The following is a 69,881-nucleotide window of genomic DNA, read 5'->3' on the forward strand; positions in this document are numbered from 1 at the left end:
GAGACAGGGCCCATGGGTTCTAATCCCGCCACCTGTCAGAAGTGTGACTTTGGGCCAGTTACTTCTCGGTGCCTCAGTGACCGCATCTGCAAAATGGGGATTAAGACTGTGAGCCTCCTGTGGGACAACCTGACTACCCTGTATCTCCCCCAGCGCTTAGAACAGTGCTCGGCACAAAATAAGCGCTTAAATAACAATATTATTATTATTATGAACGCAGGTCCAGCGCTCCACGGGGCCCTCGTCTTATATTGGGATTCGGGCCTGCGGGACGAGCAATACCTCCTTCCGACCACTAGGGGCTGTTCAGAGCATGCGCTGCTGCTTCTGCGAGGCACAACGTGCCCCCTAGTGGTGAGAAGCTGTACGTGCGCCTCTCAAAAAAATCCATCAATCAATAGGATGTATTGAGCGCTCCCTGGATAATAATAATAAAAATGTTGGTATTTGTTAAGCGCTTACTAAGTGCAGAGCACTGTTCTAAGCACCGGGAGAGATACAGGGTAATCAGGTTGTCCCACATGAGGCTCACAGTTAATCCCCATTTTACAGATGAGGTCACTGAGGCCCAGAGAAGTGAAGTGACTTGCCCACAGTCACACAGCTGACAAGTGGCAGAGCCGGGATTCGAACCCCTGACCTCTGACTCCCAAGCCCGGGCTCTTTCCACTGAGCCACGCTGCTTCTGGATGAAGAACACCCTACTAAGCGCTTGGAAGAAAACAGTGCAACAGAGTGAGTAGACACAATCCCTGTCCTTCAGGAGTTTGCAATCTATTGAACCCCATGTGGGACAGGAACTGCATCCGATTTGATTCATTCATTCAATGGTATTTATTGAGAGCTAACTTTGAGCACAGCACTGTACCAAGCGCTTGGAATGTACAGTTCGGCAACAGAGAGAGACAATCCCTGCCCAACAACGGGCTCACAGTCTAAAAGAGGGAGACAGACAGCAAAACAAGTAGACAGGCAGGTGCTCGGCACCCAGTAAGCGCTCAATAAATATTATTGATGGATTACATTTTCTCTGCCCCAGGATTTAGTTCAGTGTGTGGCACATAGTAAGTGCTTAAGAAATTTGCTTATTATTATTATTTTTATTATTATTATTTGTTCTCAGGGAAGAAATGCAGGCTCCATGTAAAAATAAATGTCTAATAAATTAACTCTTACTGATTTGAGATCAGCTGCTATCGGCATTCGTACAAATAGTTAATACGCTCTTACAGACATAGTCTGCACAGAGATATACAAAAAACTTAATTGTTATAATTTGAAGCATTTACTATGTGCCAAGCAATATGCTGTGCACTAGGGTAGGTGCAGAACAATTTGATCAGACACAGTCATGGTCCTTACAGCCCGAGGCAGGGAGAACATCTCCATTTTACAGATCAGGAAACTGAGGCCCAGAGAGGTTAAGTGCCTTGCTAAGATCACACAGCAGGCAGGTAGGTGACAGTTCCAGCATTAAAATCCAAGTCTTCTGATTCCCACTCCTTTTTTTTATGGTATTTGTTAAATTCTTACTACGAGTCAGGCACTGTTTTAAGCACTTAAGTCTTCTCTACTAGGCTGTTTTGCTTCCAAACTTTTAATGTTGATGCATTTGTTTTTGTGTGTGTGCGTTTGAGAAGCTCTGATATATATATATGGTGTAGTGGATAGAGACCGGGTCTGGGAGTCAGAAGGTCATGGGGTTCTAATTCCAACTCCATCGCTTGTCTGCTTTGTGACCTTGGGCAAGTCATTTCACTTCTCCGGACCTCAGTTACCTCTTCTATAAAATGGGGATTGAGACTGTGAGCCCCATGTGGGACAAGGACAGTGTCCAACCCGATCTGCTTGTCTCCACCCCAGCGCTCAATACAGTACCTGGCACATAGTTAAACGCTTAACAAATATAATTATATATATATATATACTGTATACTGTATATTGCATACTGTATACACACAGCTTATATAGTGCAATACAGGACCTATATATATATATATGTATATATAAATAAAATCTATTTTATTCTATCTGTTGTCTGATATTGATACGGTCTATGGTGAAGCAGCGCTGCCTAGAGGGAAGAGGAGAAGGCTGGGAGTCGGGAAGGCTGGCTTCCAAACCCAGCTCTGCCACTAACCTGCTCTGTGACCGGAGGCGAGTCACTTTACCTCTCTCTGGGCCTCAGACTCCTCATCTGGAAAATGGGTATGAAATTCGTGTCCTCCCTTTCTCTTAGAGATTGTGAGCCTGGTGCCTGCTTATTGTTACACTGTTCTCTCCTAAGCGCTTAGTGCAGTGCTCTGTACACAGTAAAGCGCTCAATAAATATGGATTGAATGAATGAATGAGGGCTCCCTCAGCCAGCTCCTAATTCAGTGTGAGATGGGGTTAAGGCCAGGAAGTCCTACCTGAGCTCTAACCTAAACCTCCCACGCCCCCTCACCTTTTTCCAGGATTGACTCGCTCCGTCTTATGTTTTCCTCCTTCATGTCTGTCCCCCACCTCTCCAGCTCCTCTTCCCTTTTTTGGGGGGGCTCCCCTTTTCTGAGGCGGGGCTGGAGGCTGGGACCTTGGGAATCAATTGCATTTTATTGCCTCAGCTGCTCGAGAGCAATTTTTCAAGAACAAAAAGGTCAGCATGTCCAGGGCTAATCAATTCTCCAGAGCGCCGGGACCGGTGGCGAATACAGCATTCTGCACCCCCGCCCCCTCCCCCTCTTTTCCCGCCCCCCCACTTAATTGCCTTCATGATGTCCATCATTAGCGATGTGTTTGAGGAGCTCCACAGTGTCCCCACCATATCGATCCGGGGTGGTCGGCTGGGGGAGGAGGTCCGGCTCCGGGCCTTTAGCAGGCCTCTCGCCCCCTCCCCAGCTTCCTATCAGTTGGAGCCAGGGGGCAAGGGGGGCCAGGACTGAAGCCATCTGGAGGCTGGTTTAAATCATCCTGACCCCCTCCCCACCCTGGGCCGGCCTACCCCCTCCCCAACCTCAGCCCCGTCTCTCCCCTGTCCTAAACTCCCTCTTCCCTACCCCAACCATTTTACAGATGAGGTAACTGAGGCCCGGAGAAGTAAAATGACTTGCCCAAGGTCACACAGCGGACAAGTGGCGGAGACGGCATTAGAACCCAGGTTCTTTCTACGAGGTCATGCTGCTTCCCTAAACTGTGATCCCCTGGTGGGCAGGGAATGTGTTCTTGTATCGTACGCTCTCAAGGGCTTAGTACAGTGCTCTGCACACAGTAAGTGCTCAATAAATACAAATGAATGAATGAATACCATGACCAGTCTATATTATAACTAACTTGGTGCTTAGTACGGTGGTTTTTTCCAGTGGTATATATTAGTGCTTACTATTCATTCGATAGTATTTACTGAGCACTTACTATGTGCAGACCAGCGTACTAAGCGCTTGGAACGTACAATTTGGCAACAGATATGTGTTAAGCCCTGTACTAAGCGCTGTGGTAGTTACAAATTAATCAGGAAGGACATAGTCCCTATCCCACATAGGGCTCACACTCAAGAAGGAGGGGTAACAGGTAATGAATCCCCAGTATACTACTGAGGAAACGGAGGCACAGAGGAGTTAAGTGACTTGCCTAATGTCACGCAGCACACAGGTTGCAGAATGAGGATTAGAACCCAGGCCCTCTGGCTTCCAGGCCCATGGTCTTTCCACTAGGTCACACCGCTTCCCAGTACTTGGCACATAGCATTTAATCAATATCCCAATTATTATAATTATTACAAGCCCGGGGGCAAGATGGGGTAAGGTCCTACAGCTGTCTAGACAGCGGTGGTCATCCTTCTCTTGTATCGTGGTATTAATCGAACGCTTACTATGTGCAGGCCACTGTATTAAGCGCTTGGAAGAGGACAATATAACAGACACATTCCCTGCCCACAACAAGATGACAGTCTAGAGGGGGAAATAGATGCTAATAGAAGGAAAGAAATGACAGATGAAGACGTAAGTGCTGTGAGGCTGGGAGAGGGGATGAATAAAGGGAGCAAATCTTGCTCTCCCAAGTGCTTAGAACAGTGCTCTGCATATAGTAAGCGCTCAATAAATACCACTGATTGATTGATTGATTAATATGGTCCTGCTCTAAAGGAGGAGGAGGGTAGTGCCAGATCGGGCAGGATTTGAGCGGCTGAAAAATGAGTTGAGATTTCATCCAAGCTTCTCCCCTCCTCCTAGATTGTCTTCCATCAGCCAGCAGCGGAGGGGCCAGATGTGAGGAGGAAGATAGCCCAATCTTGGTAATTAGCCACTAGTAATTCTGCCCAGGCTAAAGCCCACTGCCGTGCATACAGAGCCAGAGATGCTCACCCACATAGAGTAATCTGTGAAAAGAGATTCGGGGACGGGAGATCCAAGTTTGAGTCACCGACTCTGGCCTGGCCTGCTGTGTGACCTCGGGCGAGTCACCAAACCTCTCTGGGTCTTCACTTCCCCATCCGTAAAATGGGGAGATCAAGCCGTGAAGCAACGCGGCCTAGTGAACAGAGCCCGGGCCTGGGAGTGGGAAGGACCTGGGTTCTCATCCCGACTCTGCCCCTTATCTGTTGTTTGACCTCGGGCAGGTTGCTTCACTTCTCTGGGTCTCAGTTACCTCACTTGTCAAATGGGGATGAAGACCGCGAGCCCTTTGTGGGACAGGGACTGGGTCCAACCTGATTTGCTTGATTCCATCCCAGGGTTTAGTACAGTGCCTGGCACAGAGTGTGTGCTTAACAAATACAATAATTATTATTGTTATTATTATTATCTGTGCCTCTCCCTTCCTCTCAGGAATGTCATGAGGGTAAGACGAGGGAGGGGCAAAAAACACTGGCCCTCAAAGGATTGTAGGTGTGGCTTTGGCTGTGCTCCTGGGAGAAAACCTGCCCTTTGGGGGTCTCCGCTGGGCTCGCCCATCCTTGGCTTTTCTGGGGGTGCTGAGGAGCCAAGGAAACCCCACCCGGGAAGTTCCTCTTAAGGCTGGAGAGAGCAGACACGTAGGCCGAACCCAGTTTCTGTTCTCTCTGGCTGCCCCTCAAGAGTCCCGAGGGACCCCGGGCCAGTTCTCAGCCCCGGCTTCCAGTTTTTATTCATCTCTGGCCTGGGGGCCAGTACTCTGCTAAGCACTGGGGGTGATACATGGTCATCATTGAAAAGCAACATGGCCTAATGGAGAGGGCCCGGGCCTGGGAGTCAGAAGGACCTGGGTTTTCATCCCTGCTCTGCCACTTGTCTGTTGCGTGACCTTCTCTATGCCTTAGTTATCTCAGCTGTAAAATGGGGACGAAGACCGTGAACCCATGATGTGTCCAACCTCATTTGCTTGCTTGTATCCACACCAGCGTTTAGAGCAGTGCCCGGCACAGTGTCTAGTGGATGCTCTGTCCTGGTGCCTGCTTGGAGGAGATTCCAGGCCCTAAGATCCTGAGGTCCCGGAGGTGGGGAGAAATAAGGGGTTCACAGCTCCCAGTCAGGGACCCTACGTATCCGCCCACCCCTTCCCCCAGCAACATAGCTACCCGAGTCATCGTGGGAGTTTTACACGGAGTCTGCTACGGGGAGGTGAGCGGATCATTCATTCAATTAGATTTATTGAGTGCTCACTGTGTGCAGAACACTGTACTAAGCGTTTGGGAGAGTTCCAGCTGCTCTGGGAAGCAGGGATGGGAACAAGCTGCGCGGCAGAGGGAGGCCCAGAGAGGACTGAGCGGGTGCTGACCGGGGGGCTGACCAGTGGCTGACCGAGGATGGGCGGAAGTATTTTTGCTTCATCTTCTGCTCCTTCCACCCCACCCTGGCCTCAAGGTGCTCAGTGATTTCGCCCGGGGCCTGGAAGTCGCCTCCAGGGAAGGAAGGCCCTATTTGCTTCTCTGATTTCACCCCGATACAGGGCTCCAGTCCCCCGCAACCTCGGCCGCTCCTGCCGACTGCTCGGCTCAGCTCCGCTCTAGAGGGCCGCGGCAGGAAGTGAGCGAGACGGCAGCGGGAGGGAGGATGAAAAATAAAATTAGATAAACAAACCCACGGCCCGCCCTATCGCTTAAGGGCTGGGGTGGGTTCAGTTCAAGGAACCAGGATCCCAGACTGCTAAGGCCCGCTCCCTTTGGGTTGTGTGTATGATGTGTGTGTGTAATAATAATAATAATAATTATGACATTTGTTAAGCGCTCACTGTGCGCCAAGCACATAGGCACATGTGCCTGTGCTGTGCGATGCATCTATCAATAGTATTTTTGAATGTTTACTCTGCGCAGAGCACTGTACTAGGCACTGAGCAGACTCCAATATAGCAGATAGGATCCCTGCCCTCAAGAAGCTGACAGTCCACTGTGTGAGGAGCACTGGACGAGGCACTTGGGAGAGCACAACAGTGTGAGTAGACCCGTTGCCGTGGAGGAGTTTCCAGCTCCTTGTGGGCAGGGATTGTCACTCTTTATTGCCGTGTTGTACGTTCCCAAGTGCTCAGTACAGTGCTCTGCGCACAGTAAGTGCTTAACAAATAGGCTTGAATGAATACAGAGCACTGTACTAACCATTTGGGAGCATACAATAGAGTTAGTAGATACAATCCCTGCCTTCAAGAAGTTTACAGTCTCCTGTAGGCAGAGCTCGTATCTGCAGTCGGATCTGTGACCTTCGGACATTTGATATTCGCCCCATCTCCAACCCCACAGCACTTTTGTACGTATCTTTACGTTATGTATTATAAATGACTTATTCGTTCATATTAATATCCGTCTCCCCCGCTAGACTGTAAGGTTGTTGGGGGCAGCGAATGCGTCTGCTAATTCTGTTGATTTGTACTCTCTCAAGTGCAGTGCTCTGCATCCAGTAAGTGTTCCATAGACATGATAGATTGATCGATCGATTGACTGATTGCGCAAAGTGTAATACCTCGGCAGTGCTCCCCACTTTAGAAAGGGTTTTTTTAGGGGGAGAGTGTGGTGGTGGGGGGAAGAAGAGGAAACCATCTTTTTTTCGGGGTGGGGGTCATGTTTCCTGGAGGGAAGGGACTGAGCAGTGTGGCTCACTGGAAAGACCCCGGGCTTGGGAGTCAGAGGACGTGGGTTCTCATCCCAGCTCCTCCAATTGTCTGCTGTGTGACCTTGGGCAAGCCAAGCCACTTAACTTCTCTGTGCCTCAGTTACCTCATTTGCAAAATGGGGATTAAGACTGAGAGCCACGTGGGACCACCTGATTACCTTCTATCTACCCCAGCGCTTACAACAGTGCTTGGTTCTAGTAAGCGTTTAACAAATTCCATTATTATTATTATTTTGATTTCTATTTTCTTCCTGCCCTCCGCCAACCAGAGATGTTTCACCTGCAGTCACATCCGGTATCAGTCCTGCCCTCCCTTCCCCCCTCCCAGGGCTGGAAGAGGAAGCACAGGGTGGGGTGGGGGTGGGGGGTGGAAGATATATAACCTTCTCCCCCCTCCCATCTCTCCTCCCGGCCGGAGGAAAGTTATTCAGTTACAGGAGGAGAGGAAACTCTTCCTGCCAGCTGCAAACTGACCTGCGATGGAAGCTTGGGGGGGCGGCGGGGGTTACCCTAACCCTAACTCCAAGCTCCACCTCCTGACCTTCACAGCCCCCAACCCTCACAGTCCTGGGGGGCTCCAGGGTCAGGGAGGGACCTCCCCACCCCTGAGGACTCTGGGCCCACCTAACCCTTAGCCTGGACTCAAGGACTTTGCCCAAGACGAGCAAATAGAGAGGCTGGTTAAACATCAGCGCGGGCTGAGGCCTCCTCACCCCAAACCAACCCCTTGTTGCTCTCAGGGTCAGCGTTACCCCCTCAGGAACCCACAGCCCAGGGCAGAGACCCTCTCTCCCCCCGTCTTTGGCTTCTCAGAGGCCCTGGTGGGGAGGGGGCGCAGTGCCGGGGACCCTCAGCATCCCCTAGCTGTGTCCCGCATATGTCAGCGATGGCCCCGATTGCACCTGACTTAATCCCCGCTCCGACCCTGAGGCTTTTCCCAGTAACCACAGTGGGGTTTGCGAAGTGCTTACTACGTGCCCAACGCCGTGCTAAGCGTTAGGGTAATAACAATAATAATTGTGGTATTCATTAAGCGCTCCCTACGTACCAGGCACCGTACTAAGCACCAGCCAGATACGAGGTAATCAGGTTGGACACAGTCCCTCTCTCACATGAGGCTCACCGACTTCATTCCCATTTTACAGATGAGGTCACTGAGGCCCAGAGAAGTGAAATGACTCGCCCGAGCTCGCACAGAAGACAAGGGGCGGAGCCGGGATTAGAAGCCAGGTCCTTCTGACTTCCAGGCCCGGGTTCTCTCCGCTAGACCACGCCGTTTCTCCGTAGAAATAGGATAATGGGGTCGGACACAGTCCCCGTCTCACCGGGGGCCCACATGCTGTCTCTGCTTCGATTCCTCCCTTCCCCCCACCCCCGCCCTCCATTTCGTCGTGGCAGCGACGGCTTTGAAACGCCGCCAGCCTGCCCGTGTGTCCTTTTAATTAGATTCCTCTAAATTTACTTTGTCGCTGGGTTTATGAATATTTATCTGGAGCACACCTGACATGATTAGATTAGCGTAGGAGCCCAGGGGAAACAGGCTCAGGGCGGTGGCATCCCTTTCCCGGGCAGCGGAGGCTCGGGCCTGTCTTCCCCGCAGTCGCGTCTTCCGCCCAATCGCCTCAGACCGGGGTAGAGATGCCCACCCAGCCCCTGCTTCCTGTCAGTCACACCTTCGCCCGTCATACGCGCCACTTCGAGGCCTGTGTGTGCAGGAGGTGGTCGGGAAATAATAATAATAATAATGATTGTGGTTTTTGTTAAGCGCTTACTGTGTGATGGTGATAATAACTGTGGTATTTGTTAAGTGCTTACTATGTGCCCGGGCACTGTACTAAGCGCTGGGGTAGATACGAGCTAATCAGTTTGGACGCGGTCCCTATCCTCAGTGGGGCTCCCAGACTTAATTCCTATTTTAGAGATGAAGGAACTGAGGCCTAGAGAAGTGAAGCGACTGTTCCAAGGTCACACCGTCGACAAGCGGCGGGTCTGGGATTGGTACCCGGATCCTTCCGACTACCAGGCCCGGGCTCTATCCGCCGGGCCACGCTGCTTCATCCTCTTTTTACTGATGAGGAAACGGAGGCCCAGAGAGTTGAATAATAATAATAATGTTGGTATTTAAGCGCTTACTATGTGCCGAGCACTGTTCTAAGCGCTGGGGTAGACACAGGGGAATCAGGTCGTCCCACGTGGGGCTCACAGTCTTCAGCCCCATTTTACAGATGAGGTAACTGAGGCATAGAGAAGTGAAGTGACTTGCCCAACATCACACAGCCAACAAGCGGTGGAGCCGGGATCGGAACCCAGGTCCTTCTGACTCCCAGGCCTCTGCTCTATCCACTAAGCCGCTCTGCTTCTCCTGGAATCCAGGTTTCCCATCTCCCAGGCTCCAGCTCCTCACCCCTCTCCCTTTCCCCTCAACCCCTGTTAAATCCATGGGGTCGCCAAAATAACGGGTCTACCCCCTTCATTCAATGTCGTATTTATTGAGCGCTTACCGTGTGCAGAGCACTGTTCTAAGCGCTTGGAAAGTACAATTCGGCAACAAATAGAGCCAATCTCTACCCCACAATGGGCTCACAGTCTACACAGACAATAAAACAAGTAAACAGGCAACTGGGAGCTCACCCCCAGCCCTGACCATGGATGTGCCACAGCGCCGAGAGGGCCACATTCCCACAGGAAGCAGCATATGCAGACGAACACGTGGGACGAGGACTGTGTCCAACCTGACACCCCAGCGCTCAGTACAGCGCTCGACACATAGTAAGTGCTTAACAGATAGCGTTAAAAATTGAAAAATAGTCCCAGGGAACATGTCCTTCCCTTGACCCTCTCTGCTTTGAGACGAGGCAGGGCAGGCCAGCCTGGAAGCCCAAAGGGAGAGGCAAGGAGCACTCTGGGAAAGAGGCAAAGGATGTCTGCGGTAGCTGCTGGTCTTCAGAAGGCAGAAACACACCATCCTCTCTCCTTGATGTAGAGGGCTATAAACAGACTTCAAGAGCACAAAGAAAGCCTTGAAGTTAAACCGAAAGGAGGCGGAAATGTGTAAGTGGCCCCAGGCTCGGTTCACACAGACTTTTCGAGCCCAAAAGTTCCCTAAGAAGGGCTAGTGAATGAGCGTGGGGCTGGGTGCTGGGATCTCCTGAGTTGGCCTCTTGGTTCAGCTGAGCACTTTCTCCGTCTCCTTTTTCTTCCCCAGCTCATCCTGGCATCCCTTAGGGGAGGCAGAAGTGAAAAGGTAGAAGCACAGCATGACCTAGTGGACAGAGCCTGGGCCTGGGAGTCAGAAGGACCTGGGTTCTAGTCCCGGCTTCGTCCCTTGTCTGCTGTGGGAGGTTGGGCAAGGCGCTTCACTTTTCTGGGCCTCAGTTACCTCATCTGTCACATGGGGATGAAGACTGGGAGCCCTCTGTGGAACAGGGACTATGTCCAACCTGACTTGCTGGTATCCACCCCAGTGCTTAAAACAGTTCCTGGTACATAGTATGTGCTTAACAAATTCCACAATTATTTTATTATTAAGGGAGGACCAGGTACAGGGAGTGGTAAGGATGGCCTTTGGCATGGATTCAAAATGGGGATTCAATCCATTTTCTCCCTCTTAGACTGTGAGCCCCACGTAGGATCTAATGACCCCGTCTCCACTTCAGCACTTAGTACAAGGCCTGGCATGTAGTAAGCAATTAACCAATATCACAATTAGCAAAATCATATGCCACCTACCTGGGCTGGCTCCCAAACTGCAGGACGATTGGTTTCTGAAGGACCAGAGCGCTGTAACTTCTTGGGAGAGACAGGATTCCGGAATTAAGACCTCAAGACCGAGGTCACTGATTTTATTCCCAAATTATTCCCGTCGGGGGGAACTCATTCCATTCGGCTCAACTTTGGGACCAGCCTTACAACGCTGCTGCTGCTAATAATTATAATAAGGACTTGTTATGAGCCAAGCATCGTGCTAAGCACTGGGGTAGATTCAATTCAGTTCCAACAGCCTGTGTCTGTCTAGGCTGAATGTGAAGTGATGCCGGAAGAGATGGTTGAAGGCATGTAACAATAATAATAATACTAATGAAAAATTGCTAAGTGCTTACGGTGCACCAAACACTGTGCTACACACTGGGGGAGATAAAAGATAATCAGGTTGGGCCCAGTCCCTGTCCCGCATAGGGCTTACAGGTATCACACCCATATTTTACAGAAGAAATGGAGACACAGTACTGACTGAGCAAGCTACTTGATCTCTCTGGGCTTCAGTTTCTTCATCGGTAAAATGGGGCCGAGGACCCTGTTTTCCCTCCCTCTTAGACTGTGAGCCCCAAGAAGGACTGGGACTGAGTCCAATCTGATTACCTTGTATCTACCCCTGTGCTTGGATAGTAATAATAATAATAATTACAAAAAGGTATTTAAGTGCTTACAATGTACCGCGTGCTGGGGCAGATACAAGATGACCAGGTCCCACCTGGGGCTGACATTCTAAGCAGGAGGGAGAACAGGGATTGAATCCCCACTTTTGCAGATGAGGGAACCGAGGCCCAGAGAAGAGAAATGACTTGCCCACGTCACAAAGCAGGCAAGTGGCCGAGCCGTGATTAGAACCCACGTCCTCCGACTCCCAGGCCCTTGCTCCTTCCACGAGGGCACGCTGGCACCTAGTAAGCACTTAATAAATGCCATCATTATTTGGGAGCAGATAGGGACACTGTCCCTTTAAAGAGTTCAGGATTCTCTGATTTGGGCATCAGCTTCAACCTATAGTTAAGCTGATGTCTGGGCTTTCGCTTTAAACCCATACCCCAGCCTTTCTCCAGCAAGGTTGAAATAACCTTGTTTGCCTTTTTTTTTTTTTTAAAAAAAAAAGAAACTTCACAAATGCAAAGCTCAGACTTTTCCTGAAACTGAATCTACTGCAAGTGAGGGTTCTATAAAACCCTGTTTGTGTTCCCAGGTTCTGGAAGCAGCTGGTCCCGATGGGAATGTACAGGACTCCCAGATGCTCGAGGGTTAACAGGCCCCTCCCCCCAGTCGGGGGAGACACTGAACCATTTCATTTATTCACAAATCCACCTCCCACTTTACCAGTAATAAGGGAGTTTGTTAAGCGCTTTACTATGTGCCGAACGCTGGGGGATGTCCAATCAGATCGGACACAGCCCCTGCCCCATGTGGGGCTCGCGGTCTAAACAGGAGGGAAAACAGGTATCGGATCCCCATTTTACAGATGAGGAAACTGAGGCCCAGAGAAGTGACTTGTCCAAGATTACATGGTGGGCAAGTGGAGGAGCCGGGATTAGGACACAGGTGCCTGCTAGGAGTTTCTGGAGCCGGTCTTTTGGCGGGACCAAAGTTCCTTTGGTCCTCTCAGCATCTAAGAGGACTTGCTGGCATGAACTGTTGCCCAGGCAACGGTTCCCAGTGCCGCCTCGGCCACGGGGGTGGGAGAAAAATCCCCCAGTTCCCTCCAACCGCCCCCACACCAAGCCAAATTCCTTTGGCAAATTCCGCTCTCACCTGTGACCTTGGCAGGCTAGGTGTCTGTTACATTGTACTCTCTCAAGTACAGTGCTCTGCACGCAATAAGTGGTCGATAAATACCACAGGTTCATTATTTCAATTGTATTTATTGAGCGCTGGGTACAAAGCACTGAACTAAGCGCTTGGGAGACTAAAATGTAACAACAAACAGACACTTCTGGGTCAGCCCCGGGCTGGCAGCCTCTTTTCCGACTGGGAGTGGGAAAACCTGGGTTCTAATCCCCACTCTGCCCCATACCCGCTTTGTGACTGTGGGCAAGCTACTCTGCTTCTCTGTGCCTCGGTTCCCTCATCTGTGAAACGGGGATTGAATCCTACTCCCTCCTATTTGGACTGTGAGGCCCACTTGGGACAGGGAACTGCGTCCAACCTGATCATAAGAATAATTAATAATTATGGTATTTGTTAAGCACTTACTATGTGCCGGGCACCGTACTAAGCGCTGATCACCTCGAGTCTGCCCCAGTGTTTAATAAAGTCATGTCTTGGAAAAGACTCTTCTTTTCAACATCTCCTCCGCTGCCCCCTCATCTCTCTCAGCACAATTTTCAACCTCTTCCCCGGCTCCTCCCCCTCCCCCGAGTATTTCAAACCCTATTGGCACTAGTTTCTCAAGCTCTTGATCCGAGAGATCAAAAACACCATAAAGTCAATGACTTGTGCAGTTCCCAGCAGTTGAGAGAGTAATATCGCGAACTTATTGAGTGTCTTTCTCTTTAAGAGCTTCACACACACTCTTTCATTTATCTTCGTGGAGTCCCCGGGCGTTTTGGAGTTGGCTTTGGCCTCGTTTTATGCACGGGAAAATTGAGGCCCAGAGAAGTGAAGCAACTTGCTTAAGGCCACACAGCGCGCCAGCGGTGAAATGGCATCTGACTATAAAATCCCACTGCTCCAAATGAAACGATGGTCTTTACCGAGCGCTTACTGCGCGCAGAGCACTCTACTAAGCACTTGGGTGAGTACAACAGAGTTGGTAGAAAAATTCCCTGCCCACAGTGAGCTTTCAGTCTAGAGGCTGTAAATTGACGTTAAGCCACCTTCTTGACTGGGTCTCACAGTTGGGTCTGGATGGATTTAATAATAATATTTGTTAAGCACTTACTCTGTGCCAAGCACTATTCTAAGCACTGGGGTAGAAACAAGTTAATCAGATTGGACAAAGTTCCCGTCCCACATGGAGCACACACTCTTAATCCCTATTTTACAGATGAGGTAACTGAGGGCCAGAGAAGTGAAGTTACTTACCCAAGGTCACAGAGCAGACAAGTGAAGGGGCTGGAATTAGAACCCATGTCCTTCTGAGTCCCAGCCCCAGGCTCTTTCCGGGGAGGAAAAGCGGCTTCTTCCTCCTCCTTCTGTGTAAATCCAATCCCTCGGCCAAAGCGACACAGCTGAAATGAGGCTGTCTCTTCCCAGCTGATGAATTTTTTAAAATGGTATTTGTTAAAGCACTTTCTAATGTGCCAGGCACTGTAGTAAGCACTGGGGGTAGATACAATGTAATCAGGTTGGACACGGTCCCTGTCCCACACGGGGCTCACCCTCTTAATCGAATCCCGGCTCTGCCACTTGTCAGCTGTGTGACTGTGGGCAAGTCACTTAACTTCTCTGTGCCTCAGTTACCTCATCTGTAAAAATGGGGATTAAAACTGTGAGCCCCACGTAGGACAACCTGATTCCCTTGTGTCTACCCCAGCGCTTAAAACAGTGCTCTGCACATAGTAAGCGCTTAACAAATACCAACATTATTATTAATCCCTTTACAGATGAGGTCACTGAGGGCCAGAAAAGTGAAGCGACTTGCCCTCGGTCACACAACAGGTAAGTGGCAGAGTCGGGATAAGAACCTAGGTCCTCTGATTCCTAGGCCCTGGCTCTTTCCACTAGGCCACACTGCTTCTCAATTCTGCTTCTGAATTCTCCTGGATCCTTCAGGGATCCAGTTCAAAGCCACCTAGGCCCCTTTCTTTTCCCATCCGTCTCCCACCCTGGCAGTCAGGAGCTGGGAGATTTTGGGATAAATCTTCAGTGTGGTGGGAGCTAGTCCAGATCTTTAAGCTGACCTCCTGCCACCTCTCTCAGTGTAAGCTCACTGTGGGCAGGGAATGTGTCTGCTATATTATACTCCCCCAAGTGTTTAGTACACTGCTCTGCCCACAATAAGTGCAGCATGGCGTAGTGTATAAAGCACAAGCCTGGCAGTCAGAAGGTCATGGGTTCTAACCCCTGCTCTGCCACTTGTCTGCTGTGTGACCTTGGGCATGTCGCTTTACTTCTCTGTGCCTCAGTTATCTGTAAGATGGGGATTGAGACTGTGAGCCCCACAAGGGTCGGGTGTGTCCAACCCGATTTGCTTGTATCTAGTCCAGTGCCTGGCACATAGTAAGTGCTTAACAAATATCATAATTATAATAAAGACAATTGACTGACTGACTGCTCCTCTTCCCACAACCGCCTGGCTCAGCCCTCTTCCCAGGGGCCTGAAGACGGCAACGTGAAACGGCGAGAGAAATTATTAGTGGGCTTGGACTCCTTCAGAACTTTAATTATGCACACTCACGCCTGATCGCCCCCCACCCTTCCCCATCCGACCCCCGATAGAATGAAATTAAGCCGTCCTTTTAAAAAAGTGGGTTAAATAGCTTGTGCAGCTGAAAACCTCAGTCCCAGGCTTATTAACCTCGAGCCGCATTTCCAAATGGTGGGAAGGCTAAAGGTGTAATGACTGAATTATCACGCCTGCCCCCCTCCTAGCTCCTTTTCCCCCTAGGAAGCGATTCCGGGGTTAACAGCGGTGCCAATTTGGGGTGCGTCTTTCCCCTGACTGCATCCGGGCCGGGCGAGTTGGCTGGGATTTCCCACCGCCCTGGGGGGCTGGAGGAACTCCGGGTTTCCTCTGTGGACGGCGCAAACGGGCTCCTGGGTTCCTGAAGCCTCAGGAGCGGTCTGACCGACCGACCGACCGGTGGTGTTCCCTGTCCGGATCCTCTAGGGACTGCTTGAGGAACCAGGAGGAAATGACCGAGACAGCAGGTGGCGCTCTGACCCTATCCCCTTAATGGGAACTGGCAGTGTGGTCCAGTTTGGGGTCCTGGGGTCGGGGGTCAGGGGTCAGCTCGGCAGGCCTAGGAACGGCCGTCTTCCTCCCGGGCAACCTCTGTGGTTGTGGCGCTGCCGGAAAGCTGTGCTTAGCACAGAGCTCTGCGGCCCGTAAGCGCCCAATAAATACCACCGATTGAGGCTGGTCGGTCAGTCGTATTTACTGAGCGCTTACTGTGTGCAGGGCACTGGACTAAGCGGTTGGGAGAGGACAATAAAACAATAAAGACACACTCCCCGCCCACGATGAACTTTCAGTCACCGCCTCTCGGCCAACCCCAGACCTGTAAGGAGCTTGGACCACCCCCTGATCTGGGGTCGGGGATGAGGAGAAGGGAAGACCCTCCGCACGCACCCGGCTCCGATCCGCTCTGAGCCCGGAGTCAGCATTCACCCCAGAGGACCAGGTCCTGGGTGTCTCCTGGGTGATCTTGCAGGCGGGAGAATCGCCTAGACTGGAAGCTCGTTGTGGGCAGGGAACCTTTCCGCCGCTGTTATATTGTTCACTCTCCCAAGCACTCAGTACAGTGCCGTGCACACAGTAAGTGCTCGATAAATACCATCGACTGGCGGATTGTTGGGAATCCTCTTCTGTTCCCGTCTCAAGCTGGTCTCCTCGTCCACTCTCCAGCAGGGGCAGCCGGGTCGACGGCCCTCGCTACTGGATCCGCAACAGAAAAGCGGCTCCTGGCAGCGGGTCTAATGTCATTCCAGCAGACGATGGTATTTATGGAAAGCTTACTGAGTGCTGAGCACTGTGCTAAGCGCTTGGGGGGCACGCGATACCATTTATCACCATCAGCAGCCGGGGATCAAGGTCACGCAGACTTTGTCCTTTCCCAAGTGCTCGGTCCAGTGTTCGGCACACAATAAGTGCTCAAAGAAGATGATTGACTGATTGATTCCAGCTTAATTCTTCCCAGCAGGGAGTCTTCCTGGCTTTTGGGGACCTGAGTGCGCCCCATTAATCCACTCCCTGCCCTACTGAAGAGACCGCCTCTCACAGACACTCGATACTCTCACATACACACACACACACACACACACTCTCTCCCACACACGTGTGCTCCTTAGGGCAGAACGGGGTGAGTCCCCCACACGGTCTAAAGCTTCAAACCCCCACTGGCATCTGCCAGGAAACTATACCCTTCGGACTTCGGAGGTGGGCGAGGCCCCCTTCTTTGACATGCTAGAGTAAAAAAAAAAATATATATATAAATGATCAGTTCTGAAACGTGTTTAAAAACCACCCCTTCCCCCCACCCCCTCTCGCCCAGTTGAACGGGCGATTTTTAATTTTTTTTTGTAAATTTTTGGCAGGTATTTTCCCGGAGACTTCCCGGCCAGAGCTGGAAGTCGGGCGGGCAGGTCCGTCTCGGTTTGGACCGGAGAGGGATCCGAAGGCGGTGAGCCGCGCCCGCCTTTCCCCTTGCAATCGTGTTGCTGGCGAGGCTCGGAAAACGGCGGGGCTGGGGGCTCCCCGCCCCCGCCAGACGATCCGGTTCCGAGTCAGAAGCCGGGCCGGAGCTGAGGGCGCGGGGTGGGGGACGCGATGGTCCTGGACGGGCAGACCTACACCTCCTGGCTCCACCGTGGCCGGTCAGAGTTTCCCCCGATGCCTCCTCCTCTGATGGTCCTCCTTGGGGTGGGAGTCGTCAGCCTGGGGACTATTTGCGGAAGGCGAAGACGTCCAGGGCCTTCCGGCCCCTCTTGCCCTCGCCGCCGCCGGGTTGGGGTGAGGAGGCGCCCGCCGTGCCCCCGTAGGGGCAGCTCTCGCCCTCGGGGTGGTGCCCCGAACACTCCACGGCCGGGATGTACCCGCTGTCCCACATGCCCGTCCCGCACAGCTTACAGAGGTCGTGCAGGCTGCAGGGGATTCTGGGGAGCAGGCGAAACTGGTACAGCAGACTCCGGGCCTGCAGAGGGGAGAGGGGGCGGGACCCCCGTCCCCGCTGAGGTGGGCTCGGGCCCCTTCTCGGACCCCGGCCGGTCGCTGCGGACGGGGTGGTGGTCACCGCTGCTCTCCGGAGATGGCCTTCCCTTGCACCACTAAGGGGCTTGGCCCGCTCCGTCTGTGCGCTTGGACCTGTGACCTTAGGGCATTTGGTATCTGTCCCACCCTCGACCCCACAGCGTTATAGGCACATCTCACTGTATAGGGAATGTGTCAGTTGATTGTTGTACCGTCCTCTCCCGAGCACTTAGTACAGTGCTCTGCACGCAGTAAGTGCTCAATAAATACAACTGACTGGCTATGACTATATGAATTATACATTAATGTCTTTTTCCCCTCTGGACTGTCTGCTCGTTGTGGACAGGGAACATGGTGTCTGCCCACTCTGCCGTGCTCCCAAGTGCTTAGAACAGTGCTCTGCATGCAGTAAGCGCTCAGTAAATACCATGGTATGATTGACTTCTACCTGGCTAGGCTGGGATTCAAACTCTTCTCCCCACTAAGGGGAATGTCCAGGCTTAGTGGAATACAGCCTGGTTCTCATGCCACGCACCGGCTATGTGACGTTGGGCTTGTCACTTCCCTTCTCTGGGCCTCGGTTTCCTCATCTGTAAAGATGGGGATTCGAAACCGGCTCTCTCCCGCTTAGACCGGAAGCCCCATGAGAGAGAGGGACCAGGCCCCATCTGATCGTATTGTATCTTTTCCGGGGCTCAGCCCAGTGCTTGGCACAGATTAAGCCTTCAACAAATACCTCAGTTTCCACTCTTGTTTCGACTCCCCTAGCAGTGACCATCTCAAGCTCAATCAGGATCCATTAAAGGGCTCTAAGCGTGGCCTAGTGGCTAGAGCTGGGCCTAGGAGTCGAAAGGACCCGGGTTCTAATCCCGGCTCCGCCACTTATCCGCTCTGTGACCTTTGGCAAGTCACTTAGCTTCTCCGGGCCTCAGTTCCCTCGACTGTAAAACGGGGAGGAAGACGTGGGAGTCTCATGTGGGACAGGGATTGTGTCCAACCTGACTAGCTTGGATCTACCCCAGCACTTAGTGCAGCTGCTGGCACGGAATAAGCGCTGAACAAATACTATTAAAAAAAAAGGAGCTGGCATAGCGGGGTGAGCGCTGGGGACGGGGGGAACCTTCGCAGACCTCCCTCGGGGTGGAAGGAGGCGGGGGTCTCACCTTCCTGAGGACCAGTTCCCCGTTCATGTGCATGGCCAGACTCCCGAAGTGCAGCAGCATCTGGTCCGTGGCCAGCTGCTGCTCTACGACGTCGTCCCCGTAGATGGCCACGATGGCCACGCAGATGAAGAGGTGGAAGTAGTCGGTCTGCAGAGAGGCCAGGACAGGGGGCTGCGGGTGGGCGGGGGTCGACCGGCACCCTCCAGGCCCTGCATCGCCCGGTAACGGGCCCGGTGGCCCCCACGGCTCCGGCTTGCTCGGCGACGGGCCCGGCGGACCCCAGGACCCCGGCTCGCTCGGCGACGGTCCCGGTGGCCCCCGCGGGGCCGGCTCACCTGGTAATGGGCCCAGCAGGCCTCCCACATGCGCAGCGCCTCGGCGTCGGGAAACTCGCGCTTGAAGCAGAGCAGGATCCAGCGGTGACAGAAGAGCAGCTGCAGCCCGTCCTCCCCCAGCGACACCAGGTGCTGGTAGAAGCGCAGGTGGGTCAGGCGCAGCAGCTCGCGCAGGTACAGCTGGAACCAACAGCCGCCGGGCTCAGCCCCCTGCCCGGCCCTCCCCGGACCCACCTCTCCGACCACCCGGGCCTGGACACCCCAGCTCGGATGGCCACCCCGTGGGCCCCGCCACCGTCCTCCTCAAAGCCTCCTAGCCCGGGGCCGGGGGGGGGGGAGGCCAGGACCTGGGGGGTGACTGGTCTGAGGGTCCCCCAGAAGGACCACCACCGGAGGAAACAGTCCGGCTTCCCAGACCGCCCTGAGGGAAAGCCAGGTCCCCAGTGGGCTTCCCGTGGGAGCCACTAACCCGGGGCGGGGGTACTTCTCGAGGTTTGTCACCCCTTGGAGGGAAGTGACATGGTGGCACTTCCTTTTTTTTTTTGGTATGGTGTTTGTCAAGCGCTTGCCATGTGCCAGGCACTGTTCTAAGGTCAAGCTAATCAGGTTGGACACTGTCTATGCCCACCTATGGCTCACAGTCTTAAGCCCCATTTTACAGATGAGGGAACTGAGGCGTAGAGAACTTAAGTCACTCGCCCAAGGTCACACGGCAGACAAAGTGGAGGAGCCAGAATTAGAATCCAGACCTAGGACCTGGATCTATCCACTGCTTCCCGCTCCATATTACCACCAGGTTCGGCTCTGCCTACGTACAAAGAGCAACACTGTCTCCTGAATGGGAGAAGAAAGACACGCAGAGAAAGAGAGCGAGAGATCTAGAATGAAGAATAACAGGCAGCATAGCCTGGAAGATAGAGCCCGGGCCTGGGAGTCAGAGGACCTGGGTTCTAATCCTGGCTCTACCAACTGTTTGCCGTGTGGCCTCGGACAAGTCACTTGACTTTTCTGTTCCTCAGTTTCCTCAACTGTAAAATGGAGAGTCAATCGTCCTCCCTCCTACTTAGATGTGAGCCGGACAGGGACTGTGTCTGACCTAATTAACCTGTACCTATCCACCGCTTAGAACAGCGTTTGTCACAAAGTAATCACTTAACAAATACCGCAAAAAAATAAAAACAAAAAAATGAAAGTCAGCAGGCCGGCCCCTCACCAGCTGTCTCTCCATATCCTCGTCCCGGGGCCAGCTGACGAAGCTGGTGTTCTGCATCAGACCCACGAAGCACCAGAAGGCGTCCGATTCGTCCAGAACCTCGGCCAGGATGGGCGCTACCAAGTCCGACATCCCCTGAGAGTAGCCGATCGTTGGGTTGAACACCGCATAGTTGAGCAAGATTCTCCTGGGAGAGGCAGCAGCGAGAGCGGGGTGAAGTGGGCGGCGGGGAGTGCCGCCTGTGGTCAGTTGACCCTTGGGCCCTGTCCTGGCTCTCTCCCTCAGAGACCAGACTTTACAAGAAGAGGGGAAGGGAGAGGATGGGGAGAGGGATAAAGGGTGGAGGAACAAAGAAGAGAGGAATGGGAAAAAAACAGGGAACAGAGAGATCGCTGTGGGTTGGGAACATGTCTACCCATTATTCGGAGAAGCAGCATGGCTCAGTGGAAAGAGCCTGGGCTTTGGAGTCAGAGGTCATGGGTTCGACTCCCGGCTCTGCCACTTGTCAGCTGTGGAACTGTGGGCAAGTCACTTTACTTCTCTGTGCCTCCGTTACCTCATCTGTAAAATGTGGATTAACTGTGAGCCTCACGTGGGGCGACCCGATTACCCTGTATCTACTCTAGCGCTTAGAACAGTGCTCTGCACATAGTAAGCGCTTTACAAATACCACTATTATTATTGTATTGCCCTCTCCTAAGCCCTTAGTACAATGCACTGCATGTGATGAGCACTCAACAGATATGACTGACTGACTGAAGGAGGAGAGGGAAAGAGAAAAGGAGAGGAGAGATAAGGAGAGAAAGGGAGAAAAGAAATGGAAACAGAAGGAGAGATAAAGAGAGTGAGAGGAGAGAAGGACAGGAGGGAGAGAGGAAAAGGAGAGATAAAGAGTGACACAAGAGAGAGAAGGCAAGAAAAAAGGAAGAGGAGAGAGAAGAAAGGGAAAGAGAGGAGGGAGAGAGGGAGAGATAAAGAGAGTGAGAGGAGAGGACAGGAGGGAGGGAGCAAAAGGAGAGATAAAGAGTGACAGAAAAGAGAGAAGGCAAGAAAAAAGGAGAGGAAGAGGGAAAAAGGAGCAATAAGGAGGGGGAGAGATGAGAGAGGGAGAGCAACCTTTTCTTCCTTTCACAATCAATCACTTGTATTTATTGAGCGCTTACTTTGTATAGAGCATTGTACTAAGAGCTTGGGAGAGGACAATATAACGGAGTTGGTAGTCACGATTCCTGCCAACAAGGAGCTGACAATCTACAGAGGGAGACCGACGCTGAAACAAATGACGGATCTCGACCCAAGTGATATGGGGCTGAGGGTGGGGTGGATATCAAGTGCTTAATTGGGGCAGATCCAAGTTCAGTGGCATTTATTAAGGGTCTTCTAAGTGTTCTAAGCATTTGGGAGAGTGACAAGAAACTCGAGGCACGTCCCCCGTCCTCCCGGAGTTTAGGAACCCCCGCATCCGGATCCGGAGGGTCAGCTGGCCCCAGGGGGACGGTCGTTTCGAACGGCCTCGCGAATAGCCGCTCGCCAGGGAGGAAGAGGCTTCCTGTCCGTCGTCCGGGAGCCGAAGCCAAGGGCGTTTTAATCTTCCGAGCGGCGTCCCGAGGGGCCGGGTAATTTGGAGGAACGTTTTAATGGGATGTGGAATCATGTAGCTGTTTGCCAGGCTGATGTTCCACGTCTCCAGCGAGCCCGGCGGCTGCCTTCGGGCTGTACAGAGATCTGACAAGGGGGAGTCACCCATCTGGCAAGCAAGAGCTGTGTAACCGGAGCTGGCATCTTACTGGGGAAACCCCATTCACAGAGCCCATTTTTTTCCCCTCCTCTCCAGCGGAGAGCTGACTGGTGGATGCTCGGCCACGTGTCTTTGACGGGGCCATTCTCGGCAGGTGGTGGAGGTCTTAATGACCTCTGTCGACCCTCCGGCCCGGGGGGTTACTAGAACGATAGCGGACACTGTAATCTCTCCTATTCCACGATGCTGATCTTTTTTTTTTAAATGGCGTTTGTTAAGCGCCTACTATGTGGCAGGCACTGTACTAAGCGCTAGGGTAGACTCGAGTTAATCATTTATTCATTCAGTTATATTACTGAGTGCTGACTGGGTGCAGAACACTGTACTGAGCACTTAGGAGAGTACAATACAACAATAAACAGACCCCTTTCCTTGCCCACACAGAATTTACAGTCTAAACAACTTAGTCTAATCAGGTTGGAAACTGTCCACGTCCCACCTAGGGCTCACCGGCTTCAACCCTATTTTACAGATGAGGGAACTGAGGCCCAGATAATAATAATGATATTTGTTAAGTGCTTATTATGTGCCAAGCACTGTTCTAATAGACTGTGGTATTTGTTAAGCACTATGTGCCAGGCACTGTTCTTAGCGCTGGGGCAGATACGAGATAATCGGGCTGAACACAGTCCCTGTCCCACATGGGGCTCACCGTCTTAATCCCCATTTTACAGATGAGGGAACTGAGGCCCAGAGAAGAGAAGTGACTTGCCCAGGGTCACACAGCTGACAAATGGGGGAACCGGGATGAGAAGCCAGGTCCTTCTGACTTCCAGGCCTGGGCTCTAGCCACTAGGCCACGGTGCTTCTCATCTCCTGGGACAAACGTGGTGGAGGGGAGAGGTGGCCACTGCTCTCCTGCTTTCCGGATGGGGAAACTGAGGGCCGGAGAGGGAGGAGCTCACCTCATGCTCTCCACGTTGGGATTGTCGTCTCCTCGGAAGAACTGATTGCTCCGGTCTGTCCGCACCACGTCTTTGTCGACGGTGAACTGCACGTTCCGCCAGAAGCTCTTGTGTTCTTCCGGGGTCATGGAGAGCCTCGGGGAGGAAACAGAGCAGGGTTAATCTACTAATAATTACGGTACTTGTTAAGCACTTACTATGTGCCGAGCACTGTTCTAAGCGGTGGGGTAGATACAAGTTACTCAGATGGGACACAGTCCCCGTCCCCTATGGGGCTCACGCTTTAAATCCCCATTTTACAGATGAGTCACCGAGGCCCAGCGAAGTGAAGTGATTTGCCCAAGGCCACATGGCAGACAGGTGGCGTAGCCAGGATTAGAACCCAGATCCTTCTGACTCCCAGGCCTGTGTCCTAAACACTAAACCATACTGCTTCTAACAGTGCTTACAACAGTGCCTGGCTCCCAGTCTAGTAATAATTGTGGTATTTAAGTGCTTATTATATGCCAGGCACTGTACTGAGCGCTGGGGTCGATACAAGCTCACTACGTCGGACACAGATCCGCAAGGGGCTCGCACACTCTTAATCCCCATTTGCCAGGTGAGGTCACGGAGGCCCAGGGTTCTAATTCTGGCTCTGCCAATTGCTTGCTGTGTAACCTTGGGCAAGTCTCTTAACTTCTCTGTGCCTAAATTTCCTCAACTGTAAAATGGGGATTCAATACCTACCTCCCGCCTACCTCAGACCGTGAGCCCCATGCAGGACGGGGACTGTGTCTGACCTAAACTGACTTGGATCTACCCTGGCGCTTAAAACAGTCCAGTGCATTTACTGAACGCTTACTGTGTGCACAGCTCTGTACTAAGCACTGGGGAGAGGACAATACAACTGTACTGTAAGCTCGTTGTGGGCAGTGAACTTGTCTGCCGACTGTTCTATTGTCCTCTCCCAAGCACTTAGTACGGTGCTCTGCACACGATGAGTGCTCAGTAGATACGACCGAATAAACCACAGACAGACCCAATCCCTGCCCAGTGTTGGACACATGGTAAGCGCTAACAAGTACCATGAGACAAACAAACAAGCGACTCGCTCCAGGTCACCCAGCGGAGCCGGGATGAGAGCCCGGGTCTGGGCTCTCCCCATCAGGCCGCACTGCTTCCCTTACCTTTTCTGCTGGATCTCCAAGTAGTCCCTCCGCTTCTGAACCCGCAGGGCCTCTCGCTCCTCGGACGTGGACTCGGGGCTGTAATAGCGGAGCAGGAAGGGCCACACTTCCCCTCGGATTGACACGTCAATGCCGCCGAAGAAAATGGCCTAAAACAAGTGGCAGAGAGTTGGAGATCGGAGGGAGGGAACCACTACGGACACTCTTGAAAAAGGCAACGTTCCCCCCCCCCACCCCAGATCCCCTGGGAGATTAGTGTTTGGGGAGGGGGCTGTAGGGGAGTGGGAGAAGGGCTTTGTTGAGACCCCCACCCCCGACAAGTGATGCCTTGATTCAAACCACAGCAATTTGCACATGTTTGGAAGGGGAAAGTTCAGTGTCTTGTATTCCCATAGAGGTACAAACGGGGCTCATTTTAATGTCAATACCCACCCCCCCCAGGCAGCCCCGGAGTTCTCCTGTGGAGGCCTAATCCCCCATCCTAGAAATGCCCCCACTGCAAACTTTTTTATAAAGACTGACATAGTAACCCCTCCAATTCCCCCTGATTTTTTTTTAAACCAAGAGCTTTGATTGCTTTATTGGATCGGTTCTCACACTTCTCTGCAACTTGGATATCATTGGCAGAACTGGCTTCGCTGCGGTTCCCCAGATCCCTAGAGACCCCCGCCCCACATCTTGTCCCTCCTGGGGTTGCCGTGGCCTAGTGGAAAGAGCACGGGCCTGGGAGTCGGGGGACCAGGGTTCAAATCCCGGTTCCGCCACCTGCCTGCTGTGTGACCCGGTGCAAGTCACTCGGCTATTCTGGGCCTCCGTTTCCTCATCTGTAAAATGGGATGTTAACTATGAGTCCCAAATGGGACAGGGACTGGGTCCAATCTGATGATAATAATAATACCACTAATAATAATTGTTATAATTATTGTTGTGGTATTCGTTAAGTGCCAGGCACTGTACTAAGTGCTGGAGTGGACAGGGGCAAATCAGGTTGGACACTGTCCCTGTCCCACACGGGGCTCACAGTCTTAATCCTCATTTTACAGATGAGGTCACTGAGGCCCAGAGAAGTGAAGTGACTTGCCCAAGGTCACCCAGCAGACAAGTGGCTGAGCCAGAGTTAGAACCCAGGACCGGGGCTCTACCCATTCTGCCACTCTAACTCCTATTATTACGAACCGTCTTTCTCTTCCTCTATATGACTACTATGACTCCTTCTCTGCCTCTTCTCCTCTATTACTGTCTACTATTCCTCCTCCTCCTGTGAGTGGCCCTTGAACCCCTTTGGCGAGGAACAGAGTTGAGCAGCCTCCTCGGGGGTGGACGGGGCCTAGCTGAGCAGCTCAATCTTTGATCTGCTCAATCAATCCATCGATGGTATTTATCGAGTGCTTTACTGTGTGTGGAGCGCCGTGCTGGGCACTTGGGAGAGTGCGATTCAGTAGAGTCGGTACAGCAGTCCGACTATGACTTCTCTTCCTCCTGCCAAAACTCCCCTTCCTCCTTTTCCTCCTTCCCCCTGACCCCCTCCTCGTCCTTTACCTTTCTCAGCTTGTACTCTTCTTCCACCTGCCCACACTCATTCAGGTGGCAGAGCCAGGCAGCAACGTCCAGCCTCCTGTACATGCTCTCCTCCGGGTGGGCCTCCGAGGAGGGCAGCTTGGACCGGCAGATGGAGAACTGCCTGCAGCTCTTCTCGTTGGCTACCTGCTGCCCCGGAGAGAAGTCACGAGTTGGGGGGTGATGGGGGAGAAGGGGAGGGGAGGGTGGAAGAGAGGGGAGGTCAGTACCTCCAACATTGGGATTTTATGGACAGCTGAGCTTTCCCCAGGCTTAATAATAACAATAAGAAGATGAAGAATTGTACTGAAGTGCTTACTCTGTGTCAAGCACTGTTCATTCATTCAATCATATTTATTGAGCGCTCGCTGTGTGCAGAGCACTGTACTAAGTGCATGGGAGAATATATCCATCAATGGACACAATCCCTACCCGCTGCTCTAAGCGCGGAGCCAGACACAAGTTAATCGGGTTTGACGCAGTCCCTGTCCCACATGGGGCTCCACACTCAATCTCCATTCTCTAGATGAGGTCACTGAGGCCCAGAGAAGTGACTTGCCCCAAGTCACCCAGCAGACACGCGTTGGAGCCGGGAGGAGAACCCCGGTCTGACTCCCAGGCCCGGGCTCTGTACGTTAAACCACGCTGCTTCTCTTCAGAGGCCGGTCCCGCTGAAAGGAGCGGGGAATGCCAGCTCTTAAACGGCAAGGGTAATTAGACTCGATTAAAATTAAAATACCGTCATCTTTAAAAGGCCCCCTCGCCCCCGCATATCGGCTCCCTCCCCTTCTTCGAGCCGCCGCCTCTGAATTAATGCCGCTTCCATCCTCGCCCGCGATAAATTACATATGATTGGCCACATATAAAAGAGGGGGGCGGCAGTTGGCAGCACGGGACTGTCAGGTTTTCTCCGAAGGCAGTCATGCCCCCAATGCAAAACTGCAGCTGACATTCAATTTAAAAAATCAAAGGCTGTTCAATAGAGAGAGAGAGAGAGAGAGAGAGAGAAAGCCCCCTACTGTAATAAGGGAGAGCAGCAGGGAGGCTCTGAGGGAAGGACGGGGATTTTGAAGTCATCTCTGTTTCTAATAAGCACATCCAGTATCTTAAACAGATAATTAAAGAGCTCTTATTACATCTGGATGTAGATTGAGCCAAATGTGGCGGGGTGCCTTGTCAAAACATGGCTTTTTTCAAGTGCCGAACGCAAGCTTCCCAAAAGGCACTGGGTAACATTTTTCAAATCCAAAAATTGCTGATTTATCATCTGCCTGGTTGACACACGGCTGCCTGAGTGGATCATCTTCAAAACACACAGACACACACATACACACGCCCCTCTCTCTTTCTCAATCTCTCTCCTAGTGTCTCTTTCTGGGCCTGCCTGTCTCCACTGCTGCTCTGGGTCTCTTTCCATCTCTTTCCTACAGTGCCTCTCTCCTCCTCCACCCTGTTGTTTCTGAGTCTTTCTGCCTCTCTACTTGTCGCCACTTCTTTCTCTCTCCCCCAGTGTCTATCTTTTGTGCTGTCTCTCTCTCTCTCTCTCTCTCTCTCTCTCTCTCTCGGGTTCGATCAATCAATCATATTTATTGATGGCTCATCTTCAACGCATACACACACCTCCCCTTCTCTTTCTTAATCTCCCTCCTAGTATCTCTTTCTGGGTCTCCCTGTCTCTGTGTCTCTTTCCACCTCTCTCCCAGTGTCTCACTCCCTGCCTCCATCCTACTGTTTTGGCACCTCTCTCCCCCAGTGTCTCTCTAATTATCTTCTCTGCCGTCTCTCTGGTTCAACCGATCAATGGTATTTATTGAGCGCTGACTGTAGTAGGCAGAAGACCGTACTGAGCACTTGGGAGAACACAATGTAACAGATTGTTACTGTTGTATTTATATCGTCTCTCCCCACAGTGAGCTTACAGTCTTGAGCATCAACAGGTAAATTCCTTCCACACAGGCTATTCATTCATTCGCATTTATTGAGTGCTTACAGAGACTGTACTAAGTGCTTGGGAGAGGACAATATAGGAATATACAGATCCATCCCCTGCCCATAAGCTCACAGTCTAGAGAACACCCAGAATTTCTGAGTTTCTCCAGTCTGGAGGGCAAGGGCCCCCTCCGCACTCCCAGGACTTTACCCCACCCCCCGCAGCTGGCAGGAAGAGGCCGGGGGAGGAGGGGTCCCACGACCGCTGGTGGGGTTACCTGGTCTTGGAGGTGAGTCTCGATGCAATACTTCCACTGCCGGAACACTTCGGACAGTTTATCCAGGCCGCCGTGGTGAAAGTGGAAAACTTTGTACTGGCTTTCGCGGCTGGCCACGACCAGCTGCCCACTGGTGCCGGCCTCGTCGCTGGTGGGCGAGACGCCAGGGGCGGGGAGGGAGGAAGGGGAGGAGAGAGGACCGGTCAAACAGGGTTGGTTTCAGAGGCTGAAACGGGTGGACCACCCCCCGGAACTGGGTGGGAAAATGCAGAACCTCCAACCCATCCTCCTGAGGGAATCGGAAGTCTTGTCCGGCCTTAAAGTGCTAAGAGACTGGCCTTCTCTCCCTCCTCCCTGAGTATAATAATAATAATCATAATAAAAAAACCAACTGTAGAACTTGTTAGGCGCGCCAGGCACCGTTCTAAGCGCTGGGGCACATACGAGTGAATCCCTGTCCCGCTTGGGGCTCACATTCTTACTCCCCATTTTGCAGATGAGGTTACTGAGGCCCAGAGAAGGGAAGTGACTTGCCCAAGGTCACCCAACAGACATGTGGTGGAATCAGGGGCAGAGACAAGTTAATCAGGACACAGTCCCTGTCCCACATGGACCTCACCCTCTTAATCCCCATTTACAGATGAGGGAACTGAGGCCCAGATACGTGAGGTGACTTGCCCAAGGTCACACCGCAGACGCGTGGTGGAGCCGAGATTAGAGCCCAGGTCCTTCTGATTCCCGGGCCTGAGCTCTATCCACACTACGCTACGCTGCTTCTCTTGTGAGAATAATCGCTGTGGTACTTGTTAGATACAAGTAGGTAGATACAAGATCATCAGGCCCACATGGGGCTCACGGTCTAGGTAGGAGGGAATGGTTTGGTGAAGTGGCGGAGCACCGGTGTAGAAGCCGGAGGGCCCGGGTTCGAGTCCGAGCTGTGCCGCTCACTTGCCGTGCGACTGTGGGCGAGTCACTGAACGCCTGAGCTTCCTCATCTGTAAAATGGGGATAACAACAATACCCGCTTTCTTTCTCTACCTCGCAGGGTATGAGGACTGAAATGAACTAATTAATGTGAGAGTGCTTTGGCAATAAAAGCGCTATACAAAATTTTGGAAACAGCGAGGCCTGGTAGATACAGCACAGGTCTGGGAGTGTGAAGGACCTGGGTTCTAATCCCTCCTCTGCCACGTCTTTGGGCAAGTCATTTAACTTCTTTCTGCCTCAGTTACCTCATCTGTAAAACGGGGATCGATCCTGTACTAAGCCCTGGGATAGATACAAGTTAATCTGGCTGGACACAGTCCCCATCCCACTTAGGGCACCCAGTCTTCATCCCCATTTTCCAGACGAGGGGGTCCAGAGAAGTGAAGTTCCTTGCCCAAGGTCGCCCTGCGGAAAAGCGGAGGAGTCGGGATGAGAACCCGGGTCCCTCTGGCTTCCGGGCCTGGGCTCTATCCACTAGGCCACGCTGCTTTTCTGGAGGTCTAAATGGGTTGGCTCTACCCCAGCGGTCGGAACACAGTAAGCGCTAAATCGATTCCACAAGCGTTCTGTCCACTTGGCCACACTGTCTCCCCCGTGGTATTCGGGTGCTCCGGGCCCAGGAGAGAGTGGGCACGGAGCGTTCACCCCCTTGAGGGCCGGACTTTCTGCCTGCTGACCGGTGGGAGGGTGGGGGGGTCCTTACCTGAAGAAGAGGCGCAGGGATCTCATCTGCCCCAAGTCCACCCGGAACACCCCACAGATCTGCTCGAGGGACAACACTTTCTGCTGCTCGTCCCGCTTGCCGTTCTGAGGCTGGCCGCCGTTCTCCGAGAACCGGGAGTTGGGGTCCAGGCTGGAGGTGGAACTGGGGGGGAGGGTTGGGAAGCAGGTCAGGTGATCGTCACGTGGCTCTCCGGCCCCTCGGCCCGCAAAGAGGAGGGGGGTCAGAACGGTCGGTCGATTCACAGGCAGGGGGTTCCGGATCAAACCATCGATCGGCCGCTGAGCGCCTGTTTGTGTGGGCTCTACTGAGCACTTGGGAAGGTCCAAGAGAGTTAAGAGTCGCGATCCCTGCCCTGGAGGGGCTGATGGACTACTCTGTGCAGAGCACTGGACTGAGCGCTTGGGAGAAGACAATAGATTCAGGAGAATCCCTGCCCCTGAGGAGCTTACGGTCTGTTGTCTCCAGACATCGTGCTCATGTCCGTCTCCCCCTCTAGACTAACGTAGCTCGTTGTGGGCAGGGAATGTGTCTGTTTTGTTGTTATTCTGGACTCTCCCAAGGGCTTAGCACAGTGTTCTGCACACAGCAAATGCTCCAGAAATACCACTGATTGATTCCAGAGCACTGTACTAAGTTCTTGGGAGAGTACCAAACTTGATCCCTGTTCTCAAAGAGTTTACAGTCCAGAGGGGAGAGATGGTCAATTAATCACTCATTTCTGCCACCCCACTTTATCAATACCCCCACCCCCAACCACGAAGCAGAATTCCTTGCGACTCTATGGCGCCCACCGCCGCACCATGAAGTTCCCTGGTGCCTCCCCTGTCCTTGGAGTCTGTGGAGCTCAAAAAGGGGGCATGAGAAGGGTCTTCAGGCCCCTCGGTCCCCCTCAGAGCCCGCTTTCGTAAGACCTCGCTGCCAGGGGTACCTACCAGATAATATTAGGATATTTGTGGGGCGCTTGCTATGTGCCAAGCACTATGCTAGGCACTGGGGGGGGGGGATACCAGATCAACAGGTTGGACAGAGGCCTCTGCCCCACATGGGGCTCAATCAATCCATCGGTGGTATTTATTGAGCACTTACCAATATGTGCAGAGCAGTGTACTAAGCACTTGGGAGAGCACGATACGACAATCGGCAGGCCCATTCCCTGCTACTACAACTACTAATAATAATGATGGTATTTGTTAAGCGCTTACTATGTGCCAAGCACTGTTCAAAGTGCTACTATGTCTATTGTACTACAGTTATTACAACTCCTGTTACGACAGGAAATACCACAGCTCCTCCTACTATCCTCAACTGCAGTTCTTTGCATTCCGGTGATCCCGGAGTGGTCCGATTTGGGCTCCGGGCAGGCGCTCTGAAATTCTGACGCTTCGGTAGGGGAACCGGATCCACCGACGGAGGCCGACCGCAAGACACGCAGGTGGCAGGGAGGAAACAAAGAGGGCGGGTCTTCCAGGTTTAATCCCCCAGGAGGTTTGGGGAAAGGGTGGTCGGAAGAAACAGAGGGGAAGGCAACCGGGATGGTTGGGACAGGGCGATCCTGCGCGCTTTTTTCCTTGGACGATTCCGGGAGGTCGTGGGGAGGATGTGTGGGATTCACCCGGTGGGCGAGAGGGCACGGTTTCTTTCTACCGTTCGGTTGAGGCTGCAGAGAAATGGCCGAACCGTTCCTTCCCCTCTGTATGTGCAAATATGCTCTGACACGAACGGGTGTTGGATACATCCAATAAAATAAAGTTAATTAAGCAAGGCAGGCGGGAGACAGCTCTCCCAATGACAGCTGACATTAGGGTTAGGAAAGTAATTTTCTTTATCCCTTTCTCACTCTCTGAGCCTCCCCGCCCCCTCGCCCCCCACTTCCCTCCACCCTCCTCTTACACACAAAGACACACACACACTGACAACAGTAACTTGATTCCTCTGAGCTCCAGAGGAGAACCACAAGGCCCAATCTAACTGTACTCTATCTATCCCAGTGCTGAGTCCAGTGCTTGACCCCTCTAGACTGAAGCTTGGTGCGCACAGGGAAAGTGGTCTACCAACTGTTACGCTGTTCTATCGTCCTCTCCCAAGTGCTTAACATAGTGCTTTGCACACAGTAAGCGCTCAGTAAGTATGACTGATTGATTGGCATATAGTAAGCGCTTCACAGACACCACCGGTATTATTAACCTGGAATGAAATGCTTTTCGCCTTCTGCGATGTAAACATTGAGCCGGTGGAAAAATAGGTACCATCTCAAAACAGAAGTGGTCGTCGGTCCTACGCACTAGAGCCGCTTACCAAAATTCATAAATTCACACCTCACGTGCTCCCTCAGTGTAGAATCAAATCAATGGATCCTATTTATTGAGCGCTTACTGTATCATATAAACTCACAGCACAGGAATTTACATAATGCAATAATTATATAATTATACATTACTTATTTAATCATATTAACGTCTGTCTCCTCCTCTAGACTGTCAACTCGATATGGGCAGCGAGCATGCCTGCTGATTCTGTTGTACTGGACTCTCCCAAGTGCTTAGTACAGTGCTCTGCACGTAGTAAACGCTCAATAAATACCACCGGTTGATCATACTAGGAATGGCCTCCGATGGCTGAATGTGAGTCGCTTGGCTCCTATTTAAATGGGCAGAGGAGAGTAAGGGAAGAATCATTTTCCCCGAGGGAGCTCCCCAGGAGGCAGGATTGGAGGAGGGTTGTTATTATTATCGTTAATAATATTAACGATAATAATATTTATACTATCACATAGCATGTATATACTATAATAATAATGATAATAGCATTTGTTAAGTGCTTACTATGTGCCAGGCACGGTACTAAGCACTGGGGTGGATATAAGCAAATCTGGTTGGACACAGTCCCCTGTCCTAAATGGGGCTCATGGTCTTAATCCCCATTTCCCAGATGAAGTAACTGAAGCATAGAAGTCTAGTGACCTGCCCAAGGTCACCCAGCAGACAAGTGGCAGAGCCAGACTTAAAACCCAGGTCCTTCTGACTCCCAGGCCTGGGCTCTATCCACTCGGCCACGCATAGGTTTGGGAGGGTGGGGTTAATTCTTCCACACCTTCGAACCGCTGATTTATTCTGGGAGACGTTCGGCTCGGAATCTGTTAATATTTTCACTGCACTAGCGGCTGCCATCCATCAGGTTCAGGGATAATCAGAAAATAAAAGCTTTCGATTAGTCCCGGCATAAATCACTGCAAAGATCGATCGCTGCACTGGTGTGAGAAGCAGCGCGGCCTGATGGAGAGAGTCCTGGCTTGGGAGCCCGAAGGGACCCGAGTTCTGATCCCGACTCTGCTGTTGTCCGGCCGGGTGACTTTGGGCAAGTCACTTGGCTTCTCTGGGCCTCAGTTCCCACATCTGTAAAATGGGGATTCGATCTCTGTTCTTCCTTCCTCTTAGACTGTGAGTCCCGTGCGGGGCAGGGACCTTGTCCAGTCTTGCATCTAGCCCGGCTTCTATTACAGAGGTGGTCACATAGTACGTGTTCAACTGGTCTTGTTTTGAGCCGTCGAGTCGTTTCCGACCCACGGCGACGCCACGGACACATCTAATAATAATAATAATAATAATAATGTTGGTATTTGTTAAGCGCTTACTATGTGCCGAGCACTGTTCTAAGCGCTGGGGTAGACATAGGGGAATCAGGTTGTCCCACGTGGGGCTCACAGTCTTAATCCCCTTTTTACAGAGGAGGGAACTGAGGCACAGAGAAGTTAAGTGACTTGCCCACAGTCACACAGCCGACAAGTGGCAGAGCTGAGATTCGAACTCATGAGCCCTGACTCCAAAGCCCATGCTCTTTCCACTGAGCCACGCTGCTTCTCATCTCTCCCAGAACGTCCCGCTCTCCGTCGGCGATCGTTCTGGTAGTGGATCCATAGAGTTTCCTCGGTAAAAATCCGGCAGCGGTTTACCATCGCCGCCTTCCGCGCGGTAAACCGAGTCTCCGCCCTTGACTCTCTCCCATGCCGCTGCTGCCCAGCACGGAGGAGTTTTGACTTGTAGCCGATGGCCTGCCAATCATCAGCCACTGTCCGAGCAAGGAACGGAACACACAGGCCTCTGCTTGACTCTCCCTCCCGTAGCCGAGACCGGTAGAGGACTGGAAAACTCTCCAGGTGCCACCCAGAGAGGGGGCTCGACTGGCACCATCATCGTTATTAGTTATTATTATTACTACTACTAATAATAGTGGTGCTTACAAGTACCATTTTTATTAGTATTCAGAAGGACCTAGTGACTGTCTGACTGACACCTGCTTCTCCCTCCCTCTTCGACTGTGAGCTTCAAGTGGGGCAGGGACAGCTTTTGATGCGATTACTCTGTACGCACCCCGAGGTTTAGTAGAGTGATTAACACCTGTTCCCTGCCCTCCGGGAGTTTACAATCCGAATCTGGTTCCTGATATTCTAGTTGTTCCAATACCGTACCATGCTCTAAGCACTACGCCACAATTGTCCAAAGCCCTGGAGTGGGGTGGGGGGACAGGTGAACTGGATTGGACACAGTCTCTGTCCCTCGTGGGACTCACAGTCTTGGGCAAGTCACTTCACTTCTCTGTGCCTCAGTTTCCTCATCCGTAAAATGGAGATTAAAACACATATATACTTATATATAGATAGCTACCTGTATACCTGATAGCTATCTATATATAAGTATATATATCGTTCTATACATCTATCTCTATAGATATAGAACAACACAGAGATGTCCGGAAGATCTCCTGGAAGTGAGAATTCCTTCATTCAATCTTATTTACTGAGTGCTTACTGTGTGCAGAGCACTGTACTGAGCACTTGGGAGAGGACAATACAATAATAGACATACTCCCTGCCCATAACGAGCTTGTAGTCTAGAGGGGGAACAGACACGAACGCAAAGAAATAAATGACAGACGAGGACATAAGTGGTGTGGGGCTGGGAAGGGCGATGAATAGAGGGAGCGAGTCGGGGCGACGCAGAGGGAGTGGGAAAGGAGGGCTCAGTCAGGGAAGGCCTCTTGGAGGAGACGAGCCTTCGATAAGACTTTGAAATGGGGGGAGAGTCACTGTCTGTTGGATTTGAGGAGGGAGGTCATTCAGGCCTCGGAGAAGGAACTTTTAACTGGTCTTGGAGAAGGAATTTTTAAAACTGAATACTAAATTTTTCCACCCCAGACCCAAGTGGGAACAGGGGCACTTTGCCCAGAGGTTCCAGATTCTTAATATATCAATTCAAATGCAACCTTTCAAAAACTGAATATACATGAGATCCCTCAGAAAGAGACTTTCTTGAAAGGCTGAGAAAGTGGAATTTCTTTTCGGTTCAGCCTGCAGAGAGAGGGTCTCGGGCCTTTCTTAAATAAACACGGCCAGTTATTTGGTTTGCTTGTTCTTTTTCTTTTGGCCATTACACCCATGCAAAATAGAAGTCTCAATTAATTATGCTAATTACAATCAAGGCTCTGAAATCCAAGTCCCGTGAAAGGACTGGAAGATTGCCTTTGTTCCTGGATCCTTCGCTCTAAGCTGGGAGCTGGGAAATGCGGAGATTTTTCCTTCATCTCCACTGCCTCCTTCAGCTTCACTCTGCACTCCACGAGCAACCCCCTCCCCCCCCCCATTTCACTGCAGGTGGGGGCTGGAGAAGATAACTGGAAGTTTAATAGGAATAAAAAAAGAAGAAGAAGAATGGTATCTATTGTGCACTTAACTCTGTGCTGAGCACTCCAGTCGACACACAATAATCAGTTCGGATGCAGTCAGTGTTCCTGTTGGAATCCCAATCTAAGTGGGATAGTAATAACAACAACAATAATAATACATTGTGGTATTTGTATGTACTTACTATGTTTCAAACACTGCTCTAAACACTGGGGTAGATACAAGATAATCAGGTTGGACACAGTCTCTGTCCCACATGGGGCTCACAGTCTTAATACTCATTTTCCAGATAAGATCACTGAGACACAGAGAAGTGAAGTGATCTGCACGAGCTCAGGCTATAGGCAAGGGCGGAGCTGGAATCAGAACCCAGGTACTTCTGACTCCCAGGGAGGAGGAAGAAGAGGAGAAGGAGGAGAAAGGAGATGGATGGTTTGGTGAGGAGGGAGGGAACGAGGAGGAGGAGGAGAAAGAAGAGGCGGAGAAGAAGAAAGGGGATGGATGGTTGTTGCAGAGGGAAGGAACAAGGAGGAGGAGGAGAAAGAAGAGGCGGAGAAGAAGAAAGGGGATGGATGGTTGGTGGAGGGAGGACGGAGGGAGGAGGAGGAAAGAAGAGGAGAAGGAGAAGAAAGGGGATGGATGGTGGGTGGAGAAAGAGGGAACGAGGAGATGGAAGAAGAGGAGGAGGAGGAAGAGGATGGATGGTGGGTGGAGGAGGGAATGAGGAGGAGGAGAAGAGAGGGGATGGAGGGTTGGTGGAGAGGGAGGAGGGAGGAGGAGGAAAGAAAAGGAAGAGAAAGGGGATGGATGTGGGTGGAGAAGGAGGGAACAAGGAGATGGAGGAGGAAGAGGAAGGGGATGGATGGTGGTGAGAGAATGAGGAGGAAGAGGAGGAGGATGGAGAATGGATGGTTTGGTGGAGAGGGAGGGGAGGAGGAGGAGGAAGAGAAGGAGGATGGAGAATTGATGGTTTGATGGAGAGGGAGGGGAGGAGGAGGAGGAAGAGAAGGAGGAGGAGGGGATGGACGGTTTGGAGGCGAGGGAGGCTGGCAGGCGGGAGGAGGTCTGCTGGTTTCTCAGGGCCCAGCTGGGGGCGGCCGCCGTCCTGGGGGCAGCCTGACACCTGCTGGACAGACGCAGCCTCGGAGCCGGGGACTTGCGCTTCAGGGCCCTGAGTTCTAAAGCTGCAACATCAACCGGCCGTCCTCACCGAGCGCTTACTGCGGAGGCAGTGCCGTACCACGCGCTCGGGAGAGGACGACGCAAACAGACACATTCCCCGCCCAAGGTAACACGGCCAGTAAGTGGCGGAGCCGAGGCTGGAACCCAGAACCGCAGACTCCTCTGGACTGTAAGCTTCTTGTGGGCACGGAACGTGTCTACCCACCTCATCACGCTATTTAAGTGCTCACCGTGTGCCAAGGACTTAATAAATACCACGATTATCAGTGTTATTATTTGTTAGGTGCGATACACCAAGCACCGCAGTAGATACAAGACATTAGTGTTATTATTATGTGTTACGTGCTACATGCCGGGCACTGTGGTAGATACAAGACGCTTTCTCCTCCATTCTTAATCCTCAAATACAGTAGCGTGAGAAAAGGGATCTCCCCTCTCTCCCTTCCCCGTCTCTATTCCTCTTGCTCCTCTCGACTCCTTCATCCCCTCTTCTTCTTCTCCCCTACCTCCTTTCCCTTCTCCTTTCTGTACCTCTCTCCTCCCTCTTCCTCTCTCCCCCCTCCATCTTTTTCCTTCTCTCTGCTCTCCCCACCCGACCCAAGGGTATTTATTGCACACTAGGCAGAACTCCTTCTCTCCCCTCCTTTTCCCCGCTCCTCTCTGCTCTCTCCCCCGGCCTCCTCCGTTCTCTGCCTCTCTCCCCTTCCCCGCTTCTCTCCCCGTCGGACCATTTTTGCTCATTTCTCACCTGGAGGTAAAAGTAGCTCCTCCTTTTCTGGAGCCCCTTCAAGCCCCACCCTCCAGCCCCCTACGAAAATCCTACAGTGTAGAGGGGGGAGGAAAAGGTGGATTAAAAAACCCGTCCCCCCAATAAAGAGCTGAAAACCCCGGTCGCAAGCGAGCAGGAGGCCCAGAGAAGCGGGGTGGCCTAGTGGCTAGAGCCCAGGCCCGGGAGATAGAAGGACCTGGGTTCTTATCCCGGCTCTGCCGCTTGTCTGCTGGGTGACCTTGGGCAACTCACTTCACCGCTCTGAATCTCCGTTATCTCATCTGCAAAAACGGGGATTAAGTCTGTGAGCCCCACGTGGGACAGGGACCGTGTCCAACCCAATTAGCTTGTGTCTGCCCCAGCGCTTAGAACAGTGTCCGCCACACAAGAAGCGATTAACCAATATCATCATCAGCAGCAGCAGCATTGGATTCACATTCGCTGCGGGCTGGGGACGTGTCTGCCAACTCTATTGCGTCGGACTCTCCCCAGCACTCTGTACAGTGCTCTGCGTATAGTAAGCGCTCAGTAGGTATCACTGATGATTGTAATCCTCCCAAGCGCTCAGTCCAATGCTCTGCACACTATAAGCGCTCAGTAAACACCACCGATTGAATAAAGAGAGACACCGGTTCCTCTTCATGGTGGACGGGGAACGTGTCTACCACCAACACCGTTCTATCGTCCCCTCCCAAGCGCTTAGTCCAGTGCTCTGCACACGGTCTTCTTCAAATGCCGTCGAGGCGTTTCTGACCCGGAGCGACCCCCTGGGCGCGCCCTCCTCAGAATCTTCTGCCATCAAGTCCTTCTGGTTTGCGTACCCGTTTCCGGCACGGGTATCCGTAGCGTTTTCCTGCACAAAACGGGCGCTCGATAAACACCGCCGACCGGGCCCCGCTGCTTCCACTGCCGGGCGGAAGGGGTTGGGGGTAGGAGGGGATCAGTCTGGGCTCCCAGACGTAAACACGGCAACGCACAGGCAAGGATTGCATCAAAATCTCCCTGAGGAATCGCGTCTGTTTACGGGTTTCCCCGGGAGAAGCCGACGGCCCGGTCGGGCACCTCCCCTTCCCCACGCCCGCTCTCGGCCACTTCCAGACGGCGGGCGGAGGGAAACCCCCGGGACCCGCTCCCCCTCCGGGACCTTAACTTCCTCCTCTCGGAGGGGCAGGGAAGCTGATGCAGTGATTTCCTCACTTGCCCGGCCCGGGTTAACCCAAGGCAGCCCGGCTGTTTCATATCTGTCCCTGATCTAGTGGCTAGAGCCCGGGCCCGGGAGTCAGAAGGACCCGGGTTCTAATCCTGGCTCCTGCACGTGTCTGCTGGGTGACCCTGAGCAAGTCACTTCACTTCTCTGGGCCTCAGTTCCCTCCCCCGGAAAATACGGATTAAGACTGCGAACGCCATGCGGGATGGGGCCTGTGTCCTACCTGATTACCTACCCTGGCGCTTAGAACAGTGCTTGGCACGTAGTAAGTGCTTAACAAATACTACAATAATAATGTATTTATAATAACGGCTGTCTCCCCCTCTGGACTGTCGGCTCGTTGTGGGTGTTTATTGTTCTATTGAACTCTCTCAAGCGCTTAATACAGTGTCCCGCGTACCGTAAGCGCTCAATAAACACCTCTGATTGAAGCAGCGTGGCTCAGTGGACAGAGCCCGGGCTTGGGAGTCAGAGGTCATGGGTTCAAATCCCAGCGCAGCCACTTGTCAGCTGTGTGACTTTGGGCTAGTCACTTCTCCGGGCCTCAGTTAACCCATCTGTAAAATGGGGATTAAGACTGTGAGCCCCACGTGGGACAAGCCGATCACCTTGGATCCTCCCCAGCGCACATAGTAAGCGCTTAAATGCCATCATTATTATTATTATTAGTGGACAGAGCATGGGCCTGGGAGTCAGAGGAACTGGGTTCTTATCCTGGCTATGTCACTGGTCTGCTGTGTGACCTTGGGCAAGTCGCTTAAATTCTCTGTACCTGTTACGTCAGCTGTAAAATGGGATTAAGACTGGGAGCCCCATGTGGGATGGACTGGGTCCAACCTTATTAGCATGTATCCGCCCCAGCGCTGAGAACAGTGCCTGGCACATAGTAAGTGTTTAACAAATACCACAGAAAAAAATACGCTCCACGGTCTTAATCTCCATTGCACAGATGAGGCTATAAATTACATTCTGCAAATCATTTATTTATATTAATGTCTCTCTCCCCTTCTAGACTGCAAACTCATTGTGGGCAGGGAATGTGTCTACCAACTCGGCTGTACTGTACTTTCCCAAGTGCTTAATACAGTGCTCTGCATAATGTAAACTCTCAATAAATACTATTGATGATGCTGAGGTAACTGAGGCACAGAGAATTTAAGTGCTTGCCCAAAGTCACCCAGCAGAGAAGTGGGGGAGCAGGGATTAGGATAATAATAATAATAATAATAATAATAATGATGATGATGGTATATGTTAAGTGCTTACTATGTGCAGAGCACTGTTTTAAGCACTGGGGTAGGTACAAGCTAATCAGGTTGTCCCATGTTTGGCTCAAAGTCTTAATCCCCGTTTTACAGATTAAGTAACTGAGGCATGGAGAAAATAATAATGAAAAAATAAAACAATGATGGCATTTAAGCACTTACTATGTGCAAAGCACTGTTCTAAGCGCATGCTGGGGGGATACTAGGTGATCAGGTTGTCCCACGTGGGGCTCACAGTCTTGATCCCCATTTTACAGATGAGGTCACTGAGGCTCAGAGAAGTGAAGTGACTTGCCCACAGTCACACAGCTGACAAGTGGTGGAGCGGAGATTAGGACCCCTGACCCCTGACTCCCAAGCCCGGGCTGCTTAACTCAGGTCCTTCTGACTCCCAGGCCCTGGCTTCCTTCCTTCTTTCATTGTGCCGTATTTACTGAACGCTTACTGTGTGCGGACCACTGGACGAAGGGCTTGGGAGGGGACATCAATCCATTAATAATAATGTCGGTACTTGTTAAGCGCTTACTATGTGCAGAGCACTAGTCTAAGCGCTGGGGGAGATACAAGGTAATCAGGTTGTCCCACGTAGGGCTCACGGTCTTCGTCCCCATTTTACCGATGAGGGAACTGAGGCACAGAGAAGTTTAGGCGGCGCTGTACTTGGGAGTAGGGGTTTGTGTCCAAATCCAATCATCTTGGCTGGCCCCCAGCGCTTAGGCCAGTGTGTGGCACAGGGTAAGCGCTTAACAAATACCTTAAAAAAAGCCCCAAAATCAAATAAACGCTGAAGCCTCTGGAGGTCTGCCAGGGGCTCGGTGCAGTACCGCCATGCCGCCACCTGAGGGCGCCCACCCCAAGCAGGTCAACGCCGGAGGCGCCCAAGCCTCCTTTTTGATTAGTTTATTATTATTATTATTATTTTTAATAATAATAATGTTGGCATTTGTTAAGCGCTTACTATGTGCAGAGCACTGTTCTAAGCGCTGGGGGAGATACAGGGTCATCAGGTGGTCCCACGTGGGGCTCCCGGTCTTCATCCCCATTTTCCAGATGAGGTCACTGAGGCCCAGAGACGTGAAGTGACTCGCCCACAGTCACCCAGCTGACAAGTGGCAGAGCCGGGATTCGAACCCATGGCCTCTGACTCCCAAGCCCGGGCTCTAGCCACGGAGCCACGCTGCTTTCCCTAAAAAAATTTTAAGTATAAAAAAAGTGGTATTTGCTAAACGTTTACCATAGGGCAGGCACTGTACTAAGCGCCGGCACAGATACAACCTGATCAGCTTAGTTCCCGGCCGTGTCCCACAAGGGGCTCACAGTCTTAACCGCCCCCATTTACAGACGAGGGAACTGAGGCACGGAAAAGTGAAGGGATTTGACCCAGGTCACACAACAGACAAGTGGCAGAGCCGAGGTTATCCATCAGTAGATCGTACTTACTGAGCGCTTACTGTGTGCAGGCACTGTACTGAGCGCATGCGAGAGTACAATTTGAGAAGCAGCGTGGCTCAGTGGCAAGAGCCCGGGCTTGGGAGTCAGAGGTAGTGGGTTCTAATCCCGGTTCTGCCACTTGTCAGCTGCGTGACTGTGGGCGAGTCACTTCACTTCTCCGGGCCTCAGTGACCTCATCTGTAAAATGGGGATTAACGGTGAGCCTCACGTGGGACAACCTGATGACCCCGTTATCTCCCCCAGCGCTGAGAACGGTGCTCTGCACATAGTAAGCGCTTAACAAATACCAACATTATTATTATCTCCTCGGGAATGACCCTGGCTAGAAAAACTTCCCGGATCAATAGCTCTCTCCCCGGGCCGTGTGGATCGCTGAGTTGAGCTACCTACAGCCGACTTGGGGGTTTGTTTCAGAAGGGCTGCCTGACAGGTGCTTCAATCGGTCACCTTTGGGCACTTGGTATTCACCCCACCCTCGGCCCCAAAGTCCTGAGACCCAGAGGCCCTGGGTTTTAATCCCGGCTTCACCACATGTCTGCTGGGTGACCTCAGGCGAGTCATTTTACTTCTCTGGGCCTGTTTCCTAAATCTGTAAAATGGGGACTAAGAGCGTGAGCCCCGTATGGGACAGGGGCTGTGTCAACCTTATCATCTTGCATCTTTCCCAGCGATTAGTACAGTGCCTGGCACATAGGAAGCGCTTAACAAATACCATAAAAAGGTGCTTGCCATGCAGAAAATGCTTAACAAATACCACAAAAAAAGAGCTTGGCACATAGTAAGAGCTTAACAAATACTGCAAAAAAGAAAGGGGGGGCTTGGCATAACGTACGCACTTAATAAATACCATAAAAAAGTGCATGTCACCCAGTAAGCACTTAACAAATACCATAAAAAAGAGTCTGTAGCATATAGTAAGGGCTTAAATACCACACAAAAAAGCACTTGGCCCATAGTAAGTGCTTAACAAATATCATAAAAAAAAAATGCGTGGCACATAATAAGTGTTTATTAATGCCTACCGTTAAAAAAAAGTGTTTGGCACATAGTAAGGGCTTAACGGATACCATAAAAAGAAGTGTGTGACACATAGTGAGCGCTTAATGAAAAGCAAAAAAAAAGTGCGTGACACTTTTTAACAAATGTCATAAAGAAAATAAGTGTGTGGCCCATACTAAGTGCTTAACAAATACCACAGAAAAGTGCTCCGAACATAGTAAGCGCTTAACAAATACCACTAAAGAAACTGCAAGGCACAAAGCGAGTGTTTAACAAATACCATAAAAAAAAAGGCACGTGGCACACAGAAAGCACTTCAGAAATAGCATTAAAAAGAGTGCACGGCATAGAGTAAGCACTCAGCGAATGCCATAAAGAAAATACGTGGGAGGCACAGAGTAAGTGCTTAACCAACACCAGAAATGTTATTATTCTTATTAAGTCCGGAGCCTGACCTGTTCTCGCCGTCCAGGAACCCGGGCCCGCTGGTCTCGGCCAGGGCTTCGCTGATCGGGGAGAGGCAGAAGGGGGAAGAGAAGGCGTCCGAGTCCGAGTCGAAGGGGCTGTCGCGGCTCACGTCGTCGGCCGACAGTTCGGGGGAGCCCTCGTCGTCCCCGGCCCCCGGGCCGCCCCCTCCTCTTCCTCCTCCCGCCCCGTCCGCCGCCTCCTCCGGGGAGCCGACCGTCCACGAGCTCCCCGAGTCTCCGCGGGCGGACCGCGGGGTGCCCGGGGGCCCTACCGACCCCGCGCTCCGGGGCCGCCTGTCCCCGTCCTCCGACGAGGGGCTGGCGGGGGCCGTGTCCCTGGCGGGGTCGGGGGTCGCGGCGGGGGCCGCGTGGGCCCGGCCGCCTCGCTTGCGGGGGGCCTTGCGCACCGGGGAGCTCTCGGGGGTGACGTAGCGCAGGGCCTCCTCGTCCTGCCTCTGGATGCGGGAGTTGGGGACCCAGGCTAGGATGAGGGTCGTCCCCAGGAGCTCATCCTTCTCCACGTACAGGCACAGGTAGCCTGCGGGGGAGAGGGGAAGACAGAGGGGAGAGAGAGAGACAGGGCCTCGGTTAAAGGACCCCAAAAGCCCATCCTTCTCCACGACCAGCCACCGATAACCTGGGAGGGAGCGACAGGGCCTCAAAGGTCCACGGAATCTCATCCTCCTCCACGTCCAGCCACAGGGAACCTGGGAGAGAGAGACGGGTCCCTAGTTCACGATCCCCGGAATCATCCTCCTCCACATCGAGGCACGGGTAACCTGAGGGAGAGAGACGCAGGGCCCTGGTTAAAGTCCCCGGAATCTCATAATTCTCCATGTCCAGGCTCAGGTAACCTGACGGAGAGAGACGGGGACTTGGTTAAAGGACCCCGAAAGCTCCTCCTTCTCCACATCCAGCCAGAGGTAACCTGGGAGAGAGAGATGGGTTCCTAGTCCGTGATCCCAGGAAACTCGTCCTTCTCCACGTCCAGGCACGGGTAACCTGAGGGAGAGAGCGACGGGCCCTTGGTTGAAGGTCTCCAGAAGCTCAAGTTCGAGGTGGTGCCCCTTCATCGCCCCCAGCACGGGCGGGGAAGTGGCATCGTGTTGGATTTCGTTGGTGCTTCTGAGAGCCCGGCGACCGACACGGAATTTCGACCAACCCACAGGAACAACGAGGCCCAGGAAGCGGGAGGGGAAGACGAGGCCCGGGAAGGGGAGGCGTCAGGCTCGTCAGAGGGAGGGAAGGGGGACGCTCTCAGCCCTGCCCACGCAGCGCTCCGGCCGGCCCGGCCACCCACCGGGGTGCTCACCTGGGTGGTGCTCCCCGAGGCCCTGCAGGGCCTCCAGAGGGTGGACGCAGACATTGTTCTTGGAGAAGACGATCTCCCCGTCCGGCCCGGAGGCCGGGGGGTGGCCGCCGCCCCCGCCGGGGTTCAGGGTCAGGAGGTCCGAAGCTCTGGAGGAGGCGCGTCGAAGGAGGCGGCCCAGAGACATGGCCGGGCGGCTGTTCCCATCCTCCGCTCGCTTCCGCCCGGGGCCGAGTCGGGGGGCCGGGGGGTCGGGGGGCCGAGATCTGCCTCGGGGACACGACGGATAAAGCCTAAGTGCCCTGGGAGGACCCTTCCTCTGGGGAAGTCAATCGATCAGCTGCTCAGGAAGCAGCGTGGTCTAGTGGCTACGGCCCGGGCCTGGGTTCTCATCCCGACTCCGCCACTTATCTGCCGCGTGACCTTGGGCAAGTCACTTAGCTTCTCTGGGCCTCAGAGACCTCATCTGTAAAATGAGGATTAAGGGCGTGATCCCCTGTGGGACAGGGACTGTGTCCAATCTGTATCTACCCCAGTGCTTAGAACAGTCCTTGGCATATAGTAAGGGCTTAACAAGTACCATTATTATTATTATTATTAGTTCTCTAATCCCACACGGCACACTCCACAAATCTCTCTGAGCAGGGTGACACTCTGCACTTTTCCAGACCACGGTAATGGCTCTGGTCCCAGGCGGAAGAAACTGGTTCATCTGCTCTGCCCTCCAACAAGAGAAGGAAAAAAACCAATAATAATCACTGTGGCATTTGTTAAGCGCTTATTATGTGCCAAGCACTGTAATAATAACAACTACGGTACTTACGTACTTACTACGTGCAGAGCACTGGTCTAAGCGCTGGGGTAGATACAAGTTAATCAGGTTGGACACAGTCCCACACGAGAAGCAGCGTGGCTCAGTGGAAAGAGCCCGGGCTTTGGAGTCAGGGCTCATGAGTTCGAATCCCAGCTCTGCCGCTTGTCGGCTGTGTGACTGTGGGCGAGTCACTTAACTTCTCTGTGCCTCAGTTCCCTCATCTGTAAAATGGGGATTAAGACCGTGAGCCCCACGTGGGACAACCTGATTCCCCTATGTCTACCCCAGCGCTTAGAACAGTGCTCGGCACATAGTAAGCGCTTAACCAATACCAACATTATTATTATTATTACATGGGGCTCACAGTCTTAATCCCCATTTTACAGACAGAAGGGAAGGGACTTAGCCAAGGTCACACAGCAGACAAGTGGCAGAGCTGGGATTATATCCGTAATTTATTACATCAGCAATTTATTTATATTAAGGTCTCTCCCCCTCTAGACTGCAAGCCCGTTGTGGGCCAGGAAACGTGTCCCCCGATTCTGTCCCCCGTCCTTTCCCGAGCACTGAGTCCAGTGCTCTGCGCACAGCAGGTGTTCAATAAATACGATTCGTTGATCGACTGGGATTAGAACGCAGGTCCTTCTGACTCCCAGGCCCGGGCTCTCCCCACTGGACCACCCTGCTTCTCTGCTGACTCCCTGCCAAGGGTGATTCCACACACCCTCAACACACAACCCCTCCCACACAACATCTGTTGCTCCTGTATGTTTTCCCTCTGGCAACGGGGGTGTGTTACCGGGCTGTAGTAAAGGCGATTGGGAGACAGAGCGTCAGGCCCGAAAGCCCCTCCGTCCCTGTGTCCCTGAGCGGATAAACCACCGACACATTTCCTGGCTCCCTCTGCCCCTTCTCCAACCCTGCAATCCTGGCTCTTTTCCAAGGACTTCCAGTTTTTTTTCCTGGCAGAGAAGGGAGACATGTTTGCTTTAAAGGTCGAGCGGCGGATTTGGGCCGGGGGGGGGGAGGGGGCGGGCGACGCCTTGCAACTTCTCGGAGTGAAGCAGTCGTTCAATCACTCAGTCGTATTTATTGAGCGCTCACTGCGCTCTCGGGAGAGGACAATATAATAAACGGACATATTCCTCGCCCACAACGAGCTATTGTCCCCTCAACATCCTTGAGGGCAGGGATTGTGTCTTTGTTGCTGAGCTGTACTTTCCAAGCGCTTAGTACAGTGCTCCGCACGCAGTAAGCGCTCAGTAAATGCGGCGGAATGAATGACTACTCTATCGACCTCTCCCAGGAGCTCAGTACAGTGCTCTGCCCTCAGCTGACTGTAAGCTCCTTGAGGGGAGGGATCGCATCTCTTAACTCTGTAGTATTCTCCCAAGCGCTCAGTACAGTGCTCTGCTCACAGATTGTAAGTTCCCCGAGGGCCGGGATCCTAGCTAACTCTCATCCGCTTAATCAACAGATCAGTGGTACTGACTGAGCCCCTACTGCACGTGGAGCACTGTACTAAGTGCTCGTGAGAGTCCGCGGAGTTGGTGGACAGGTTTCCCTGCCCGCAAGGAGCTGACAATCTAGAGGCGCCGTTAAATCCTCTGAGCTCACTCTCTCCTGGGAAAAAACAGGGATGTTGGGAAGCACGTAGTTGGAACGAAACATCTGCCGAGCGACAGGTTACGATCAAACAGCAGGAGAAGCGGGATGGTCTAGTGGATAGAGAAGGGCCTGGATTCTAATCCCGGCTCCGCCGCTCGACTACTGGGCAACCTTGGGCAAGTCACTTTACGGGGACTCAGTTTACACATCTGAAACTCACGTTAACTCATCTGAGTTCCATACGGGAGAGGGACCGTTATCCAACCTCGTTAGCCTGCACCTACCCCAGCGCCTAGAACAGTGCCTAACACATAGTAAGCGCTTAACAGGTAAAACCCCAAAAGCAAGAAACGGCCATTGGCTAAGAGATGCCTGATTACTTGAAAAGTTAGGGTTCTTCAATTATCTGGCTGCCTTTCATTCACTCCACTCAGGTTTCACACCTGAAACACCAAATTCCCCCCCAAATCCCCAGACATTTCGCATTACTTCAACATACGAGGAAAATTCGTCAAGTTCCGGATCACCGCAACACGCTATTTATATTCCCAAGTAATATCAAACCACGGTCGGCTGTGGTTTTTCTTTCGTTTTAACAACACGCTATCGGGTGAGTTCCATATGGGACAGGGACTGGGTCCAACCCGATTCCCTTCCATCTTCCCCGGAGCTTAGTACAGCGCCTGGCACCTAGTAAATGCTTCGCAAGTACCGTTACTTTGACGACTATTATTATCATGTGATCATTCGGTAATAACTATAAGCTCGTTGTGGACAGGGAAGGTGTTTGTCAACTCTGTCATCCTGTCCTCTCCCACGGAACAGCGTTCTGCACATAGTAAGCGCTCAATAAATACTACTGAATGAATGAATAAGCGCCAGGAAGTATGAGTGAATGAACGAATGAACTCCCGGAGAAGAAGATTAAGTGTGTTTTTGAGAACTGTCTTTTAATATCTCCGATCTCATTTTTTAGAAGTAAAAAATGAGGCGGCTTTAAACGGGAAAGAAATTGAAGTCACTGATACCAAGCCCTGCTTCACAGATAGATATTTCAGAGTCAATACCGCCTCCCTTCTAATGGTTAAATGGGATTAATTCTTCAGTTTTCTCTGGTTTTCTATTTCCGGATCAAATTAGTGTAAGGACACCAAATCTGTCTGTGGGAACAGAGGGTTTCAAGAACCAGTGGAGGCCTGGGTCGGTCTCCAGGATTATTTTAAGGAATCTTTAACGACTCCTTGGATCAGTCGTATTCCTTGAGCGCTTAAAAAGTGCAGAGCACTGTACTAAACGCTCGGGAGACTACACGTCAAAACAATCAGCGGCCATGTTCCCTGCCGATCCAGTCAAGAGGAGGAGGCAGATATTAATAGGAATAATTCATTTATATTATATAATTGCGTATGAAAAAAAGGAAAGGGGGCCCATAACGAGCTTCCAGTCAAGAGGAGACACACATTAATAAGAATAAGTAATTTATACTATGCATTTGCTTATGACAAAAAGGAAAGGGGGGGACGACGACAAGAGCTTTGCCTGAAATGGAGTTCATTCATTCATTCAATTGCATTTACTGAGCGCTTACTGTGCGCAGAGCACTGTACTAAACGTTTGGAAAGTACAGTTCAGCAAGAAATAGAGACAGTCCCTGCCCAACAACGGGAGTTACATTCTTGACCCGAGGCAGAGGCCAAGAAATACTGGCAGCAGAAGCAGCGTGGCTTAGTGGCAAGAGCCCGGGCCAGGGGGTCGGGGGTCATGAGTTCTAATCCCCGCTCCGCCGCTCGTCCGTCGTGTGACTTGGGGCGAGCCACTTCACTTCTCCGGGCCTCGGGGACCTCACCTGTAAAACGGGGATGAAGACCGTGAGCCCCACGCGGGACCACCCGATGACCTCGGATCTCCCCCAGCGCCTAGAACGGTGGTCGGCACCTAGGAAGGGATTAGCGGACACCATCGCTATTATTCGTCGCCTTGAGAAATACCGTTATGATGAATAAATCTGTCAATCCGAGGAATAAAAGCACACCCAAACTGTCGCCCGCCCTGGACCACAGGGACGAGGGAAGGCATCCTTTGCAGGCCCGGAGGCCCTGGGTTGTCAAGAAGGTTTTATGGATGGGTTTCATCCATCGACCTGCGGCACATGGTCTTCCCCAAGGCTCTTCCCTTCCAAGCCAAGACAAAAGATTGCAAGTTTTCCAAGGAGGATCCTCGTTTTTCCTCCCCCTTCCAGCTCAGCTCCCTCTCCAGGGTCCACAGTGCTCCCCAAGCCAAGCCCGGCGGCCCCGGGGGTGGACACCCTCCAAGACTATTAGACTATTGGCATCGGCTAATTGCACACACTGTGCCAAGCGCTGTGCCCAGCGCCAGGGTGGATGTGAGCCACAGGGTCCCCATCCCTCGGGGTCTCAAGATGCTCCTCGAGCCTGGTTGCGGTGCTCCTCCTCCCCCCCGTGCTGCATTCACTCCCCCAACCGTACTTACTGAGCGCTGTGTGCGCAGCGCTGTACTGAGCGCCTGGGGGAGTCCATACTATAAGCGACACGTTCCGGCTCGCACCGAAATGACAGTCCGGGGGGGGGGGGGGGGGGGGAGCATGGAGAGAATTAATCGCTCCACCGTGCAATGTCCCCGGCTGGAATCGCGACCGCACGACCCTCCTCCATCCAGGGGTATGTACTGAGCGCTTCCTGTGAGCCGGGCGCTGTGCTAAACGCTGGGGGGGGGCGCACGATGCAACAATAAAAGGATGCATTCGTCGCTTATAGAGTGCAGGCCCGCACCCCCTTTTCTTGCACGCTCCCCGGGATGGGGGGAGTGTATGGGACGCCCCCTCCTGCTGCTCCTCCCCGGGGGTCTCTCACCCAGCCGGGGGTCCGGGGCCTCCGCCGCCGCCTGCAGCTGCTGCTCCTGCTGCCGCTCCTGCTGCTGCTGGGGCCGCCGGCGAGGCGCCCAGTACAGAGGCCCCGCCCCCGCACGCGCCCCCTAGCGGCGGCCGCGCCCCCTGCCGTGCCCCTGGCCCCGCCCGCTCATTTCCGGCTGCCGTCGCGCTGCCTTAGCAACCGCCATGGCAACGGCGGGCGGGGCCGGTTACGGAGGGGCTCCCTTTGAGGCCCCGCCCCCTGACACGCCCCCTTCCGCAGGCCCCGCCCCCCGGCGCGAGCCCGGCGGGCCACTTCCGCTTAGCAACCGCCATGGCAACGGCGGGCGGGGCCCGGTGACGGAGGGGCTCGCTTTGAGGCCCCGCCCCTTGACGCGCCCTTGGCCCCGCCCCCAGGCGCGAGCCCGGCGGCCCACTTCCGGCCGCCGCCGCTCTCCCTTAGCAACCCCCCTGGCAACGGCGGCGGCCGGGGGAGGAACCATCCTCATTCATTCATTCATTCATTCATTCATTCATTCATTCATTCATTCATAATGTTGGTATTTGTTAAGCGCTTACTACGTGCAGAGCACTGTTTTAAGCGCTGGGGTAGACACAGGGGAATCAGGTTGTCCCACGTGGGGCTCACAGTCTTAATCCCCATTTTACAGATGAGGGAACTGAGGCACAGAGAAGTGAAGTGACTTGCCCACAGTCACACAGCTGACAAGTGGCAGAGCTGGGATTCGAACTCATGAGCCCTGACTCCAAAGCCCGTGCTCTTTCCACTGAGCCACGCTGCTTCCCAATGTTGGCATTTGTTAAGCGCTTACTATGTGCAGAACACTGTTCTAAGAGCTGGGGTAGATGCAGGGTCATCTGGTTGTCCCACGTGAGGCTCGCAGTTAATCCCCATTTTCCAGATGAGGTCACTGAGGCCCAGAGAAGTGAAGTGACTTGCACACAGTCACACAGCTGACAAGTGGCAGAGCTGGGATTTGAACCCATGACCTCGGACTCCCAAGCCCGGGCTCTTTCCACTGAGCCATGCTGCTTCATTCATCCATCCATCCATCCATCCATCCATCCGTCCGTCCGTCCGTCCGTCCGTCCGTCCATCCATCCATCCATCCATCCATCCATCCATCCATCCATCCGTATTTATTGAGCTCTTACTATGTGCAGAGCACTGTACTAAGCGCTTGGAATGTACAATTCGGCCACAGATAGAAACCATCCCTGCCCATTGATGGGCTCACAGTCTAATCGGGGGAGTTTGACGGACAAAAACAATAGCAATAAATAGAATGAAAGGGATGTACACCTCATTAACAAAATGAATAGGGTGATAAAAATATATGCAAATGAGCAAATGAGCACAGTGCTGAGGGGAAGGGAGAGGGGAAGGAGCAGAGGGAAAGGGCACACAGTTAATGCTATTTGTTGAGCGCTTATGCTGTGCCGAGCACTGGGCTAAGCGCTGGGAGAGGAGCATACAGCACAGTTACTAATAATAACCATAATGATGGTGTTTGTTTGTTCATTCACTAGTGATAATAATAATAGCGATGATGGCATTGTTAAGCCCTTACTCTGTGCTAAGCACTGGGGGGATTCAAGGTTGTTCCGGTTAGGGCTCACAGTAGTATTTACATGGCACTTACTACTACTAATAATAATGGTATTTAAGCGCTTACTATGTGCAAAGCACCATTCTAAGCGCTTGGGGGATACATGGTGATCAGGGTGTCCCACGTGAGGCTCAAAGTCTTCATCCCCATTTTACACGAGGTACCTGAGACACAGAAAAGTGACGCGACTCGCCCAAAGTCCCACAGCTGACAGGTGGCGGAGTCAGGATTAGAACCCAAGACCTCTGACTCCCAAGCCCGGGCTCTTTCCACTGAGCCACGCTGCTAGGTGCAGAGCACTGGACTAAGCGCTTGGAATGTACAATTCGGCCAGAGATAGAGACAATCCCTGCCCAATAATGGGCTCACAGCCTATTTTAGTGCTTGCTATGCGCCAGGCACTGTTCTAAGCACTGGGAAGACACACTCCCTGCCTGCAACGAGAAACAGCGTGGCTTGGGGGAAAGAACATGGGCAGGGGCGGTCAGAGGACCTGGGTTCTAATCCCACCTCTGCCAATGCTTGCCAGCTGATCTAGTCACTTCGCTTTTCTGAGCCTTAGTTCTCCTGTTCTCCTTCTTAGACTGCGAGCCCCATGCGGGACAGGGACTGTGTCCGACCTAATTCATTTGTATCCACCCCAGTGCTTAGAACAGTGTTCGACACATATTAAACGCTTAACAAATACTACTTCAAAAAACACAGTCTATAGGGAGACACATTAATATAAATGAATTACGGATCAACCAATCAACCGTATTTATCGAGAGCTAACTGTCCATAGAACATTTTATTAAGCGACAACGAAGGAAATGACGGTCTAGAAGGGGAGGCAGATATTAATAGAAATAAAAGAAATGACAGTTATGGCCCTGAGTGCCGTGGACTGAGGGAGGGTGGATGCAAATCCAAGGGCCCATCTCTCCTCCCCGGGAGTTTGCCAAGGGTCGGGGTGGGGCCGGGCTTGCAGCCAGATGGAACAAGATCTTCCAGGATATTAGATCCGGGATCACCGCCTCCATTTCGGGAATTGTAACTAAAGCTTCCACCTGTTCATACACACACACACACTCTTTCCATTTTTGAATTGGCCTATTTATGCAAGTCTAGGGGGAGGCTGAAAAGACTCCTCACTGGGTTGTCCCCTCTAGACTGTAAGCTCGTTGTGGGCAGGGAATGTGCCTATCTAGAGAAGCAGCGTGGCTCGGTGGAAAGAGCCTGGGCTTCGGAGTCAGAGGTCACGGGTTCGACTCCCGGCTCTGCCACTTGTCAGCTGGGTGACTGTGGGCGAGTCACTTAACTTCTCTGTGCCTCAGTTACCTCATCTGTAAAATGGGGATGAAGACTGTGAGCCTCACGTGGAATGACCTGATGACCCCCTCACCCAGCACTTAGGAAAGTGCTCTGCACATAGTAAGCGCTTAACAAATACCAACATTATTATTATTATTATTGTACTGCCCTCTCCCAAACGTCCAGTACAGACACATTCCCTGCCCGCAGTGAGCTCTAAGCCTTTTTTCCCATCCCATTTCAGTGAATGGCAAATACTAGAGTATTTATATAACCACAATCATGATCCACTAGCCTAGTGAGAATGGCACTTCAAAACCGTTTCCATCAATCAATCAGTGAACTGAGGCATAGAGAAGTGAAGTGACTTGCCCACAGTCAAACAACCGACAAGTGGCAGAGCTGGGATTCGAACCCATGATCTCTGACTCCCAAGGCGGGGCTATTTTCATTTAATAAATGTAAGCCCTTAACCAATACGACAATGATTAGTATTGCACTCTTCCAAGCGCTCAGTACAGTGCGACGCCCGTAGGAAGCGCTCAGTCAATCCCACTGATTGATTGATGGATTGAAATTTCCAAGGGTCACTTCTTGGTGCTGGCCACTGCTCAGCTCTGGTCCCAATAAAATCTCATTTTTCCTGGCCAGCGGTGCCAGGGGAAGGCGGGTGGTTCCATTTCAGGTGATGGGAAGGGGGGGTGGGAACCGGGAGGGTGACTCCTCCCCGAGGAAGAGGGAAAATGGTACCTTCCTCCGGGGGGGGGGGGTCGCCGGCTGCGGGATGTTGACACCGTCTCCTAGCAACGGGATGATGGCGCAGCCCGGCGAGGACCGCAGCGGGTGAGGGGGCTCCACCGAGGGATGGATAATAATCATGTTGGTATTTGTTAAGCGCTTACTCTGTGCAGAGCACTGTCCTAAGCGCTGGGGGAGATACAGGGTAATCAGGTTGTCCCACGTGAGGCGCACAGTCTTAATCCCCATTTTACAGACGAGGGAACTGAGGCACAGAGAAGTGAAGTGACTTGCCCACAGTCACCCAGCTGACAAGTGGCAGAGGCGGGATTCGAACCCGTGACCTCTGACTCCCAAGCCCGGGCTCTTTCCACTGAGCCACGCTGCTAATAACGACGGTATTGGTTAAGGGCTTACTGATAATGTTGGCATTTGTAAGCGCTTGCTATGTGCCAAGCACTGCTCTAAGCGCTGGGGGAGATACAAGGGATTCAGGTTGTCCCACGTGGGGCTCCCGGTCTTCATCCCCATTTGACAGATGAGGTCGCTGAGGCCCAGAGAAGTGAAGTGACTTGCCCAAGGTGACCCAGCTGATAAGCGGCAGAGGCGGGATTAGAACCCACGACTTCTGAGTCCCAAGCCCGGGCTCTTTCCCCTAAGCCAGGCTCCAGGCACTGTCCTAAGCGCTGGGGTGGGTTGCCGGGTGGGTACTACTCTGTGCCTCAGTTACCTCATCTGTAAAAAATGGGGAAGATGACTGTGAGCCCTACGTGGGACAACCTGATGACCTTGTATCTACCCCAGCGCTTAGAACAGTGCTTACCACATAGTAAGCGCTTAACAAATACCAACATCATTATTATTATTAGAGGAGCAGCGTAGCTTAGCGGAAAATGGCAAGAGCCCGGGTTTGGGAGTCAGAGGACGTGGCTCCTAATCCCGGCTCCGCCACTCGTCAGCCCTGTGACTTTGGGCAAGCCACTTCACTTCTCCGCGCCTCGGTGACCTCATCTGCAAAATGGGGATTAAAACTGTGAGCCCCACGTGGGACAACCTGATTACTCTGTATCTACCCCAGTACTTAGAACAATGCTTGGCACGTAGTAAGCACTTACCATCATCATTATTATTATTATAATAAGCAAATGGGGTTGGACACAGTCCCTGTCCCACGTGGGGCTCACAGTCTTAATGCCCATTTTACAGAGGAAGAAACTGAGGTGCAGAGAAGTGAGGGGACTTGCCCAAAGTCACACAGCTGATAAGTGGCAGAGCCGGGATTAGAAGCCACGACCTGTGACGCCCAAGCCCGGCCTCTTTCCACTGAGCCACGCTGCTCCCATAATTATTTGTCAGCGAAACACATATGGTGTAGGGAGCTTTTCTAGATTACTGAAATACCTTTAGTTTTTTTCAATTTTGCAAGATCAGAAATGAGGTTTTTTTAAAAACCGTTTATCTGTTTAACCAAAATCAGGCCTGAGATGGAAGCTGGATCAATTTCTGAGGAAGAAGAGCCGCGGGCCGAAGATGGAGGGGTAAAGTTTTGTTGTAAAGATTTATTCTGCCCTTCTGTGGTTATGGCTAGAGGATAATAAGTACTGTTATTATGGCATGTGTAAAGCACCTACTATATGCAATACAGCGTGCTAAGCACTGGGGTAAGATGCAATAATAAGTATTGTTATTGTGGCATGTATTAAGCACTTACTATGTGCAATACAGTGTGCTAAGCACTGGGGTAAGATGCAGGATAAATAGCTCGGACATTCCATTTTTTTAAAAACGGCATTTGTTAAGAGCTCACATTGCGCCAGGCATTGTACTAAGCACTGGGATAGATAAAAGCTAATCCGGTTAGACACAGTCCATGACCCACATGGGACTCACAGTTTAAACAGGCCTTGCTGCCCGTTTTATAAAAGAGTATTTATTGAGCATCTATTGTGCCCAGAGCACTGTCTTAAGCGCTTGGGAGAGTATAGTAAAGTCAGGAGACACTATCCCTGTTCTCAAGGAATTTACAATTACTGGGTGCAGAGCACTGTACTAAGCGTTTGGGAGAATACAGTAAAGTTAGTGGATGTGATAGACTTTAAGGTGTTTATAATCTAGCAGAGGAGGCAGATACTCAAATAAAAGATAGGAGGAAAAGCAGAATGCTTCCTATTTAGACCATGAGCCCCATGGGGGACAGGGACTGCGTCTGATTTAATTAGCTTGTATCTACCCCAGCGTTTAATACATTGCCTGGCACGTAATCAGTGCTTAACAAATACCATTTAAAGAAAAAAAGAGGTAGTGCTAAAGTATTTATACCTGTCATCTATTGCCACGTTCAGTGAGTCACTTCTCTGAGCCTCAGTTACCTCATCTGTAAAAAGAGGATCGAGACTGTGAGCCAACGCGGTTTGGTTGTATCCACCCCAGCGCTTAGTACGGTGCCTGGCACCGAATAAACACTTAAACACCATCGTCATTACTATTATTATTACAGTTGGAGAGAAAAGGTGTCAAAAAGGAAAAGGAAGAAGCCGATTCTAGGGAAGCATCAGGAGAGGAGTCCAATCTAGTGCAATTCCCAGGACAGGAAGTCGATTCAACGCAACCACAAGGAGAGGAAGCCAGTCCAACACAGATACCAGGAGAGGAAGTCGAGGAAGCTGGTCCAACACAACAAGTGGGAGAGGAAGTCGATTCAACACAACCACCGGGAGAGGAAGTTGATTCAACACAACCACCGGGAGAGGAAGTCGATTCAACACAACCAGCGGGAGAGGAAGTCGATTCAACACAACCAGCGGGAGAGGAAGTCGACTCAACACAACCGCCGGGAGAGGAAGTCGACTCAACAAAACCACCGGGAGAGGAAGCCGATCTAACACAACCAGAGGGGGAAGCATCTGCCCTTCCTCAGCCCCGCGATGCAGCTGCAGTTGACCCACTTGAGGTGGATGTTTCCAGAACCACCAGTCCTTCACCTGGTTCGGTGAGTGACCCTGAATTCTCAGTCAGACTTCATCAAGCTTATTTTGAACACACACCTGATTCTCGGCGTTGTCTTGGGTACAAGACCCCTGGCTTCGAGGACTTCATCGCCCAATTAGGGAGACGAGGCTGGTGAATTGACAGGAGTGGGGTTTTTTTTGGTTTTTGTTTTGCGGGGTACTTGGGGAACAGTACGGCTTAGTGGGTAGAGCCCGGGCCCGGGAGTCGGAGGACCTGGGTTCTGATCCCGGCTCTGCCACTCGTCTGCTGTGTGAACTTGGCCAAGTCACTTCACCGCTCTCTGGCTCAGTTCCCTCAGACGTAAAATGAGGATTAGGACTGTTAGCCCCATAGGGGACAGGGACTGTGTCCATTCTGAATAATCTGTATCTTCCCCAGTGCTTAATTAAAAAAAAAATAAATAAAAATGATATTTTGTTAAGCGTCTACTGTGTGCCAGAAACTCGGCTAAGCGCTGGAGTAGATACAAGCTAGTCAGGTTGGACACAGTCCCTGGCCCACATGGGGCTGACAGTCTTAATCCCCGTTTCCCAGATGTGGTAACTGAGGCCCAGAGAAGTGAAGTGATCTGCCCAAGGCCCCACAGCAGGCAGTGACAGAGGCGGGATTAGAACTCTGGCCTTTCTCGCTCCCAGGCCCAGGCTCTATCCATTAGACTGCTCTACTTCTAGGTGTGCTTGACATATAGTAAGCGCTGAACACATAATTAATAGATAAGGACTTGACACAAGTGTTTAACAAATATCTAATAACTACTAATAATAACAATACTGATATTTGCCCGAGTTGGACGTGAAGAATGCCCTCTGGGAGAATAAAGACCCTTCTTCGGCCCCGTTTGAATCTTTTCCCACTCCCTTCTGCGTCGCTCCAGCCCCCAGCCCCCCAGCACTGTAGTCCATACCCGTTTATTCATATTAATGTCTGTCTCCCCCTCTAGACTGTCAGCTCATTGTGGGCAGGGAATGTGTCCTTTACCTTGTTGGAACAAGCGTTTAGTACAGTGCCCTGCATACAGTAAGCACTCAATAGATACGATCGATGGGTTGATTGATTCACTGAAGCCTTGAGTTGTTTTTATCCCCAGGGAATCTCAGACGCACGTGACTCTTTTTCTCAGAAGCCAACTGACCTGGAACAGTGTGAATGGACAGGGAGGAGTGTCCAACTATCGTCCGGAATGAGCAGCGAGAGATCTCTGTCTGCACTCAGGGCAAATATCCTGGAACAGATAGGTAATTGATTCCACGTCCCCCTATACTGGAAGCTTTTTGAGGGCAGGGATCGTGTGGCCTAGTGGCAAGAGCAGGGGCTTGGGAGTCGGAGGATGTGGGTTCTAATCCCATCTCTGCCATCTGTCTGCAGTGTGACCTGGGGCAAGCCGCTTAACTTCTCTGGGCCTCAGTCACCTCCTCTGTAAATGGGGATTTAAGGCTGCGAGCACCACGTGGGACAAAGTGCCTACCTTATATGTACCCCAGCCTTAGAACAGTGCTCGGCACATAGGAAGCGCTTAACAAATACCATCATTATTGTTATTGCCAACTCTTTTGCACTCTCCTAAGCGCTTAGTACCGAGCTGTGCCCAGGCTAGGCCATCAGCTCCTTGAGGAGGAGAGATTGAGTCTACCGATTCTATAATACTCTCCCAAATGCGTGGTTCAGTTCGCTGCACACAGTAGACTGGAAACTCCTTAAGGACAGGGATCTTGTCTGCGGACCATTATACTCTCTAGACTGTAAGCGCGTCTTCTAGTTGGCCTCTTGCCATCTTGTGAAAATCTCCTCTTTAGACTGATGAGAAGCAGCGTGGCTAGTGGCTAGAGCCCGAGCCCACGTTCCGAGCCCTGGCTCCGCCGCTTGTCTACTGCGTGACCTTGAGCAAGTCACTTCACTTCTTTGTACCTCAGGTGCCTCATTTGAAAAATGGGGAATAAAACCACGAGCCCCGCGTGGGACAGGGACCGTGCCCAGCCTGGTTTGCTTGTATCCAGCCCAGCTCTCAGTACAGTGCCTGACACAGAGTTCATTCATTCAAAAGGATTTATTGAATGCTTACTATATGCAGAGCACTGTACTAAGCGTGTGGAATGTACACCTCGGCAACAGATAGAGACAATCCCTGCCCAGTGACGCCTGAACGCGTAACAGATCCCGCAGTCAATTAGAAAGGGAGCTTCTTATCGGAGGGGAAGGCCTCTTCCAACTCGACCATACTGCTCTCTCCCAAGAGCTTAGTCCAGTGCTCCACAGACTGGAAGCGCTTAATAAATACCGTGGGGGGGAATCGGTTGATTCCCTGGCCCTGAATCCCATCGCTTGCTCCCCGCCTGCAGGTGACACCAGTGAAATCAGGTCACCGAGCTTCTTGGAGGCCTTGAACCAGCTCATGAAAGACGAGAGAGATTACAAGGAGGAGGAGCCGAGCTTGGAGGAGAATGAGGAGGAGGAGAAGGAGGAGGAAGAAGCCCAGCTGGTGGTGTTGGATCCAGACCATGTAAGAAAACAGACTCAAAGGATTCAGCCTTGGGGAGCGGCGTCGCTGAGTGGGTAGAGCCCGGGTTTGGGAGCCGGAAGGACCTAGGTTCTAATCCCGGCTCCGCCACTTGTCTGCTGTGCGACCTGAGGCAAGTCATTTAACTTCTCTTTGCCTCAGTTACCTCATCTGTAAAGTGGGGTTTAAGACCGCGAGCCCCACGTGGGACGGGGACCGTGTCCGACCTGATTACCTTGAACCTTCCCCAGCGTTTGGAACGGTGGTTGGAACAAAGTAGGTGCTTAACAAGTACCATTATTATTGCTATTATTGTACTGCCCGCTCCCAAGCGCTTAGTCCAGTCCTCCGCCCACAGTGAATGCTCAGTAACCACCTCTAGACCATCAGCTCTTCGCAGGCGGAGCGTACACCTACCGACTCCGTTGTACTGGACTCCCCTCCGCGCTCGGCCCAGTGCTTCGCACACAGTAAGCGCTCCGCAAGGAGCTCTGATCGACTGTCCCTCCGTTCCAGCCGCTGATGACCAGATTCCAAGCCGCTCTGAGAGACTACCTCACGCGGCAGATAGACCGGCTGCAGGTGGAGCTCCGAGAACTGGTAAGCGGCGGCGGGAGGCCTAGTTCCCCGGTTTCCGGTTCCCTCCGCGGCCGGCGGGGTTGACCGGTTTCTCGGCACAGACGGTGGCCACGAGGCAAGAGAGAGAGCGGCGGGAAGAGCTGGGCATGAGCCTGTACGGGATCCAGCAGCAACTGGCCCGCCTCCAGAAGGATCTGGACAAACATCGGGACCGCTTCGCCGCCGTGGCCTCGGACCGGAGGCGGGCGGAGGAGAGGCTCGGGGAAGTGCGGCTCCTCTACGACCAGACCACGGCCAGGGTCGGCGAGGAGCACAAGAGAGGTGCGTGGGCCGTCCGGAAGCCAGGCAGTTCGTTTCGCTTCATTTCAGTCGTCTCTGTGGGGCGCTGACTATGTGCAGAGCGCTGGACCGAGCGCTTGGGAGAGGACAGTACAACAGTGAACGCTCGTATTTACGGAGCGCTTACAGAGTGCGGGGCACTGGACTAAACGCTCGGGAGAGGACCACGTGTGGGTTCTAATCCCGGCTCCACCGCTTTTCTGCTCTGAGACCTTGGGCGAGTCACTTCACTTCTCTGGGCCTCAGTTCCCTCATCTGTAAAAAATAGGAGTTGAGATGGTGAGCCTCATGTGGGACAGGGATTGTGTTCAACCCAAAGATCTCCTATCTACCCCAGCGCTTAGAACAGTGCCTGGCACCTAGTAAGTGCTAAACAAATACCATTATGATTGTGTATATTTTTATTACTCTATTTGCTTTGTTAACGAGGTGTCCATCCCCTTGATTCTATCTATCGTGATTATGTTGTCTTGTTTTTGTCCGTCTGTCTCCCCCAGTTAGACTGTGAGCCCGTCACTGGGCAGGGATCGTCTCTATCTGTTGCCGAATTGTCCATTCCAAGCGCTTAGTCCAGTGATCTGCACATAGTAAGCGCTCAATAAGTACGGCTGTTTGAATGAATGATTACTATTAATAACAGAATTAGCGTTCAATGGATGCTAATTAGCTTTAGCCCCCATCAGTTAGCATCGACTGATGGATGGATTGATTGCCCCGGTTCCCCCGCAGTTTCCGCCCTGCAGACGGAGTTGGAGAACCTGTCCCTGCGTCTGTTCTACCTGCAGAACATGGACCAGGACATCCGCGATGACATCTCCGTCATGAGGCGGGTGGCCAAGAAGTCCGAGACGGACCAAGCGCGGGCCCAAGTGGAGAAGAAGAAACAGGTGTGTCGGGCGAGAGCCTCGGCCTGAAAAGGCCCCATTCGGAGCCGACTTTCACGGGAGGGTGGGGATCTTTATTGAGCTCGGACTCTGTGCAGAACCCTGCGCTGAGCGCTTGGGAGAAGACTATGACAGTGCTTTTTTTGTTTTTGTTTTTCACGTCTTGTTAAGCGCTTATGTGTCAGGCACTGAACTAAGCACTTGGGCAAATACAATACAGTTTTTCGTCTTTTTTTGTTCGTGGTTTTTGGTAAGCACTTACTCTGCATAAGGCACTGTACTAAGCGCCTGGGCAAATACAGTACACCACAGTACTTTTCGTCTTTTTTTTTTGTTAATGTTTTTTGTTAAGGTCTTACTGCATGTCAAAAACTGTACTGAGCATCTGGGAGAGTACAACCCAGTTTTTTTCTTTTGGTTTTTCTGTTAATGGTTTTTGTTAAGTGCTTATATCTGCATCAGACACTATAATGAGGGCACGAGGGAAGTACAATTTTTTTTTGGTTTTTATTCGTGGTTTTTTGTTAAGCGCTTCCTATGTGACAGGCACCGTACCAAGCACTGGGGTAGATTCAGGCTAATCAGGTTAAACACAATCTGTGTCCCACATGGGGCTCACGGTCTTAATCCCCGTTTTTACGGATGAGGTAATTGAGGCCCAGAGAACTGAAGTGACATGCCCATGGTCACACAGCAGACAAGCAGCGGAGTCAGGATTAGAACCCAGATCCTTCCGGCTCTCCGGCCCGGGCTCTTTCCACTAGGCCACACTGCTTGCCACAACTGACGGACCTCTTCCGATCATGTTCTGTAGGATCTGTACGTGGACCAGCTGACCAGACAGGCCAACCAACTGGAAGAACAGATCGCCCTGTACGAAGCTCAGTACATCGCTCAGGCTGAGGATACAAGAGTCATAAGACTGGCGGTGGCGGAGGTAATAATAATAATCGTAATGGCATTTATTAAGCGCTTACTATGTTCCAGGCACTGTACTAGGTAGGAGGAGACCTTAGTCTTTATTTATAGGGTGTCCATATCTGTAGTTTATTTATCTATATTCAGGTCTGTCTCCCCCTCTAGACTGTAAGCTCGTTGTGGGCAGGGAATGTCTCTGTTTATTGTAATAATAATAATTATTATGGTACCAAGCACCGCTCTAAGCACTAGGGTAGATCCAAGTTGATCAGGTTAGACACAGCTCTTATCCCACACTGGGCTCACTGTCTTAATCCCCATTTTACAGATGAGGTAACTGAGGCCCAGAGAAGTGAAATAACTTGCCCAAGGTCACACAGCAGACCCGGGGCAGAGCCGGAATTAGAACCCAGGTTCTTCTGACTCCCAGGCCCCGGGCTCTGTCCGCTAGAACACGCTGCTTCTCGATTGTACTCCGTATTGTACCCTTCCAACCACTTAGTACAGTGCTCTGCGTGCAGTAAGTCCTCAATAAATATGACTGACTGACTGTTTAGCTTGTATCTACCTCAGCGCTTCGAGCAGTGCCTGGCACAAAGCAAGCGCTCGACAAAGGCCATAAAAAACAAGCCAACACCACGGCTCTTCTTCTTCTTCTTCTGCAGGCCAGTTTCGAAATAGAAACGATCAACCTGGAGAAGAAGCAGCTTATGAATCAGTGGTCCAGCAGCCTGGTGGGCATGAAACGCCGAGATGAGGCCTTCACTGCCGTCCGGGAAGCGCTGAGGTAATGGGAGCTCGTCGTGGGCAGGGAATGTGTCTGCTCTATTGTTCTATCGTCCTCTCCCAAGCGCTCAGTCCAGTGCTCCGCACTCAGTAAACGTTCGATAAATACCACTGACTGACTAAGCGCTAGGATGGACGGAAACTAATCAGGCTGGACACGGTCCATATCCCACGTGGGGTTCACAGTCTTAATCCCCATTTTACGGATGAGGAAAATGAGGCCCAGAGGAGCGCAAGTGATGTGCCCAAGGTCACGCAGCAAGCTGGTGTTGGAGCCTGGATTAGAACCCAGGTCCCTCTGAGTCCCAGGCCTGGGATCTTTCCACAAATCAGTCAGTTGTATTTATTGAGGGCTTACTGTGTGTTCAGCACTGTACTCAATGCTTGGGAAAGTACAGTATAACGGTAAAACAGACACATTCCCTGCCCATAATGAGCTAACGTGCTCCTTCTCATTCATTGTCATTCAAAGGAGGTCTTCCACAGGGGTCAATGTTTTATTATTATTATTATCATTATCGCATCTGTTAAGCTCTTACTCTGTGCGGGGCATTGTACTAAGGGCTGGGGTAGATACAAGCTAATAGTGGTATTTATTAAGCACTTACTGTGTGCCAGGCTCTGTACTAAGCCCTGGGATGCTTTCGAGGAAATCGGATTGGACACGGTCCCTGTCCCGCATGGAGATCCCCATTTTACAGATGAGGGAACTGGGGCCCGGAGAAGTGAAGTGATTTGCCCAAGGGCAGACAGACGGCGGAGCTGACTCCCAGCCCCAGGGTCTGTCCGGTGGGTTAGCCCCCCTTCGCCAGCCCCGGGGCCTAAATTCCCTGGGCCCCGTGAACCCCTTCAGGTTATCTCGGCGCCAGGCCAAGTCCGTGGACGCCGAAATCGAAGGCTTCAAGAAATCCATCATGAAGGAGGAGGAGAGGAACGAGCTCCTGGCGAGGATCTTGAACCGCTCGGAGACGGACGCGGCCATGAGCCAGAAGTTAATAGCGCAGTGCCTCGCCAAACAACAGGTCTTGAAGAACGAATTCTCCACCTTCAGCCACATTCTACACGACACCGAAGGACTCCTCAGCCACACCTGCTCGGTACGAACTTCCGGGACCAGATTCTCGTCACCGTTTATTATCTTGGCTTTTGCTAAGCGCCTGATGGGTGCCAAGCAATGGTTTAAATGCTGGGGCGGATGCGAGGTCGGACACGGGCCCCGTCCCACGTGGGGCTCACGGTCTAAGGAGACTGTGATGGGCTCCTCCGTGCAAATTAAGCGGGTTGAGACTCTGTCCAAGTCCCACGTGGGGTTTACAGTCTAAGGAAACTCTAAGCTATCCGAGGGAAAGTACGGTGGGTTGAAAGTAGGTCTCCCAAATGCTTAGCTCCGGGTTCAGGAGATGTCCAATAGATGCCATTGATTGATTGTTTGATCGATCGATTTAGAGGAGCATCCTGGCCCAGCGGAAAGAGCCCGGGCCGGGGAGTCCGAGGACCCGGGTTCTAATCCCGCCCTGCCACTTGCCTGCTCTGGGACCTTGGGCCAGTCACTTCACTTCTCTGGACCTCGATTTCCTCCCCTGTAAAATAGGGGTTCAATCCCCGTTCTCCCTCCGCCTTGGCCTGTGAGCCCCGTGTTGGACAGGGACTGTGTCTGAACTGATTGAATTGTGCCTCCCCAGCGCTTAGTACAGTGCTTGCACATAGTAAGCACTTAAATAAAAAAAAAGGTGGTATTTGTTAAGCGCTTACTATGTGCAAAGCACTGTTCTAAGCGCTGGGGGATACAAGGTGATCAGGTTGTCCCATGTGGGGCTCACAGTTTTAATCCCCATTTGACAGATGAGGCAACTGAGGCACAGAGAAGTTAAGTGACTTGCCCAAGGTCACACAGCTGACTAGCGGTGGAGCCGGGATTAGAACCCGTGACCTCTGACTCCCAAGCCCACCCTCTTTCCACTGAGCCACGCTTACAGAATACCACAGTTGTTAACAATCAGTCGTATTTATCGAGTGCTTACGGTGTGCAGAGCAAAGCACCGTGCAGAGCGCTCGGGAGAATACAAGAGAACAATAAATCTACAGGGGGAGACGAACATTAATAGAAATAAATAAATGAAAGATATAGACGTAAGTGCTGTGGGGCTGGGGGTGGGTGTTGAATAAAGGGGCAAAATCCAGGTGCAAGGGTGACGCGGAAGAGAGAGGGAGAAAAAGAAGCAGTCGATGGTATTTATTGAGTGCTCGCTGAGTGCAGGGCACTGTACTAAACGGTTGGGAGAGGACGATAAAACCATCTAACAGACACAGTCCCCGCCCACGAGCCCACAGTCTAGAGGGGAGCTCACAGGGAGGGCTCGGCCCCCAGTGGATATCTTCGTTTGATCGAACGATGGGTGGGTTTTTTGATTTTCTTCCTGCCTGGCATTTCGGTACCGAGCCCGATTCGGGGTGCTCCTCTGTCCCCCCCAGGATCGCAACGCCTGCACGAGCGACCTCCTGACCCTCCAGCAAAGCATGGAGAAGGAGGTGGGCGCCAAGAAGGACATGGAGAACGTCATCGTGGAGAAACTGCAGGATCAAATGACGTCCAGCAAGATGGCCAAGTATTTCGTCCAACTGAATTCCAAACTCCAGAAGAAGAAGACGGATCTGGTCAGTCAGTCGGTCGTATTTATTGAGCGCTTACAGGGCGCAGAACATTGTACTGAGCGCTTGGGAGAGGACAATACAACAACAGAACAGACGCATTCCCGCCCGCGACGGCCTTACAGTCTAGAGGGGGAGACAGACATTAATATGTCCGAATAAATTAGAGATATGGATATTCAGCGCTTAGTACGGTGACCGGAACATAGTGAGCGCTTAACAAGAACCATAATCATAAGGGCCGTGGGGCTGGGGGGGGGAATGAATAAAGATACAGTCATGATACCCGGGTCCTTCTGACTCCCCGGCTCTATCCAGTAGGCCGTGCTGCTTCTTAAGTTGATTATCCCCCCCAAAAGACGCCCCGAAATTCACTCAGCGACTGAGTGAATTCTGCTGGGCATAGCCTTTTGGGGGCTCTATCCATTAGGCCACACTGCTTCCCGTTATCGCGGTGTCGGTCGCTGTTATGAGACCCTGGAGCTGCTTCTCGTGCCTGCCATCCCGAGGGGTCACGAGAGGACCCGGGTTCTGATCCCGCCTCCGCCACTTGCCGGCTTGGGCAAGTGACTTGACTTCTCTGGGCCTCAGTTCCCTTCTCTGTAAAATGGGGGATTAACACCCGGAGCTCCATGGGGGACAGGGACCGTGTCCAACCCGATTGACTCGTATCTCCCCCAGCGTTCAGTCCAGTGGCTGGCACATAGTGAGCGCTTAAAAAATACCACAGTGTACCCCGGCGCTTAGTACAGTTCCTGGCACAGAGTAAGCACTTAACAAATACCACCGTTACTATTATTAATCATCATCATCAGGTGACGCACCTGTCCAAAATCGGAGGGGACATCGCCCAGGCCACTCTGGGGACCACCCAGACCTGTGGCCGAGTGGCCACGCTGAGGAAGAGCCTGATGGAGGTGGAGAAGGAAACGAAGAGGGTGAACGACCTCATCACCAACAGCGAAAACGAAATCTCCAGGCGCAACCTCCTCATCGCGCGCAAGCAGGGCATCATCAACCTGTACAACAAGAAAGTGGAAGCCATCATCTCCCAGCTGGGGGTAGGTCCGCCCCCCCCCCCCCCACCTCCCGGCCTGGGCACCGGGGCTTCGATAAAAGCCCCCTCTCCCCCTCAGGACCCGGGTTCCGATCCCGCCCTCCGCCACCCGTCCGCCTTGTGACCTTGGGCACGGCACTTCACTTCTCTGGCCCTCCGTTACCTCATCTAGAAAGTGGGGATTAGGACCGTGAGCCCCACGTGGGACAGGGACTGCGTCCGACCTGATGAGCTCGTATCCACCCGGTGCTTGGTACAGTGCCTGGTGTGTGGTAAGCGCTAGAATACCACAAAAAAATACGCTCAGGGGCTGTATGAAGCTGGGAAATCCAAGCTCTGGATCGCAGATCGTAACGGTACTACTACTAATAATACGAAGACTAATAATTATATTAATAATATCGCCACTTGTCTGCGCTGTGACGTTGGGCAAGCACTTTACTTCTTTGTGCCTCAATTCCTCTCATCTGTAAAATGGGGATGAAGACTGCGAGCCCCATGTGGGACGTGGATTCGGTCCAACCTGATTACCCTATATCTACCCCAGTGTTTAGAACAGTGCCTGGCACATAGTAAGTGCTTAACAAATACCATGAAAAAACAAGCAAACAAAAAACCAGGGATTGAATCCCCATTTTGCCGATGAGAGAACTGAGGGCCAGAGAAGTGAAAGGGACTCACCCAAGGTCACCCAGCAGGCAAGTGGCGGAGCTGGGATCAGAACCCAGGTCCGTCGACTCCAGGGCCTGAGCTCTTTCCACTAGGCCACATTTCCTCTCCACTGTCACGTTTCAACCCTCCTGGGACCCTCCTCCGCATAAATACGAACCGGTACTAACCGTCTCCCTTCCCTCCTCCCGGGGGGCCCCAAGAAACTGTCTATCCTGTCCCCAAAATAGCCATGGGGAGGGCAGTCTCAGCTCTCAGTGAGTTTCTGGTGGCTCACCTCACTGTGGGCAGGAAATGTGTCTATCACCTCTATTATATTGGACTCTCCCAAGCGCTTAGTCCAGTGCTCTGCACAGAGTAAGCGCTCAAAAACCACCTCTAGGCTGTCAGCTCGTCGTGGGCAGGGAACGTGTCTATCCGCCCTGTTGTACTGTCCTCTCCTCAAGTGCTTAGTCCAGAGCTCTGCAGACGGTAAGTGCTCAATAAATACGATCGCTAGATCGAACCCAAGTGCCTAATACAGTGCTGTGCACATAGTAAGCTCTCAATAAATGCCGGTGATTGATTTACCGATTGACCGATGAGCGTCTCCGCCTCTCGCTCCTCAGGGGGAAGAGCTGGGGCCCCTGGAAATCGAGATCAGAAGGCTGACGAAACAAATGGAAGAGTACAGCTCCGAGGTCGTGGCCCTGCAGATGTCCTGGCTCCGGCTGCAGAACGAACTGGTCAAGGTGACCCGGGAGCGGGAGGACCAGCTGGGCGTCGTGGACCTGTTCAAAAAACAGATCACCATCCTGGAGCAAAAGAAACTGCGCACGGAGAGTAAGTGGGTCCAGAGAGGCCGACCGATCCGGGCCCGGGGTTCTCCTCTCCGGTGTCGGCCCCGCTCGGCGTCCACCGCGCCCCGCTCGGGTGTCGACCCTGCCCAGGGTCCACGATCCACCGCTCCGTTGTCGGCTCTGCTCGGCACCCACCTCCCTCGGTCAACCAATGCTATTTCCTGAGCGCCTGCTGCGTGCAGAGCACTGGACTAAACGCTTGGGAATGTACAGCGGAGTTGGTAGTACACGTTCCCCGCCCCCAAGGAGCTGACGGCCTCCAGCCCTCCGGCGTCGGCCCCCCAGGCCCACCGCTCCCCCGGGATTCGCCTTCCCTCCCCTCCCGTTGCCCGTCGCCGCCTCTCTCCCTTAGAAAAGATCGACCAGGAGAAGGCCGAGCGGAAAGACATAGAGCATCACACGAGGTCCCTGTGCACCGCCATGAAGAAGCTGAACCTGCTCATCTGCCAGAACAGCAGCAGCTCAGAGGAGCTCCAGCAGGGCAACACCATAACGGAGAACGAGTTTGTGCGATCGCTCAAGGTCCGCTGGCCCCCTCCCGCCACGCCCCGGTGCCCTCGGAGGGGCCGGAGAACCTCCCCCGGAACACGGTCCTCTGTCCTCGGGACCAGCCGGGCGCCGTTCTGTCTCTCAGGCGGGCCCACCTGGCCCTCTTAGAGTAGCAGCCCCGTTGGGTTTCTCTCCTCCAGGTTTCTGAGAGAGAAGCGCTTGAAATGCAAGAGAAGCTGGGCCAACGTCAAGAAGAAAAGGAGCAGCTGCTCAATAACCTGGTGGAAGTCGAGTGAGTTGCAGATTTTCTGTTTCAACCTTGTCGTCCCCCTATAAAAACTGTCCTCAGCTCCATCCCGAATGCCCACCCTGCTCCCCTTTAGGCCTTTCTGAGCTGTCCTTTAGCCTCCCCTCCCTCCTAATAATAATAATGATAATAAAAATGGTATTTGTTAAGTGCTTACTATGTATTATGAAAGAGCCCGGGCTGGGAAGTCACAGGTCGTGGCTTCTAATTCCGCCTCCGCCGCTTGTTCAATACTACTATTGAATTGTCGGCTGTGGGACTTCAGTGACCTCATCTGTAAAATGGGGATGAAGACCGTGAGCCCCACATGGGACAACCTGATTACCTTGGATCCATCCCAGTGCTTAGAACAATGCTTGGCACATAATAAGTGCTTAACAAATACTATCATTGTTACAAAGTGCGGGGGTAGATCCAAGACAATCAGGTCCCACGTGGAGTTCGCAGGCTAAGAAGGAGGGAGAATAGGGATTGAATCATGAGAATGATGGTGTTCCGTTTGTCAAACACATTATTATTATTATATTTTTAGTCCCACGTGGGACTCGCAGGATAAGTAGGAGAGAGGACAGGCATCGAATAATGATAATAATGATGGTGCTTGGCAAGTGCTTATTATTATTATATTGGTTAAAGTGCTTACTATAGGTTTCACACTGTACTAAGCACAGGGGTAGATCAAAGTTAAGCAGGTCCCACATGGGGCTCACAGGCTAAGTAGGAGGGAGAACAGGGAAGCAGCTTGGCCTCCTGGATAAAGCTCGGGCCTGGGAGTCAGAAGGACCTGGGTTCTAGTCCCGGCTCCGCCAGTTGTCTGTTGTGGGTCTTTGGGCAAGTCACTTCACTTCTCTGGCCCTCAGTTCCCTCATCTGTAAAATGGGGATTAAGAGTGCGAACCCCATTTGGGACAGGACTGTGGGCAACCTGATTAGTTGGCATCTACCCCAGTGCCTGGCGCATAGCAAGCGTTTAACAGAAACCGTAAACGAGGCAGGACGAGGCAGAAGGGGATGGAAGAAGTGGAAAGGAGGGCTTAGTCGGGGAAGGCCTCTTGGAGGAGGTGGGCCCTCAATAAGGCTTCGAACGGGGGAAGAGGGTAATCGTCCGTCGGAATTGAAGAGGGAGGGCGTTCTGGGCCAGAGGGAGGACGGGGGTGAGGGGTCGGTGGCGAGATAGACGAGATCGAAGTGCGGTGAGTAAGTTGGCATTAGAAGAGCGGAGTGTGCGGGCTGGGTTGGAGTAGGAGAGCAGCGAGGTGAGGTAGGAGGGGGCGAGCTGATCGAAGGGTTTAAAGGATTAGGAGAGAGACTGACAAGGGAGGGGGGACAGCGGTGACGGGAAGACGGACAGCCAGAGACGTAACCGGGCCACCCACCCAAGGCGCAAAGCCTCGTAGGTAGAAAAAGAGGCGTTTGCGACCCCCGGCTGGAAGTTGGACGTTCAAGAGCCGAAGATCCCGAAGTCAGTCGCAGCTTCCGTAGCACTCTCCCCGTCCAACTGCCCCCTTCTCCGGCTGAGGCGGGGACAGCGTCGGACATTAGAACCGCAAGCTCGCTGTGGGTGGGGAATGTGCCCGCCGACTCTGTTGTGTGAGACGCTCTGCAGACAGGAAGTGCTCAGTAAATACCACCGATTGACAGAACCCTGGGCCGAGAGGCCACAGAATCCCCAGTGGCGTTTCCTCGGCGGAAACGCTGGGAGCCACAGGGCCGGCAGGGAGCCGAAAGAAACCTTTCCCATTCCCGCCTCTGCCCCCCGTGCCTTCCCCCTCCCCTACCCCGTCACCTTGCCCTCCCAGACAACAGATTATGCTGTGGGAGAAGAAAATCCAGCTGGCCAAGGAGATGCGGGCAA

At 52.4% G+C, this 69,881-nt stretch overlaps 2 protein-coding genes across 6 annotated transcripts in view; one reads left to right on the forward strand and one right to left on the reverse strand.

The window, feature by feature from the left end:
* Positions 1–16,193: 16,193 nt before the first annotated feature.
* Positions 16,194–48,355, reverse strand: TBC1D16 (TBC1 domain family member 16). Of its 3 annotated transcripts, none has more exons than XM_029056936.2 (12): positions 48,327–48,355; positions 44,062–44,324; positions 42,738–43,287; positions 29,711–29,872; positions 28,021–28,168; positions 25,796–25,960; positions 24,257–24,405; positions 23,088–23,222; positions 20,385–20,571; positions 19,172–19,351; positions 18,837–18,983; positions 16,194–17,617 (listed from the first exon to the last, which is right to left on the reverse strand). In XM_029056936.2, exons 2-12 carry the CDS (start codon positions 44,243–44,245, stop codon positions 17,369–17,371), a joined length of 2,256 nt encoding a protein of 751 aa, XP_028912769.1. In that variant the 5' UTR covers positions 44,246–44,324; positions 48,327–48,355; the 3' UTR covers positions 16,194–17,368. The 3 variants fall into 3 exon arrangements, with proteins under 3 accessions (XP_028912769.1, XP_028912770.1, XP_028912768.1); XM_029056937.2 differs by having other exon boundaries at positions 19,172–19,303; positions 25,796–25,963; XM_029056935.2 differs by having other exon boundaries at positions 25,796–25,963; positions 48,327–48,354.
* Positions 48,356–53,055: 4,700 nt separating this feature from the next.
* CCDC40 (coiled-coil domain containing 40) overlaps positions 53,056–69,881 on the forward strand; it is a 23,178-nt gene continuing 6,352 nt past the window's right edge. For 2 of the 3 annotated variants that reach the window (XM_029057035.2, XM_029057037.2), the window contains exons 1-17: positions 53,056–53,113; positions 54,486–54,546; positions 55,506–55,997; positions 57,105–57,252; positions 58,354–58,514; positions 59,028–59,111; positions 59,192–59,411; positions 60,159–60,316; positions 61,128–61,250; positions 61,897–62,018; positions 62,871–63,114; positions 64,490–64,672; positions 65,482–65,727; positions 67,001–67,214; positions 67,584–67,753; positions 67,921–68,012; positions 69,826–69,881. The exon at positions 69,826–69,881 is cut by the window's right edge and continues 65 nt beyond it. In XM_029057035.2, coding sequence (XP_028912868.1) covers positions 53,082–53,113; positions 54,486–54,546; positions 55,506–55,997; positions 57,105–57,252; positions 58,354–58,514; positions 59,028–59,111; positions 59,192–59,411; positions 60,159–60,316; positions 61,128–61,250; positions 61,897–62,018; positions 62,871–63,114; positions 64,490–64,672; positions 65,482–65,727; positions 67,001–67,214; positions 67,584–67,753; positions 67,921–68,012; positions 69,826–69,881 — 2,806 coding nt within the window. In that variant the 5' untranslated portion in view covers positions 53,056–53,081. The remainder of the gene's footprint in view (positions 53,114–54,485; positions 54,547–55,505; positions 55,998–57,104; positions 57,253–58,353; positions 58,515–59,027; positions 59,112–59,191; positions 59,412–60,158; positions 60,317–61,127; positions 61,251–61,896; positions 62,019–62,870; positions 63,115–64,489; positions 64,673–65,481; positions 65,728–67,000; positions 67,215–67,583; positions 67,754–67,920; positions 68,013–69,825) is intronic. The other variant, XM_029057036.2, reaches the window with a different exon arrangement.

The sequence above is a fragment of the Ornithorhynchus anatinus genome, unplaced genomic scaffold, assembly GCF_004115215.2.
Source record: "Ornithorhynchus anatinus isolate Pmale09 unplaced genomic scaffold, mOrnAna1.pri.v4 scaffold_264_arrow_ctg1, whole genome shotgun sequence".
Classification (NCBI taxonomy): domain Eukaryota; kingdom Metazoa; phylum Chordata; class Mammalia; order Monotremata; family Ornithorhynchidae; genus Ornithorhynchus; species Ornithorhynchus anatinus.

Bases quoted from the DNA above. Each gene is read 5' to 3' on its own strand.
- TBC1D16 (XM_029056935.2), bottom strand. From the start codon at position 44,245: ATGTCTCTGGGCCGCCTCCTTCGACGCGCCTCCTCCAGAGCTTCGGAC. The intron at 28,169-29,710 runs GTAAGGACCCCC...CTCGCCCACCAG, and splicing joins TCCCTGCGCCTCTTCTTCAG to CGACGAGGCCGGCACCAGTG. The intron at 19,352-20,384 runs GTGAGGGGCCGG...TGTTGGTTCCAG, and splicing joins AGGATATGGAGAGACAGCTG to CTGTACCTGCGCGAGCTGCT.